A 72,089-nucleotide genomic window follows, 5' to 3' on the forward strand; every position below is an offset into this window, starting at 1 on the left:
AGGTTTACGATGTGTCCATCCAGTTTACGATGTGTCCATCCAGTTTACGATGTGTCCATCCAGTTTACGATGTGTCCTTCAGGTTTACGATGTGTCCATCAGGTTTACGATGTGTCCATCCAGTTTACGATGTGTCCATCCAGTTTACGATGTGTCCATCAGGTTTACGATGTGTCCATCAGGTTTACGATGTGTCCATCCAGTTTACGATGTGTCCATCAGGTTTACGATGTGTCCTTCAGGTTTACGATGTGTCCATCAGGTTTACGATGTGTCCTGCAGGTTTACGATGTGTCCATCAGGTTTACGATGTGTCCATCAGGTTTACGATGTGTCCATCCAGTTTACGATGTGTCCTGCAGGTTTACGATGTGTCCATCAGGCTTACGATGTGTCCTTCAGGTTTATGATGTGTCCTGCAGGTTTACGATGTGTCCTTCAGGTTTACGATGTGTCCATCAGGTTTACGATGTGTCCATCCAATTTACAATGTGTCCATCAGGTTTACGATGTGTCCTGCAGGTTTACGATGTGTCCATCCAGTTTACGATGTGTCCTTCAGGTTTACGATGTGTCCTTCAGGTTTACGATGTGTCCTGCAGGTTTACGATGTGTCCATCCAGTTTACGATGTGTCCTTCAGGTTTACGATGTGTCCATCAGGTTTACGATGTGTCCATCCAGTTTACGATGTGTCCATCAGGTTTACGATGTGTCCATCAGGTTTACGATGTGTCCATCAGGTTTACGATGTGTCCATCCAGTTTACGATGTGTCCATCAGGTTTACGATGTGTTCATCAGGTTTACGATGTGTCCATCCAGTTTACGATGTGTCCATCCAGTTTACGATGTGTCCTTCAGGTTTGCGATGTGTCCTTCAGGTTTACGATGTGTCCATCAGGTTTACGATGTGTCCATCCAGTTTACGATGTGTCCTTCAGGTTTACGATGTGTCCTTCAGGTTTACGATGTGTCCATCAGGTTTACGATGTGTCCATCAGGTTTACGATGTGTTCATCAGGTTTACGATGTGTCCATCCAGTTTACGATGTGTCCATCCAGTTTACGATGTGTCCTTCAGGTTTGCGATGTGTCCTTCAGGTTTGCGATGTGTCCATCAGGTTTACGATGTGTCCATCCAGTTTACGATGTGTCCATCAGGTTTACGATGTGTCCTGCAGGTTTACAATGTGTCCATCCAGTTTACGATGTGTCCTTCAGGTTTGCGATGTGTCCTTCAGGTTTGCGATGTGTCCATCAGGTTTACGATGTGTCCATCAGGTTTACGATGTGTCCATCCAGTTTACGATGTGTCCTGCAGGTTTACGATGTGTCCTTCAGGTTTACGATGTGTCCTGCAGGTTTACAATGTGTCCATCCAGTTTACGATGTGTCCTTCAGGTTTATGATGTGTCCTTCAGGTTTACGATGTGTCCGTCCAGTTTACGATGTGTCCTTCAGGTTTACAATGTGTCCATCCAGTTTACGATGTGTCCATCAGGTTTACGATGTGTCCTGCAGGTTTACGATGTGTCCTTCAGGTTTACGATGTGTCCTTCAGGTTTACGATGTGTCCATCAGGTTTACGATGTGTCCTTCAGGTTTACGATGTGTCCTGCAGGTTTACGATGTGTCCATCCAGTTTACGATGTGTCCATCAGGTTTACGATGTGTCCTTCAGGTTTACGATGTGTCCTGCAGGTTTACGATGTGTCCATCCAGTTTATGATGTGTCCTGCAGGTTTACGATGTGTCCTTCAGGTTTACAATGTGTCCATCCAGTTTACGATGTGTCCATCAGGTTTACGATGTGTCCTGCAGGTTTACGATGTGTCCTTCAGGTTTACGATGTGTCCATCAGGTTTACGATGTGTCCATCAGGTTTACGATGTGTCCTTCAGGTTTATGATGTGTCCTTCAGGTTTATGATGTGTCCTTCAGGTTTACGATGTGTCCATCAGGTTTACGATGTGTCCATCAGGTTTACGATGTGTCCTGCAGGTTTACGATGTGTCCTGCAGGTTTACGATGTGTCCATCCAGTTTACGATGTGTCCATCAGGTTTACGATGTGTCCTTCAGGTTTACGATGTGTCCTGCAGGTTTACGATGTGTCCATCCAGTTTATGATGTGTCCTGCAGGTTTACGATGTGTCCATCCAGTTTACGATGTGTTCATCAGGTTTACGATGTGTCCTTCAGGTTTACGATGTGTCCATTAGGTTTACGATGTGTCCTTCAGGTTTACGATGTGTCCATCAGGTTTACGATGTGTCCTTCAGGTTTACGATGTGTCCTGCAGGTTTACGATGTGTCCTGCAGGTTTACGATGTGTCCATCCAGTTTACGATGTGTCCTGCAGGTTTACGATGTGTCCATCCAGTTTACGATGTGTCCTTCAGGTTTACGATGTGTCCTTCAGATGGACTCTTCTTGTGGTTTCAGAGGAACCTGATGGACTGGACAATCTGAGAGGAGCGATCTGAACCTGAACTGGATCTTAGCCCAGATCAGAACACAAAAGGTTGAAAGGATCTCTTCAAATCCAGGTACCAGCATACCATCAGGACGAGCTGCACTGGTTGAAACTGGAATGGATGTTAGGCCATCGAGGACCTGCTGGACTCGACCCACTCCATGTTGTAATTTTCATTTTCCCAGAACCAGACCGCAGGGCCGTGCACATGTGTATGTGTTTGTATGCGAGACCTTAGGGATGCGCACGTGTGTGTGTGTGTTTGTGTGTGAGCACTTGTCTTTGTACCTATGTTGTCCAACACTCATCATCTCAGCCAGCTCGGGCCCACTGGGCCACTTGGGGCGAGCAGGGTTCTGTGTGTCCCTGAAACGGAACTGGGCAGACCCGTGGGGCCCCTCAGGTGGAGCAGGCCCCCGTGTCAGGGTGCCTACTATCCAGTCTGTGGGTCCAGGCCTCCAGCTGTGACGGTGGGATACGGGAAGCTGTTTTACATGTTTGTGGTTTTGTAACATTTTTCAGAACTAACTTAAGAAAATCATAAAGCTCATGTACCAGTTTCTGAGTCTGTTTTTATTTCTGATGGGGATCTGGATCTGTCCCTCTCAGAACCAGGTACTGATCTGCACGAAGAAGCAGTCTCTCTTTCTGTAGAAAAGAACAAATACAAATTATTTATTCATACGGCTGAATTCCTGTGATGAGGAAACGGAGACCAGCAGGGACAGAGCTGAAGGAGTTTCCATGGTGGAACATGTCCCTCTGGAATCTGATTGGACAGCCCATGTGCCAGCTCAGGTGATTGATGGGTCACATGAAGAGGTCAGAAACATCTCTCGTGACCTGCATGGATCACCATTATCACTAGAAGCACCAGTATCACTACATCAGTATCACTTGTGTCATGAGGATCACCAGTATTACTAGTGTCACCAATATTACCAGAACCACTACACCAGTTTGAAGTTAACTTTAAAGTAGGTTCCTAATTATTAATCCTTTGACCCCCGAACCTCCATCTCCAGATCCTGATGTGGCTCCTATCTGGAGACCACATCAGAATGGGGTCTACCACTAGGCAGTAGACCACATCAGGATGTGGTTTTTGTAAACTTCTATAAAACAAAATGAAAGGCGGGAAATTGTCTTTAACACTAAAAACAACTTTTTAAAACATTAAAATCTGAAGTTATTTTAATATCTTTTTTTTTTTTTTTAATATAAATATTTATATAAATAATAAAATCACTATTTCCAGATCAATATATATTGTTTTCCACTGATTATATCATTTTCCTGGTAAAGGAAAGGGGTCCTTTAGGAAGTCCAGCACAGGGACAGCGTTAGTCGATTGATTCCAATGTTGGTATTAAAATCTATTGTAATAACATAGATACTTATCACAGTAGATCTTATTGATACACAGTATCTGAGACAAACTGCATGACTTAGTGGTAAAACTTTGATCCCGTGGAACAGTCTGATACTTGTCCGTTTCCCTGAGAGACGCCGGAAAGCAGAATTTGCTGGATATGTCTGATGGCAATGATCCATTTACCTCAGACATTTTTATATCTTGTTAAATGGACGAATAAAGATGAAAAAAGAACATTTCATACCCCTTGATGCATTTACTCAGCAGGTTGGTATCTTTGCATTAACACATTCAGTATGAGAGCCCTGTTAAAAAGTATTCACAATACTTACTGGTATTTGACACCAGAGCCCGCAGCCTCACACTGCCATTGCAGAATCCTTCAAAGCTTTTTCTTTTTTTAATTTTGTACCAAAAACTACCGAGTGGTCTGCAGAGGTAAAAGCTCAACCATGCAAAGAAGCCAGATGTAAGAAGATCCAGAATGTTATCTGGACCAAAGGTCATTTTCAGTGGTTAGAGGCAAAGTGGAAACCTGGATGAAGGAGTGAAATTCTGTCTGGAAACAGACGACGTGTCCTGTGGTCTGTTGTCTTCTACTGGAAATAAAATGTATGAATCAGTTTGGTGTGTTCCCATGTTAAACATCGTCTCAGCTCGTTTTTAGAAGGTTGGAACTGTATTTATCTAGCAGGACATGGTGTTCATGTCTCTGTTACATCTGTGATGATCCAGCTCAGACTTTACTTCCAGACCAGAAATACCTGCACTAGATTTAGACCCTTCCGAACCGACTCGGATTTGTGCTCGTGCAGTTTCCCGCGCAGATCAAACGGTTTTCTCCACTCCAGCTGTGCTTTTAAAGCTCTACGACGTATAAAGGTGTTGCGCATGCGTTGACAGGCGGGGTCTATGATAATAATGGCGCATTCAAGTACTCCAAAAAAAGCTAGTAAATTTAACAGATACATGAAAGAAGCGTTTACTTTGTTCCATTAAACTGAAAGTCCAATGTTTGAGTTAGAAACAGTAGAAACATGACTACCTCATTCCGAGTGCTCAATGACGTGATTACTAACACGATTTAATCATGTCTGAAAGATGATAATCCATTCCAACCAGTTATAATTCCATAATAAATTTTATGAACTGATTTATATGAACACAGTTATAATGGGACTGATGTGGAACTCAAGCATATACTTTAATAGGATTATGACTGGACTATGATGGACTGAAGAGTCAGTAAAAGTATCTTGATATGACGTTATTGTAAATTGGTGCTGTATAAATAGTGTGTTTGGTTTTTTTTGTTGTTTTAATTAACGATGACTCTGCGGTGGTGGGGTGTATCGGGGATGGACAGGAGATGGAGTACAGGACACTGATTGCAGACTTTGTGAAGTGGTCCCAGGCTAACCATCTGCTCCTGAATGTGGACAAGACAAAGGAGCTGGTCATCGACTTCAGGAGAAAGAGGACACCAGTGGAGCCCATCACCATCCAGGGCTCAGAGGTGGAGATAGTGGACTGCTACAAATATCTCGGAGTCCATGTGAACAGCAGACTAGACTGGAGGGACAACTGTAATGCTGTTTACAAGAAGGGCATGAGCAGACTGTACTTCCTGAGGAAGCTCAGGTCTTTCAATGTGTGCAGTAAACTGCTGGAGATCTTTTACCAGTCTGTGGTCTCCAGCGCCCTGTACTTCGCTGTGGCCTGCTGGGGCAGCAGGACATCCAAAAGGGACATCTCTCGGATTGACAAACTGATCCGCAAAGCTGGACAGGTGGTTGGCTGTCAACTGGAGACATTTGTGACAGTGAGGGACAGGGGGACTCTGGACAAACTGCTCTCTATTATGGACAATCCTGCTCATCCACTCCACCGGACTGTAGAGGGGCAATTAAGGAGCTCCTTCTCCAATAGACTTTTACAGCTGCGCTGTCACAGTGAGCGCTACAAGAACACATTCTTACCATTCTCTATACAGATGTACAATAACTCCCCACTTTGTGACAGATAACTAACATTCATTTCAAAGCCTCTGTGTAAACTGGCACTGCATTTAGTCACATGTTGTATATATTGTAAATTTCTAAATTTCCATATTCTATATTGCCGATTTTACTTGATAGTTTTTTTTATCTTTTATCTTTGTAAAAGTGTACATATTCCAGATTGCTTTATGGATAGTACCTATTCTATTTTATTATTATTATTTACTTTTTTTTTTCTCTTACCTACTATTGCTGTTCTATTTCTTCCTCTATTGCTGTTCTGAGCTACTGTGACAACAGAATTTCCCTTGTGGATGAATAAAGTCTGTCTAAGTCTAAGTCTAATTGGAAAAACACCAAGATGTAAATAAACATTCATGCTAACTGCACAGATTTATATCCTGTATTTTTCATGTATTTGTTTTGATTATTGTTAAATATTTTTTAATTAAATGGAAAAATATAAGTTGAACAAATTCACCATTAACTCAGCTTTTATAGGTCCACAAACAAACGTCACAAAAATGGGGGGAAAAAAAGAAAAAAAAAAGTTTTTCTGCTGTCCTACGTTGACCGCCTGCACCTGAAGGCAGCACGGCTTCTCCACACCGCGCCCGCCGCTCCGGAGAAATGCTCGCGCTCCCCGGCGCCTCCATCCTTCTCAGACCAGCGGTGCTGCGGGGGAAACCAGGCCCGACATGACAGCGTCGGGGCGGAAGAAGAAAGGCCCGCAGCCGGGGGTACGCCTGCCGCTGCGGGCGGTGCAGGCTGCGGGTCGCTTCGCCGTGCTTGCCGCCCTGTGCGCGCTCTGCTACTGCAACTCTCTCCGCGGGGAGTTGGTGCACGACGACGTGTGGGCGATCATCAACAACCCGGACGTCCGACCGGGATCCAGCCTCAGAAACATCTTTAGTAACGACTTCTGGGGCAAGAGGATGGCGGACAACACGAGCCACAAGTCCTACAGACCCCTCTGCATCCTCACCTTCAAGTAAGTTCTGCAGCAGCACGAGCTTCACATGACGTCATGGAGACTCGAGCTCCGTGCTCGGAACATTCCTGCACATGTTCTGTGAATGCACCACGGTAGTCCAGCTCACGTAGTTTGTGTGGGAAGCAGATTTCACGGCAAGGTGTGGAGCAGCTGATGGCAGGAGGTCAGAGATGCGGGAACACACCGGAGACAGTCGGCTGTAATCTGGGACGGGATGGAGGCATTACCCACGCGGAGGGGGAGGTTTCTGGCTGATCCTGCTTGGAGGGATGATGAAGTGGACAGGTCATGAAACATCTGTGGGAGCAGAGACTTGCCTCAGAGCGGTTGCTTCGTGGCACATTAATGAAAAAGCTCTTGTTAAAATGATTTGTGGAGCAGGTGTCCATAAGATGTGTCAGTACCAACAGGTGTGATGTTTAATGAGCAGGAGATGATGTCATGACAGAGGGAGGTGACATGATGTGCTCCCTGCCAGCTGCTGACGGGTCTAAAATGAAGTTGAACAAAGCTTCAGCTTGTTTGGTTTTTATCAACTTTAAAACAGAGTCACATGGGACCCGACTAACTGCTGGGAAGGGAGCCACCTGAAGTTTGGCTCCAGACTGAATAAGAGAAAATCTGTTACATCAGAGCAGAAAAAACTGATTTCTATTTTCTTGGCACGCCGTGAACAGAAACTGGAACACACTGGTGGTACTGGGAGCTGTTTGGAAAGAGAGTCGGGGAGGGATAATGTACAACTTTATGTGTTCAGGACTTTTCTTACCTCTTGTCTGAGACTGCAGGAATGATGCATTCAGGGACCAGGCTGCAGGAAGCCGGCCATGATGCGTTCAGGGACCAGGCTGCAGGAAGACGGCCATGACGCGTTCAGGGACCAGGCTGCAGGAAGACGGCCATGACGCGTTCAGGGACCAGGCTGCAGGAAGACGGCCATGACGCGTTCAGGGACCAGGCTGCAGGAAGGCGGCCATGACGCGTTCAGGGACCAGGCTGCAGGAAGGCGGCCATGACGCGTTCAGGGACCAGGCTGCAGGAAGGCGGCCATGACGCGTTCAGGGACCAGGCTGCAGGAAGGCGGCCATGACGCGTTCAGGGACCAGGCTGCAGGAAGGCGGCCATGACGCGTTCAGGGACCAGGCTGCAGGAAGACGGCCATGATGCGTTCAGGGACCAGGCTGCAGGAAGACGGCCATGACGCGTTCAGGGACCAGGCTGCAGGAAGGCGGCCATGACGCGTTCAGGGACCAGGCTGCAGGAAGACGGCCATGACGCGTTCAGGGACCAGGCTGCAGGAAGACGGCCATGACGCGTTCAGGGACCAGGCTGCAGGAAGACGGCCATGACGCGTTCAGGGACCAGGCTGCAGGAAGGCGGCCATGACGCGTTCAGGGACCAGGCTGCAGGAAGACGGCCATGACGCGTTCAGGGACCAGGCTGCAGGAAGACGGCCATGACGCGTTCAGGGACCAGGCTGCAGGAAGACGGCCATGACGCGTTCAGGGACCAGGCTGCAGGAAGACGGCCATGACGCGTTCAGGGACCAGGCTGCAGGAAGACGGCCATGACGCGTTCAGGGACCAGGCTGCAGGAAGACGGCCATGACGCGGTCAGGGACCAGGCTGCAGGAAGACGGCCATGACGCGTTCAGGGACCAGGCTGCAGGAAGACGGCCATGACGCGTTCAGGGACCAGGCTGCAGGAAGACGGCCATGACGCGTTCAGGGACCAGGCTGCAGGAAGACGGCCATGACGCGTTCAGGGACCAGGCTGCAGGAAGACGGCCATGACGCGTTCAGGGACCAGGCTGCAGGAAGACGGCCATGACGCGTTCAGGGACCAGGCTGCAGGAAGACGGCCATGACGCGTTCAGGGACCAGGCTGCAGGAAGGCGGCCATGACGCGTTCAGGGACCAGGCTGCAGGAAGGCGGCCATGACGCGTTCAGGGACCAGGCTGCAGGAAGGCGGCCATGACGCGTTCAGGGACCAGGCTGCAGGAAGGCGGCCATGACGCGTTCAGGGACCAGGCTGCAGGAAGGCGGCCATGATGCGTTCAGGGACCAGGCTGCAGGAAGACGGCCATGATGCGTTCAGGGACCAGGCTGCAGGAAGGCGGCCATGATGCGTTCAGGGACCAGGCTGCAGGAAGACGGCCATGATGCGTTCAGGGACCAGGCTGCAGGAAGACGGCCATGATGCGTTCAGGGACCAGGCTGCAGGAAGACGGCCATGATGCGTTCAGGGACCAGGCTGCAGGAAGGCGGCCATGACGCGTTCAGGGACCAGGCTGCAGGAAGGCGGCCATGATGCGTTCAGGGACCAGGCTGCAGGAAGACGGCCATGATGCGTTCAGGGACCAGGCTGCAGGAAGACGGCCATGATGCGTTCAGGGACCAGGCTGCAGGATGACGGCCATGATGCGTTCAGGGACCAGGCTGCAGGATGACGGCCATGATGCGTTCAGGGACCAGGCTGCAGGAAGACGGCCATGACGCGTTCAGGGACCAGGCTGCAGGAAGACGGTCATGACGCGTTCAGGGACCAGGCTGCAGGAAGACGGCCATGATGCGTTCAGGGCCATGATGCGTTCAGGGACCAGGCTGCAGGAAGACGGCCATGACGCGTTCAGGGACCAGGCTGCAGGAAGGCGGCCATGATGCGTTCAGGGACCAGGCTGCAGGAAGACGGTCATGATGCGTTCAGGGACCAGGCTGCAGGATGACGGCCATGATGCGTTCAGGGACCAGGCTGCAGGAAGACGGCCATGATGCGTTCAGGGACCAGGCTGCAGGAAGACGGCCATGATGCGTTCAGGGACCAGGCTGCAGGATGACGGCCATGATGCGTTCAGGGACCAGGCTGCAGGAAGACGGTCATGATGCGTTCAGGGACCAGACTAATTTCGTTGAGGAGGAATAATGATCCATTTGTGTTTTGTGTTGTTCAGGTTAAACATCCTGCTGGGCGGCATGACGCCTCTGTATTTCCACCTGGTCAACGTGTGTCTGCACAGCACTGTGACCTGCCTTTTCTTGTACACGTGTGACTGCTGCGTCTTCGAGGACTGCCGCCTGGCGTTTGTCACAGCGCTCCTTTTCGCTGTTCACCCTATCCACACCGAGGCGGTGAGTAGCTTTCATTTCTACTTTAAATTCCCCTGTTTGCGTTCCAACCTGAAAGCAGGTCTGGGTAGAGTTTCAGGTCTTTAGTTTCAGTTTCAAAGCATATTTAACAAAAGATCTGTTGTGCTTTGACAGATCTTACAAAGACTCCCTGGAACGGGCGAAGAAGTCAGAGATAACGACACTATTAAAATCTAGACGCCACAGAGACAAGCGCAAAATGACAGAAAAATCAAAACACAAAAAAGATTGTGGGATGCAAGTAACAGCCATCTAAACATATTTGTCAGGTGATAAAACAAACACAGCTGATAATAACATTATTAAAATCATCTGTGAGACAATGCCCATCACAAAAATAAAGAAATAAATGAATTGATTAGTAAATAAAATTAAAGATGGCAGCAGCTGACAGAGTTTCTATCGTAGACGGATTTTATTGCTGACTAGCCACCATTTTAAACAAAACATAATTATTCTTTTTAGGATGTTCACTTCACTCTAGTGAAGCTGCAATAGTAAAAGTTGACTGTTTTACGACACTTTTCTGCAGTGGACGAACACAATCCCCCTCTTGAGACCCCCGTACATTCTGTGCAATGGTTACAAACCGAGGAGGAGCTAAAGCATGTGTGACATTTTAAAGACTTATATTTGCATATTTAATCGGGTTTTCTCTATCTATGAAACTGTATTTCCTTAAAATTATGCAATGGTGAATTTGTTTTGTGTTGTTGTCTAAGATTTTGAGTATATTTATCATAGACTGTATATAAAAAGATGGGCGGAGCCTCTGTGACGTCACCCGTAGGTTTCTGAAGAGCTGAACTGAAGCTCGGTGGGCGGTTCCTACCATCACCATCTTGGCAGGGGCATGCGCGTCGTCTCACCCAGAAAATACAAATATGGGCAAAGAGGTGGAGCTGAGAGGGGGGCTGTGAGTGTCACGGTGGATGATTGACATCTAGCGAACTCCGAGCTTTCTGTAGCTAAGAGCTAACCGAGCTAACCCGGAGATAACAGGAGCTAACCAGCTAATGGAGGTAAGCGGGCTAAAGCTAAGTCACGTTGTTAACCGGCTAAAAACCGCGGTTGTTCTACGTTCTTCTGACTTGAAGCGGGAGGTCGGGTACCTGTCAATCAAAAGGACACGCCCCTAAATATGTCGAAGTTTGAGATTAAATTACTTTTAAACGGGCAAGTTAGATAAAAATTCACTCCCTCCACAGTTGTCATGAAGGTAAACCTGACCTATTAAACCTAAAATTGATTTTGTACCAGGCTGTAAACATGTTTATTCCTGCTGTAAACATGTTTATTCCTGCTGTAAACATGTTTATTTCTGCTGTAAACATGTTTATTTCTGCTGTAAACATGTTTATTTCTGCTGTAAACATGTTTCTTTCTGCTGTAAACATGTTTCTTTCTGCTGTAAACATGTTTATTCCTGCTGTAAACATGTTTATTTCTGCTGTAAACATATTTATTTCTGCTGTAAACATGTTTATTTCTGCTGTAAACATGTTTATTCCTGCTGTAAACATGTTTATTTCTGCTGTAAACATGTTTCTTTCTGCTGTAAACATGTTTATTCCTGCTGTAAACATGTTTATTCCTGCTGTAAACATGTTTATTTCTGCTGTAAACATGTTTCTTTCTGCTGTAAACATGTTTCTTTCTGCTGTAAACATGTTTATTCCTGCTGTAAACATGTTTATTTCTGCTGTAAACATGTTTATTTCTGCTGTAAACATGTTTATTTCTGCTGTAAACATGTTTATTCCTGCTGTAAACATGTTTATTCCTGCTGTAAACATGTTTATTTCTGCTGTAAACATATTTATTTCTGCTGTAAACGTGTTTATTTCTGCTGTAAACATGTTTCTTTCTGCTGTAAACATGTTTCTTTCTGCTGTAAACATGTTTATTACTGCTGTAAACATGTTTATTCCTGCTGTAAACATGTTTATTTCTGCTGTAAACATGTTTATTCCTGCTGTTAACATGTTTATTTCTGCTGTAAACATGTTTATTTATGCTGTAAACATGTTTATTTATGCTGTAAACATGTTTATTTATGCTGTAAACATGTTTATTCCTGCTGTTAACATGTTTATTTCTGCTGTAAACATGTTTCTTTCTGCTGTAAACATGTTTATTCCTGCTGTAAACATGTTTATTCCTGCTGTAAACATGTTTATTTCTGCTGTAAACATATTTATTTCTGCTGTAAACATGTTTATTTCTGCTGTAAACATGTTTATTCCTGCTGTAAACATGTTTATTTCTGCTGTAAACATGTTTATTCCTGCTGTAAACGTGTTTATTTCTGCTGTAAACATGTTTCTTTCTGCTGTAAACATGTTTATTCCTGCTGTAAACATGTTTATTCCTGCTGTAAACATGTTTATTCCTGCTGTAAACATGTTTATTTCTGCTGTAAACATATTTATTTCTGCTGTAAACATGTTTATTTCTGCTGTAAACATGTTTATTTCTGCTGTAAACATGTTTATTCCTGCTGTTAACATGTTTATTTATGCTGTAAACATGTTTATTTATGCTGTAAACATGTTTATTTATGCTGTAAACATGTTTATTTCAGCTGTAAACATGTTTATTCCTGCTGTTAACATGTTTATTTCTGCTGTAAACATGTTTATTTCTGCTGTAAACATGTTTATTTATGCTGTAAACATGTTTATTTATGCTGTAAACATGTTTATTTCTGCTGTAAACATGTTTATTCCTGCTGTTAACATGTTTATTTCTGCTGTAAACATGTTTATTTCTGCTGTTAACATGTTTATTTATGCTGTAAACATGTTTATTTATGCTGTGAAGTTGGTCTTTTTAACATGGGAGTCTATGGGGATTTGCTCTGTTTTGCAGCCCCTAGTGGATGAAGGGGGAACTGCAGTTTTTTTGCACTTCAGCATAGGCTCCACTTTAAACCGCTGAAGGTTGACTGTTGGTGAGTGCAAACACTGCATCGGTTTGAGTGCATCAGCTAGTAGCTACAGCGTGTGAGACAGTATTTTATGTGTGATCAAATCAGTGAATGCATTTACACTTTAGCTGCTTCAGTTGACATTGAGTTACATGTGAATCTGAAATTTGATTCAGGTTTGATTCCAGTAGAACTTCTCAATATTTTGAATCTTTTGCAACCTTTAATTTCTCTCCAGAAACAAGTAATCTGGGTCCATTTGTTTTTGTGAAATAAATGTCTACTGTCTTTGAGATATTTAGTTTGTTATAACATAAACGATACACATTGTAAGCTTCATAAAAAACTGTGTCATCAGCATACAGTTGAATACGCGCATCAGGACACATAGATGGCAAATTGCTGATATACTGTATGCATTTATAGATAACTAATTTTCAGCTATGAGATGCTTAATTTGGATGTGATTTGACTTCAGTAAAATGTGTATTTATGACAAATTTATGTTTCCATGCAGATGTAATGTTTATGTCATACAATTATGCAAAATGAATCCGTCAATAGATATAGCAGCATAAAAACCAATCAGAAGAATGAAAACTTAATTTATTACTAACAGCACTTTGAAGAAATGATCAACAGTGACCTTTTTTCAGTAAACTGGCCTTCTCTGAATAAACACTACAGTTTGTGGATGGATTGTAACCCTCCTGGATCGGATATAAATGTCTGGAAAGCTCCTGTAGATCACCTAAAGGGTAAGATATCTTTCACAGTTCAGCCTAATGTTTCTTTATGGTTCAAACCAAGCAGAAACTTCTGCTGGACAAAAGTCAAACGTATGGAGAAGTGCCAAAAATTACAGTTCATGTCTCGCTCACGAGATGGCCGACAGATGGACACGTGGTTCTATTCTATTCTATTCTATTCTACAGTCATGTAGCAGATGCTGTTATCCAAAGCGACTTACATATGAGAGTGAGAACAACACAAGCAGGAAACCAAACAGTAGAGGACATGGTAGGAAGGACTGGTGGACTGTCCAGTTGAAGCTTCAGGCTTTTTTTTTTTTTTTTTTTTATATGCAAAAAGAAACGAAAACAACTGCAAGCAGAAAATTCTGCTTTTTTATTCTCACAACAGGAGCACTTGAACATTATGGCTTCACTTATGTCAGTCATTTAAATCAGCGGATCTTTTTATAATATTGTACTAGAGTAAGGCCAAATGTAAAAAATAAATACATACGTAGATATAGGACAGGCGCCATACTGGAAAAAGCCCTCCTGCTGTGAAAAGCACCCCCTTCTCAAGGAGCACAGCCCATGCTGGCTGAATCTCTCTATTTTTTCCTTTTTATTAGCAGGACAGTACAGACTTTTGATAAGTTCTTTAGGGTGATAATACACCATCTACAAGCGAGATGATGTTACTGTGCTCCTTTAGAGGAGATGCTTTTCACAGCAAGGTGCTCTTTTTGGTACAACACCTGTCCTCCTGGCCGCAGTTTTCACCTGAGAGAACCATTCAGTGAGAACAATTTGAAGTTTAAACATGCCGCGTGGAGAGAAACTATGTCAAACTTCGTATTCTTTCTTTCTTTTTTTATTATTTACATTTGGCTTCAATCTTGTAAAATATTATAAAAAATCAGCTGATTTAAAATTATTGACGACAGTGTAGTAGAAACTTCTGTTGTGATATTAAAAATGTGTTTTCTTGCAGCTGTTTTCTTTGTGTAATGTTTTCTTCTTGAAGTTGTTTTCCTATGTTGTATATGAAGCGTGTTTGCACCTGTTGACTACTGTAGTAGGGGCTCCAAAACAAAGCATATTCCTGTTGACTCCCACGTTAAAAAGACAACCTTTTAAATTATTTTTTTGTAACTCCTCAGTTAAGAAGTAATTTATCGTAACATTTGACATAATTAGGGGGCATGTTCATTGACAGGCATCATCTATCTAGATGCAAGAAGGCAGAATATTGCAAAACTGCAGTTTTTAAGCTGGTTAACAGTGTGACTTAGCTTGAGTTCTCCTTCCTCCATTAGCTGGTTAGCTCCGGCTAGCTCATTTAGCTCTTAGCAACAGGCAGGTCAGAGTTTGATAGACATCAATCATCCACCACCACACTCACAGCCTTCCTCTCAGCTCTACCTCTTTGCCCATTTTGTTATTTCCAGCAGACATGCATAATGCTGCCAAAGTGGCGTGTTGGGAACCGCACGGGGAGCTTTACTTTAGCTTTTCAGAATTCTACTGGTGACATCACGGAGGCTCCATCCATCTTTTAGATGAGGGCATGAATGGGACAAATACAGCTCGGTCAAACAATTATGGTCAAGACTCTTCTAAACAAACCTAACTCCAGCTTTACCATCATGTCAAAGTCTAATCTGATTCTAACTTGGACATAATTCTAATTCTCATAATTCTAATTCAAGCTGCACTTTTATTGAGATGGACCACAGCAGAACTGGTCTACACACTGGCTTTTAGGAGTGAAAAGGTCAGGTTGATGAAATATAAATGATGGTGAGAACTTTGACAGAAACATATCCATGAAGACGTTGGAACTAAAAAAAAAAGCTACATGTTTATATTTTTTAGCTCTCCAGTCCAGAAAATAATGTGTTGCTTTATTTTTAATGATGACAAGATGTCATCATTAAGAGAGAAGTGAGTTTAGCAACATTGAACTTTGATGATAATAATATGACTGAAATGTCTGTAAAAAATACAGTCAGAATTCTGTTTAGTTTAATTCAGTTCAGCTTTATTTTTCCAAAACCAATTCACAACAAAGTCATCTAAACACACTTTTACAGAAACAGTCCAATTCAAGCCAGTTCATTATAGTCCATTTAAACAGTCACATCCAGTTATCCACATCAGTCCAGTTTATAACTGTGTTCAAACAAACCAGTTCATTAAATCATGACCAAGTTAGGGAAACCAACTCACAAACCAATTCACTCATGATTCACTGAGTTGCACATTGAGACACCGGCTGACTTGCGAATAGAAAACAACAGTGGGCCCAGGATGGAGGCTTGAGAAACACCAGAGGCCATTCTTTCCAAATGGGTCTTGAGAAATGTTGTTGTGAGGAATAAAAACTGCTCTGCGGCACGTTTACTGGTGTAGCAGTGAAAACTTTTCCTTCAAAACACCTTCCTGCTGAAAAGTTTAGTGGTTCAGTAGTAAAAAAACCCCCAATATTTTCAACATCAACTGGTGTACCGTCCAGCACTATCCAACTTTTGATTTGACAGAGTTTAATTTAATAAACTTACTGTTTGTTCTAGCTTTTGTCAAAAGGGGGTTAGCTACACATGGACAGGTCAGCCATCCATCTCAAAGAGAAATAAGATAACCAGTTGGTTTTTGCGTGAATGTAGGAAAAGAAAATCACACACAGAGGTCAACATCTAACATCAGGTTTGTAGTCTGTAGTCTGTAGTTTGTAGTCACTTTTTCTTTCTAAACACTTCCTCTGCTTTCATGCTCACAAAACCAAACCATCATGGGTTCATTTCTGCTCTGCTTCGGTGTTAGCATGAGGTTCAGGTGGTCTCCTGCAGACATCCAGCTACATGACTGATCTGTGTGTGTTACAGGTGTCTGGTATTGTGGGCAGGGCTGATGTCTTGGCCTGTCTGCTCTTCCTGCTGACGTTCCTCTGCTACATTAGGTAAGAAAACTTTATGCTACACAAGCTTATGCAGCGACTCTCATCCAGACACAGCTTTGATTTCCACTGATAGTTGATCATGTAGAGCAGAGGTCACCAACGTCAATCCTCAAAAGTTACCATCCTGCAGGTTGAAGAACATTTTCATTAGAATCAAATGTGTTGTAGCAGGGAAACACTAAAACCTGCAGAATGGAAGCTCTTGAGGACCAGAGTTTGTGACCCTTTGTGTAGAGCATGGATCAGGAAGTCTAGTCCTCAGTGTCTGCTGCCTTGCTGGTTTTAGATATTTCCTGCTTCAACACATCTGATTCAGATAAATGGATAGTTAACAGATTTGTGCAATGACTTGATAACACGCTGTTGGAGATTCATTTGTATCAGGTGTGCTTTAGCAGGGTACCATCTGAAACGTGCAGGGCTGTGTCATCTGAGGACCAGATCTGAATAGTCCTGACCATCAGACCAGTCTAGTCAACAGGACATAACAAAACTGAAAAGTGAATTGAACCTGTTTTGGCTTCATTGATGTTTTTAAGCTTCTCAGCTCACCAGAAGAAGCTGATATTTGCAGATATACTCCAGGTCTCATCTGTTGCACATCTGACATGTTTAAGTAGTTACCAGGCCAATGTTCCGTACATCCTAATGTCTGCAGCTTTGTTTCTTTTTTTCCTTGTCCATCAGGAGTGTGGGTCAGTGTGTCTCAGAGGATTCAGCGCCTCCCACAGTGTCCCTGTGGTCTCTGCTGGTCAGCCTGATACTGGGTACCTGCGCCATGCTGGTCAAAGAGACGGGCATCACAGTGTTTGGAGTGTGTTTGCTGTATGATGCTCTAGTTCTCTGTCGCAGACCTCTCACACAGTAAGCGCTTCTACCTTCATCAGTTTTCCTCTTATGGTGCGACAAGCTGCTTAGTGTGAACACTGTTTAACTTCCTCTCCCACTGGCCAGAGACCTCTTCACCTCCTCTTGGTTCAAGTGCACTGTGGGAGTGTTTATATACAAAAATCCAATTTAAAAATGCTGCTTTTTTCCACTTTATTTAAAAAATCAAAAAGTTAAACATCCCAACAATCTTCATGAGTCTATCCACAGTTCTTCTGTTGCTGCATAACACACCTTACTTAAACTTCAGGCGACACCAGAGGGCAACTTCTTGTTCAAAGTGACGCTGTAGACATTTGGAGCAAGTCTGTGCAAGAAGATGTTCTCTAAGTCCTAGAATCACCTGCTGGAGTGAAGGAAGGTAAATCACCAGACAGTTATGATTTGGAAGGGGTTCAGAATGCTATTATGCTACATGGAGTATAGCATCTTAGCCCTTTGGGGTGTTAGCTTATTGAAGCATTAACATTTAGTGGTGTTAGCATGTTAGGAAGTCAGTATGTTGAAGGATTGGCATGTTGAAATGTTTGCATGTTCAAGAGTTAGCAAGGTGTTGTGTTAAGATGTTAGAGAGTTAGCAAGTTGGAATGTTAGCTTTTGGAGCACTGCCATGTTAGAGTTAACATGTTTTGTTGCAAATTGCAGTCGTTGCAGGTGTAGCATTTAAATAATAGGGGGTTAGTTTGTTGGAATGCTAGCATGTTGAGGCATGGGGATGTTAGAATGTTAGCATGTTGAGGCATTAACATAGAATTTGGCTTGTTGGAACCTTAGCAAATTGGCAGGTTAACAGGTTGAAACTGAAATGTTAAAGACTCATAAAGTTGGAATGATAGGCAATGATAACTCCAAACTCCATAGGCATGTTTGGAGTTAGCATGTTGGAGTGTTAGCAGCTTGTGGTGCTAGCACGGTGGAGCATTTAAATCAAGAGAGTCCAAAGCCAGTCCTCTAAGCCCAATGTCCTGCAGGTTTTTCGTATATCCCTGCTCCATCACACCTGACTTACATTAAATGGATCCAACAGCCAATTAAGTTCTGCACAATGACTCATAATTTGAGATAGTTGTGTTGGAACAATGTTGCATAGAAAGCCTCCAAGATTGTGGCCCTCGAGGACTAGAGCTCGACACCCCTGATTTAGATGTGTTAGTATATTGGAACGCTAGCATTTTGGGGCAGTGACATGTTGAAGAGTTAGCATACTGGAGTGTCGGCATGTCATAATGCTGGCATGTTTTAGTATTAGCATGTAGTTGTTTTGGCAGGTATCAGCATTGAAATGTTAGTGCGTTTGATGATCGCATGTTTGAACATAAGCAAGTGATGTCATCAGGATAAGACGGGAGTTGCTAATTTAGCACAGATCTTTGACCAACAAACGGTATGATTTAATATAATTAATGTGAATGCCCATGGGGGCATTCACATTATTGAGATCTTGTTCGGCCATTTTTATTATGATTCTGCCAAACTTTGCCGCGCTACTCCTCCTGCGCCGTTCAGGTCCCTTCAATCATTCAGATCTTAAACTGTTCAGCTCCTACGATTTTAAATCTTTGTAGTTTTTGAGATATTTAGCATTTTGTAAAAATAAATTCAGCCTTGTGATTGGATGAAAGTCCTTCCAACCAAATGCGGATTGGACCTTGCAAAAATTCAACACAGCGATTTGTCAACAGGGTTTCAGAGCTCTGCACAGGTTTGCAGAGTCCAGTTCATCAATTTCCCGTCCCCAGTGTCTTTTCTTGCAAAATATTTGAAACGCTACTCCTACACTGTTTGTCTCTCTTCAACCATTTAAACTATCAAACTCTTCAGCCCATTCAGGAGGTATTTTCTCCGACTTTTGGTCTTTGTAACATTTAAACTTTTTAAGTTATCCAAGTTTTTGTCAATGTATTGAAATCTGTTCCTTTGATTGGACGAAATGGAATTCAGCTCAGCGATTGGTCCATTTTGTGCACAGGTACACATACAAGGCATGGGTTCAAATGCAGCATTTAACATATAGCTCCATTGTTGTTTGTCGGCTGCTGCTTGTGTGATGGCGTGCAGTTCTGCAGGCTGCTCAGTGTGAACTGTTGGTCTCAGCTGCACACTTGAAGGAGCAAAAGAAGTTATTTGCAAATGCCACAGGTAAATATGAAGGATTTGTTCAAACAATGCTCCCTGCAACATTTCAAGACTTTGATAAATCTTAAACACATTAAAAAAAGTTTTTCACATCGAACAATAAAGTCTGTCACATCTTTACTGGAGTTTAGTTCAACCACGCACATGTTTTTACAATCCCACTAATTACACCCTGCTGGAAGTGCAAAAAAGACATTCCCATGCCAATTGGAAAAGATTTGAAGGCTTTTATTTTCAAAGGAGCAATTATGAGTACAGGTGGCATAGTGAGTAAGTCAGTGTGCTTTAATACTGGTGGTCATGGGTTCAAATCCCCATGTGGGGCAGTTAGAAAAAATGTCTCGTGCTTTTTTTTTTTCTTTTTCCAATTTCTTATACTTATGCAGTTTCATTTCAATCATTCAGCATAGTTTAATAAATGGGCATTCACATTTGCTATTATTTCAATAATAGCTGGTTCTAGTAGAAATTTGTTTCTGTTGTAGAAAATCGAAGGTCATCATTCTCATAACCTAGCACTGTTCCATATGACGGATTATTAACTCGAAAGGAAGCTAACTTCCACCCGACGACACTGCCAAGGAAGTACCGGGAGGAGTGAATCTGCTAACAATATTTAGGGATTCTACCAAAGACACTGTAAGCAAACAAACGGATGCTCTATTTCACGATTGTGATTTCATCCACAAATCAGTAAGATACTGGTGGATTCTGTGACTGAATCTATTAAGAGGACCATTATAAACTCCATTACAAAGTCCGTAAGGGATTCCTTGAAGTATGATTTACAAAATACAGCTGTAAAACTTGATGAACTATAACAAAAATGTGATGACCTGTAGGATGGCTGATCAAGAGCAGTTGTCAAGATTAAACTATTTTGTCATTTTACCAAAAAACGACAGTGAAAATAGTGATGACGTTATTATGGGCATAACTAAAGATAATCTCAACATCGAAATACAGCCTCGAGAAACTGATAGGAGCCATTGCCTCAGACCTAAATCAAACAAAAAGGACAAACCTATTGTTAGGTTTGCCCAGTATAATACCAGAGATAAAATCTACAAAACAAAAAAAGATTTAGGGGATCAAACGTTTGAACATTGTGGAGAACCTAACGGCAAAGAGGGTGAAACTGCTGGAGGACCTACATAAAATACACAAGGACAACCAGTTGCTAGTTGAACTCAGACAGACGTCTCCATCTACTCACACACTCAGATCAGCTGTAAGTGATAAACTGTCTGATGCCAAAAAGCTGCTTCTGCACTAAAACATGAATGCTGTTGCCATGTAGACTTAGCGCCTCAGGATGGAAATTGGAGGAAATTAAAACATCCCAATGCATCAGCAGAACAGTGCAGTGAGAGTTATTACTTGTCTTATGTGACAATGTTTTAACATTAATTTGTTGGTCAGGTCTTCGTAAGTTACAGATGCTTTAAGTTTTCTGTCGAAACAGAGTTTTTAATATTTGGGGTATTTTAGAGATGTTAGGATTTCTAGATGCAAGACTCAGTAATATAATGCTATATGACTCACTCATCTGGTATCAGACTCATTTTCATGATGTGCATTAACTGAATTTTATAACCAGTGAGCACTTTAACAGCATTGCTCTGAAAAGTTAAATTGTAAACATTAGACACCAAATGAACTAAAATATATTGTATATACAGCAATGATCATTCATGCTCTTTGTTACATGAAAACATTAGAAGCCTGATCAAGCATCATGGTAATTTAAATAACCCTTTGGCCATCATTGACCATAGTTTTGATGTAATTGGGTGTAGTGAAACCTGGATCAATGAAAGATTGTATTTGACCATACTAAACCTGGATAGATATGAATTATACAATAGAAATAGAACTAGGAGATCAGGTAGTGGCGTGTGCTTGTATATTAATGCAATGTTTCCTGTGACTGTGATGATTTTCTTATTGATGATGGACATTCAGAATTCCAATTTGTTCAGATGAATGTCAACAGGGGAAAAAAAATTATTTGTAGGAGTGATTTTTCGACTTTCAGATTATGACTTCAATAAATTTAAAGTTATATTAAGATTAACTATGCTATCACATAAATAAAACAAATAAAAATAGTTTTATTCTTGGTGATTTCAACATTGATCAAAATGATTTTGTATTCATCACAATTTTTTTCCCTAAAATTAATGTATACACAAGTGAAACAGTCTGTAGGGTCGGTCCTTTATAATATCATGAACAATATTCACAGTGTTTGTTTTGACTCAGGTCACTTTACAAATCACTTTCTTATAGTATTGTTCATGGGTATTGATAAAAAGATCAATGAGGTAACGATGGGAACCAAAGTGAAGTACTGAATGGAAAGAACTTGATGAAACTCACTGAAAACCTTAGAGATAAAACATGGAATTCTTCAGGCTTCTCAAGGTAATCAGAAGAAATGCTGGAAGCTGCTAAATGCAGTCCTTACCTGGAAACAATACACAAGATGGCAAAAGTCTTTTAAATGACACTTAACTTGCTTATCGTTCTAATGACTATTTTACTTCAATAGGAGAAAACCTTCAAATACTATCAGCCCACCAGTGAGTGCTTCATATCGTCAATATCTTAAAGGATATTATATAAACTCTTTTTTTTTGCTTTCACCAACGAATAAAACTGAAATTACTGAACTCATTATGAACTTGAAAACCTCCCATACAGAAGGTGTGGATGGCATAAGTAGTGAAATTTGTTAAAGCCATTGGAAACAAAATTGTTGAACCACTAGTCTACTATATAAATCTTTCTGTTTTATGGGGTGGTACCCAAAACGTCCCTCTGGGAGGAGACCCCGGGGAAGACCTAGGACACGCTGGAGGGATTATATCTCTCGGCTGGCCTGGGAACGCCTCGGGATCCCCCCGCAGAGTTGGCAGATGTGGCTGGGGAGAGGGAAGTCTGGGCTTCCCTGCTTAGGCTGCTGCCCCCGCGACCCCGGATAAGCGGCAGAAGATGGATGGATGGATCGCAATAAACAATATTATGTACAGCTGTCTTGAACAATTGTCATCAAATACTTTCAAAAGTAACAAAAACAATGGAAAAGCAATAGACGTAGGAGATCCAAAAGAATCTGTGCAGTTCAGCTCAATGGTTGCAACACATTAAATTGTATAGAAACTGGGTGTGGGTGATTTCTGACTTGTGTTGTGCATTAGAAGGATAAGGACTAATACATATTCTTCATTAAAAAACTTGTGTGAGTGAAAACTAAAATGTGAATTTTGGGATAAAAACAAGCTCATCTAAATTTACCTTGAATTCATAATAATGAAGCTAATTTATTCCAACGATATCCTAAAGCAAAACTCGTCCCAGGTCAGTGTTGTGCATTAGCGGGTTAATCGAGAAGATGGGATCAGTGCTGAAGTACTTTTTCTGATTTCATACAACTTATTCAGAAACTATTTTTAGAATGAACCTGTCACATGCATTTCTCAAAGTTTCTACTTGCAATTTTACCATCATTTACGGTGGATGGCCAGGACAAGTACATGATGCCAGAGTGTTGAAGAACTCAGACTTATGTCATGGCCTAGAGGGGGACCTATTTCCACCAGTAAGTATTTATTCAGTTGCATGCTGCAACCAGTGTTGAGTAGTCCCACACAAACACAGAATACCTCCTAGTTGTAAATGCACACAAGAAACCAAAACATTCCGATGAGTTTTACAGAAAGAGTACAAAATACCTTCCAAACGTGCAGAAGTAAATGATCGCTGCTATGTTCCTGTTTCCTTTCCATTAGGGATACAGAGGAAATCAGAGGCATCAAGATTCCACTGATGCTAGTAGGAGACTTAGCCTGTCCACTCGAAACATGGCTCATGAAAGGCGAGATGCAGACCAGCATGCTGTACACCGTCAGCAACTTGGCTTGGCCAGAACGATGGTGAAACGGCTGAGGCCGACACCCAGCAACACTGAAGGGGATGCTGGAGGTAGCATGAAAAAATGCACTGGACACTGCAGAACCATGACAGGTCTGACAGACTACCTTCAAGTCGCATGGAGTCACAGTCAGGCTGGTTTCGAGTCACAGTCAGGCTGGTTTCGAGTCACAGTCAGGCTGGTTTCGAGTCACAGTCAGGCTGGTTTAGAGTCACAGTCAGGCTGGTTTAGAGTCACAGTCAGGCTGGTTTCGAGTCACAGTCAGGCTGGTTTAGAGTCACAGTCAGGCTGGTTTCGAGTCACAGTCTGGCTGGTTTAGAGTCACAGTCAGGCTGGTTTAGAGTCACAGTCAGGCTGGTTTCGAGTCACAGGCTGGTTTCGAGTCACAGTCTGGCTGGTTTAGAGTCACAGTCTGGCTGGTTTCGAGTCACAGTCAGGCTGGTTTAGAGTCACAGTCAGGCTGGTTTCGAGTCACAGGCTGGTTTCGAGTCACAGTCTGGCTGGTTTCGAGTCACAGTCAGGCTGGTTTCGAGTCACAGTCAGGCTGGTTTCGAGTCACAGTCTGGCTGGTTTCGAGTCACAGTCAGGCTGGTTTCGAGTCACAGTCAGGCTGGTTTCGAGTCACAGTCAGGCTGGTTTCGAGTCACAGTCAGGCTGGTTTAGAGTCACAGTCAGGCTGGTTTCGAGTCACAGTCTGGCTGGTTTCGAGTCACAGTCTGGCTGGTTTAGAGTCACAGTCAGGCTGGTTTCGAGTCACAGTCTGGCTGGTTTAGAGTCACAGTCAGGCTGGTTTCGAGTCACAGTCTGGCTGGTTTAGAGTCACAGTCAGGCTGGTTTCGAGTCACAGTCAGGCTGGTTTCGAGTCACAGTCTGGCTGGTTTAGAGTCACAGTCAGGCTGGTTTCGAGTCACAGTCTGGCTGGTTTCGAGTCACAGTCAGGCTGGTTTCGAGTCACAGTCAGGCTGGTTTCGAGTCACAGTCAGGCTGGTTTCGAGTCACAGTCAGGCTGGTTTCGAGTCACAGTCAGGCTGGTTTCGAGTCACAGTCAGGCTGGTTTAGAGTCACAGTCTGGCTGGTTTAGAGTCACAGTCAGGCTGGTTTCGAGTCACAGTCTGGCTGGTTTAGAGTCACAGTCAGGCTGGTTTAGAGTCACAGTCAGGCTGGTTTCGAGTCACAGTCTGGCTGGTTTCGAGTCACAGTCAGGCTGGTTTAGAGTCACAGTCAGGCTGGTTTCGAGTCACAGTCAGGCTGGTTTCGAGTCACAGTCAGGCTGGTTTCGAGTCACAGTCTGGCTGGTTTCGAGTCACAGTCAGGCTGGTTTCGAGTCACAGTCAGGCTGGTTTCGAGTCACAGTCAGGCTGGTTTCGAGTCACAGTCAGGCTGGTTTCGAGTCACAGTCAGGCTGGTTTCGAGTCACAGTCTGGCTGGTTTAGAGTCACAGTCTGGCTGGTTTAGAGTCACAGTCAGGCTGGTTTCGAGTCACAGTCAGGCTGGTTTCGAGTCAGTCTGGCTGGTTTAGAGTCACAGTCTGGCTGGTTTCGAGTCACAGTCTGGCTGGTTTCGAGTCACAGTCTGGCTGGTTTCGAGTCACAGTCAGGCTGGTTTCGAGTCACAGTCAGGCTGGTTTCGAGTCACAGTCAGGCTGGTTTCGAGTCACAGTCTGGCTGGTTTAGAGTCACAGTCTGGCTGGTTTCGAGTCACAGTCAGGCTGGTTTCGAGTCACAGTCTGGCTGGTTTAGAGTCACAGTCAGGCTGGTTTCGAGTCATAGTCTGGCTGGTTTAGAGTCACAGTCTGGCTGGTTTCGAGTCACAGTCAGGCTGGTTTCGAGTCACAGTCTGGCTGGTTTCAAGTCACAGTCAGGCTGGTTTCGAGTCACAGTCAGGCTGGTTTCGAGTCACAGTCAGGCTGGTTTCGAGTCACAGTCTGGCTGGTTTAGAGTCACAGTCAGGCTGGTTTAGAGTCACAGTCAGGCTGGTTTCGAGTCACAGTCTGGCTGGTTTCGAGTCACAGTCAGGCTGGTTTCGAGTCACAGTCAGGCTGGTTTCGAGTCACAGTCAGGCTGGTTTCGAGTCACAGTCAGGCTGGTTTCGAGTCACAGTCTGGCTGGTTTAGAGTCACAGTCTGGCTGGTTTCGAGTCACAGTCTGGCTGGTTTCGAGTCACAGTCAGGCTGGTTTCGAGTCACAGTCTGGCTGGTTTAGAGTCACAGTCAGGCTGGTTTCGAGGCACAGTCTGGCTGGTTTCGAGTCACAGTCAGGCTGGTTTAGAGTCACAGTCAGGCTGGTTTAGAGTCACAGTCTGGCTGGTTTAGAGTCACAGTCAGGTTTGTGACTTCCAGCCTGGAAGTTAGCAATATTACTTTCTTCGGAAGTTTTCTTTCCTGTTGTTTTGTTAAAGTCCTGCAACCATTTGGAAGTCAGCCACCCCGCTGAAAGACCACCCCACACATGTCCTCACCCAGCCCAGATCATTCCAGAATATTCCAGACTGCTCGACACAGCTGGGAGGCTCCACAACATCTGGAACTGTTTTCAGCAAAACAACAATTATGAAGACATTCGCACCCACAGGTTTAGGCTGTATGGACCGCAGGGAATCCTGAGGTCCACTACAAGCCACTCCCCCATTCCTAAAAGCAGCCTGTACGTATTCTGACTCTAAACCACCCTGACTGACTCTAAACAAACGGTTTGTGTCAGTGAGTCACAGGTTGGACAGGTTGTTGGAGGATAAATCAATGCAGGTAATGTTAACTATCCTGCAGACATGCACTTCTTCACCACGGGGGTGATCCATCAATGTTACTATCACTAGTGTTTATTAAGTTCCACAAGGGATGTGCTTAATCAACCAACGAAGCATCCAAGGTAAAGACAGCCTCTGCAGCTTAGTTATTAAAACTCAGCCTGCACATCAACATGATCATAAAAACAGCAACAACAAAAAGCATAATTTTACCACATATTAAAGAAACAAAAAAACACACCTCATATACAAAAAAGCACATATTCAGGCAATAACAACGTTCACAGCCAATAAGGCTCGTCATCCGCGAGTGGAGGGAGGGGCAAAGTCCGAAGAAGGCGGTGCAAGATAGGAGAACGTCTGTAACAGTGAGCATGAGTGTGTGAGTCTGTTAACTGTCCCCGGTTCACCCCAGTCTGCCACCTGTTGATGTAAACGTGGCCGGGGAGTGGGGGAGGGTGGGACAGAGCATCAGACAGAATCACATTCCAGGAGACGTGATAACCAGCCTGCCAAGGCCAGTGCAGGGAGCCAGATTCAGATGACCGCTTTTGTTTTGGGTCACGCTGAGTTTGACTCAGCTTTAAGTTCTTAGTGGTCTCAGTTGGACTCCGAAACAGCCGAGTTGGGGGTCAGTTTCCATCAAGTCGAGCATACGCTTCTCAAGATGTTTTCCACCCCATAGATGAGCTCTGGAACCACAGACAGCTGCCAGTTGGGGTCAGACTGGCATCCAGTTTACGGTCCAGCTCTATCACCGCATGAATTCAAGTGCTGCTAGTTTCTTGGCAAGTCACAGATCTTCTAGAATCTGTGACACACCAGGAAACCGCACACACCAAACAGCAAAAATCCAGTCATGTAGAAGTCCTCCACAGAAAGAAGCGACAGGCACATGACCTTCATCATGTATCCAACAGCATGCATTCTGTCGGGACCTGCACGCTCTCCGCAAAAAAAAAAAAGGTTTGATCAATTGCATTGATGGACCAGCTGATCAGATCCATGATCTAAATTCAGAAGGAAATAGAGCAAGAGGCTCAGATAGATAGATTAACAATACAAAGAAGCAGCATTTCAGAGTGGGAACAAGAGGGAGAGAAAAAGCGTCCGTCCTCTCCGAGAGCAGGAAGTGGTGTTTGGCAGTTCATTTCATGTCACGTCTAGGTGGAAACATGTCTGTGATGGAAGCGTCATGTCTGACTGGGATGAAAAGACCCAGCTTCACCTTGATGTTTCCAGCTGATTTTCCATGTGCTTGTAGCTACATCCAGATATGCTGAGGGAAAAGCATGTGTGCTGCAGTGAGGAAGGTTTCACATCAGCAGATTGACGCTCAGCTGTCTGAATGACTTTGCACTATCAGTCTAAACTGTGTCTGTCGTCTTGTTTTACGTTTTTCAGCGAGGCGTATTAACAGAACTGTCACACTCAATTTTTTTCTGTCCAGTGTCCTCCATTCATCCTCAGCTGTTGCCATGGTTACGGTTGCCATGGTGAGTTAGCGTCCTGTCACGGGGAAACAGAGGATTGTATTTCCCAGATCATGTTGCTGCCGGACTCTGTAGGAACATCTGTCTCTGTCCTCTTTGTGCTTTACTTTCCATCATGCGGCTGTCTTAGTTTAATGGGGGTGGGGCGGGGGTTCACCCGACTGACATCTTCCTGTTTATGGACATCTTTCTATCCATTGGGGTTTTATAAAACCAGCATTTAATACTGTTTGTCATGGTGCCAGCCGGAAGGAACAGGGAGAACTCCCAGTACATGAAACATCATAGCAAAGCCAAGCCTGAACATTTGTCCACATCATGTCCACAAAATCTTTTCTCCTGTATATTGTTTATCATTAAAGGGTCTTTAAACCTGCAGCAGCTTTGTTTGATTGGAGCTAGAGCACTTTCTGGGAAGAAAACTGTACACATGTAGAAAGTTACCTGGAGTGCATCATGGCTGCACGTGAAGCCACTGGATCCACTCATACATGAAAGCATCTTTGTCTGGAAGCAGTTTGGCCAGACGGCCACCATGCATTCACTGCTTGCTATACACATCTTCATCACTAATTACTTCAGTAATTCTACGCACTGATCCTTTAAGGTCTGTTGTTGGTTTTAGATGAAGATTCAGACCAAGAGGAATTCAGAAAAACCTTCAGTGATTATAAAAACCTTAATAACTTCAACTTTCCTCACCCAAACCCAGACCACCAGATGCCCCATAGGGCCTTGATGTCGCCTTACCCGTGAGCTCACCATCGGCGGGAGAGATCAGAGACCCAGTGGAATAAAAGCTGTGTGGTGGCTAAAGGCAGGGACCCTCACGGCCCGATCCCCGGCTACAGACACTAGCTCAGCTAGCTCTAGAAACGTGCTCCATAGCCTCTATAAGAGGAGATGAGCCTGAGCTGGTACCCATTTTCAAGACATTCTGGACTCACCTAGACGCACCATTTAGGCTCTGGAACTAGAGGAGAAGGTCTGGACTTTTCTAGCCTGGAGTTTCCTCCAGCAAGAACCAAGAATACCCCTCATTCCCCGAGCGGAGTCTGATGGGAGTCTGATCACAGTCACATGTTTCCTGTCCATTGGTTCATCCATTCAGTTAAAGTTGGAATCAAATAAAAAAAGTTGATAAAATGAGATGAGAAATAATAATTTATTTTAAACGAAATAATTAAAGAAGCACATTTAAGAGAAATGAATTTACATTATTTAGTGAAAAGTTAAATTAACACTTTGATTAAAATATGAAGAGAAATTCATCGATAAGTGGTAAAGCTCAGGATATTTATTCTGCTGCAACGTGATGTGAACTGCCGGGAAAACCTTGTCGACTGACCCCCTTTCTTCTGGGGACTTGTTTCTGGCTCCTCAGTTTATTTATTTTCTTGTCTTGTATTTATTGATCATCTGATGGTTGTTTCTGAGCTCTATGGTACAGAATCAGCAGCCTCATCGAACACACACTCTTTCTCTCTTTCTCTCTCTCTCTCTCACACACACGCACACACTCAGCATTATTACTGTCTCCGTGCACTCTGAAGGCAAGACGCTGATGTTGTCATAACAAGCTTATGCAAATTCCAGACACAAAGATGGATGATGAAGATGGATGATGATGGATGGATGATGAGGATGGATGATGATGATGGATGAGGATGGATGATGAAGATGGATGATGATGGATGATGAAGATTCATAATGAGGATGGATTTAAGCCTGGATAAAGATGGATGATGAGGATGGATGATGAAGATGGATGAGGATGGATGATGAAGATGGATGAGGATGGATGATGAGGATGGATGAAGATGGATGATGAGGATGGATGAAGATGGATGATGAGGATGGATGAGGATGGATGATGAGGATGGATGGATGAGGATGGATGATGAAGATGGATGATGAGGATGGATGATGAAGATGGATGAGGATGAATGATGATGGATGATGAGGATGGATGATGATGGATGAAGATGGATGATGAGGATGGATGAGGATGGATGATGAAGATTCATAATGAGGATGGATTTAAGCCTGGATAAAGATGGATGATGAAGATGGATGAGGATGGATGAGGATGGATGAAGATGGATGATGATGATGGATGATGAAGATGGATGATGATGGATGATGAAGATTCATAATGAGGATGGATTTAAGCCTGGATAAAGATGGATGATGAGGATGGATGATGAAGATGGATGAGGATGGATGAGGATGGATGATGAGGATGGATGAGGATGGATGATGAAGATGGATGATGAAGATTCATAATGAGGATGGATTTAAGCCTGGATAAAGATGGATGATGAAGATGGATGAGGATGGATGATGAAGATGGATGAAGATGGATGATGAGGATGGATGAGGATGAATGATGAAGATGGATGATGAGGATGGATGATGAGGATGGATGATGAAGATGGATGAGGATGGATGAGGATGGATGATGATGGATGAAGATGGATGATGAGGATGGATGATGATGGATGATGAAGATTCATAATGAGGATGGATTTAAGCCTGGATAAAGATGGATGATGAAGATGGATGAGGATGGATGAGGATGGATGAAGATGGATGAGGATGGATGATGAAGATGGATGATGATGGATGATGAAGATTCATAATGAGGATGGATTTAAGCCTGGATAAAGATGGATGATGAAGATGGATGAGGATGGATGATGAAGATGGATGATGAGGATGGATGAGGATGGATGAAGATGGATGATGAGGATGGATGAGGATGGATGATGAAGATGGATGATGATGGATGATGAAGATTCATAATGAGGATGGATTTAAGCCTGGATAAAGATGGATGATGAGGATGGATGATGAAGATGATGAAGATGGATGATGAGGATGGATGATGAAGATGGATGAGGATGGATGATGAAGATGGATGAGGATGAATGATGAGGATGGATGATGAGGATGGATGATGATGGATGATGAGGATGGATGAGGATGGATGATGAAGATGGATGATGAGGATGGATGAATGATGAAGATGGATGATGAGGATGGATGAGGATGAATGATGAAGATGGATGATGAGGATGGATGAGGATGGATGATGAGGATGGATGAGGATGAATGATGAAGATGGATGATGAGGATGGATGATGAAGATGGATGATGAAGATGGATGATGAGGATGGATGATGATGATGGATGAAAATAGATGATGATGGATGAGGATGGATGATGAGGATGGATGAGGATGGATGATGAAGATGGATGATGAGGATGAATGATGAAGATGGATGATGAGGATGAATGATGAAGATGGATGATGAGGATGAATGATGAAGATGGATGATGAGGATGAATGATGAAGATGGATGATGAGGATGGATGATGAAGATGGATGATGAGGATGGATGAAAATAGATGAAGATGGTTGATGATGGATGATGATGATGGATGAAAATAGATGAAGATGGTTGATGATGGATGAGGATGGATGATGATGATGGATGAGGATGGATGATGAAGATGGATGATGAGGATGAATGATGAAGATGGATGATGAGGATGGATGATGAAGATGGATGATGATGATGGATGAAAATAGATGAAGATGGTTGATGATGGATGATGATGATGGATGAAAATAGATGAAGATGGTTGATGATGGATGAGGATGGATGATGATGATGGATGAGGATGGATGATGATGATGGATGAGGATGGATGATGAAGATGGATGATGATGGATGATGAAGATTCATAATGAGGATGGATTTAAGCCTGGATAAAGATGGATGATGAGGATGGATGATGAAGATGGATGATGAGGATGGATGATGAAGATGGATGAGGATGGATGATGATGGATGATGAGGATGGATGAGGATGGATGATGATGGATGATGATGATGGATGAGGATGGATGAAGATGGATGATGATGATGGATGAGGATGGATGATGATGATGGATGATGAAGATGGATGAGGATGGATGGATGATGATGATGGATGAGGATGGATGAGTATGGATGATGATGATGGATGAGGATGGATGATGAGGATGGATGAGGATGGATGAAGATGGATGATGAGGATGGATGATGATGATGGATGAGGATGGATGGATGAGGATGGATGATGAGGATGGATGAGGATGGATGAAGATGGATGATGAGGATGGATGATGATGATGGATGAGGATGGATGATGAGGATGGATGATGAAGATGGATGATGAAGATTCATAATGAGGATGGATTTAAGCCTGGATAAAGATGGATGAGGATGGATGATGAGGATGGATGAGGATGGATGAAGATGGATGATGAGGATGGATGATGATGATGGATGATGAGGATGGATGATGAAGATGGATGAGGATGGATGAAGATGGATGATGAGGATGGATGATGATGATGGATGATGAGGATGGATGATGAAGATTCATAATGAGGATGGATTTAAGCCTGGATAAAGATGGATGATGAAGATGGATGAGGATGGATGATGATGGATGATGATGATGGATGAGGATGGATGATGAGGATGGATGAGGATGGATAAAGATGGATGATGATGATGGATGAGGATGGATGATGAAGATGGATGATGATGGATGATGAAGATTCATAATGAGGATGGATTTAAGCCTGGATAAAGATGGATGATGAAGATGGATGAGGATGAATGATGAGGATGGATGAGGATGGATGAAGATGGATGATGATGGATGAGGATGGATGATGATGATGGATGAGGATGGATGATGAGGATGGATGATGATGGATGAAGATGGATGATGAGGATGGATGATGATGGATGAAGATGGATGATGAGGATGGATGAGGATGGATGATGATGATGGATGAGGATGGATGAGGATGATGGATGAGGATGGATGATGAAGATGGATGATGAGGATGGATGATGAAGATGGATGAGGATGGATGATGAAGATGGATGAGGATGGATGATGATGATGGATGAGGATGGATGATGATGATGGATGAGGATGGATGATGAAGATGGATGATGATGGATGAGGATGGATGATGAGGATGGATGAGGATGGATGATGAAGATGGATGATGAGGATGGATGATGAAGATGGATGAGGATGGATGATGATGATGGATGAGGATGGATGATGATGATGGATGATGAAGATGGATGATGAAGATGGATGATGATGATGGATGAGGATGGATGATGATGATGGATGAGGATGGATGATGAAGATGGATGAGGATGGATGATGATGATGGATGAAGATGGATGAGGATGGATGATGAAGATGGATGAGGATGGATGAGGATGGATGATGATGATGGATGAGGATGGATGATGATGATGGATGAGGATGGATGATGAAGATGGATGATGAAGATGGATGATGATGATGGATGAGGATGGATGATGATGATGGATGAGGATGGATGATGAAGATGGATGATGATGGATGATGAAGATTCATAATGAGGATGGATTTAAGCCTGGATAAAGATGGATGATGAGGATGGATGATGAAGATGGATGAGGATGAATGATGAAGATGGATGAAAATAGATGAAGATGGATGATGAGGATGGATGATGATGATGGATGAGGATGGATGATGAGGATGGATGAGGATGGATGATGAAGATGGATGATGAGGATGGATGAGGATGAATGATGAGGATGGATGAGGATGGATGATGAGGATGGATGATGAGGATGGATGAGGATGGATGATGAGGATGGATGATGAGGATGGATGAGGATGGATGATGAGGATGGATGATGAGGATGGATGAGGATGGATGATGAGGATGGATGAGGATGGATGATGAGGATGGATGATGATGATGGATGAGGATGGATGATGAGGATGGATGAGGATGGATGATGAGGATGGATGATGAGGATGGATGAGGATGGATGATGAGGATGGATGATGAGGATGGATGAGGATGGATGATGAGGATGGATGAGGATGGATGATGAGGATGGATGATGATGATGGATGAGGATGGATGATGATGGATGATATGGATGGATGAGGATGGATGAGGATGGATGATGAGGATGGATGAGGATGGATGATGAGGATGGATGATGATGATGGATGATGATGGATGATATGGATGGATGAAAATAGATGAAAATGGTTGATGATGGATTGTTAGCATAGCTTAGTTTTAGAAGCAGATTGATGCCTGATGAAGGAGGAGGAAGATGATGCTGTGGTGCAGTCTGTAGGTAGAGGAAGGTGCCTGATGGGCCGTTTGTCTGTCTGTCCTTAGTCATGTCCCTGGATCCAGACTGGGGGACGTCCTGCGGACCTGCATCCCTCTGGTGAAGCGAGTCGGCCTCGTCTCCGGCTATGTGAGTGTTGTGAAGCTTTATGCTGGCGATGCTGTGTGATGGATTGATGGCCTCAGATGGAGATCTGATTGAAGGATGCGGCAGAGTGTGTGTGTTATATGTTGTATGTCTGTGTGAATCTGCGTAAAGGTGTATGAATGAGTGTATGACTGTGTGTGTGTATCCTGTGATGTAAACATCCTCCTCTCCATCAGGTGGCGATCATCATGTCGGTCCGGTTGTGGCTGATGGGAGGATCCATGCCTCTGTTTTCCGAACAGGACAATCCTGCTTCATTCTCACCTCACCTGCTCACCAGGTTAGTGTTCTGCTCTCAATACAAACCAGAACCAGGTGGGTCTGCAGCTTATCTGGCATGGGTGAAATAGCTGCAGGTCAAAGGATAGATCCTGGTTCAGGATTGCTTCATCAGATCAGTGTGACTAGATCAGTTCCTCAGAGCACTGGCCTGTGAGGCTCAGGTGGTTCTGGTCAGCATCTGTAATGGTGGACAAGCCGTGATCAGGTGAAAGGGTGCTGGGCAGAGCTGGAATGAAAAGAACACATCTGTGAAAGACTCCAGGTCTGACCGAGTCCATTGGGGTCTGGTAGGGTCCACATCATCAGAAGGTGGCGGTGGTCATCATGCCGGTCAGCTGATCATGAAGTCTTACAAAGTAAATAAATATGAGGAGCTACCGTAGAACCAGTTAAAACCTGACGTAGCAGGATGGTGACACACAGCAGCATTTTACATGAAGGACGGGGAACTTCCACATCTTCCAACAGCACCATGATTTCAAACAGGTCTAAACTGGCCACAATGTCCAGTGACGTCCCTTACGTTGGTCTTTTTTGACTCTTCTGAGTGTCCGAACGCTTCACTGTGGACAGATTAAAACATCAGAGAGCCGAGGGAGGACGCAGAAGGAAACACAGTTTTATGTAACTGGACTCTCTGTCTGGTTAGATGTTAAACGTTCTCGTCATGTGATCAGGTATAAATGTGGATGTTAATGCTCTGTTCCGTTTCTCAGGGTCCTAACCTACTCGTACCTGTTGTCCTTCAACGCCTGGCTGCTGCTGGCTCCTGTTGTGCTGTGTTACGACTGGCAGGTGGGCAGCATCCCACTGGTGGAGTCTCTGGGGGACGTACGCAACATGGCCACCATGCTGCTGGCGGTGGTGATGGTGACTCTGTGTCTGCACTGCATCTTCTCACTGCAGGTTAGATCCATTTGTGCCTGAGACCACATTTCCCAGAAACCCGCTGCTGCATCTGCTGTTTCATCTGTTCCATCTGCTTCATTTGCAACCTTATGTGGGTTTTTTAACGAATACTAATGTCGTCCCGAGAGTTGGATACTTGGATTGCTGTTGTTCAGGTGTTCTGTGGCTCAGGCGCTTTGTCTGAACTGTTGTTGATGTTCAGTGCAGACAGTCCAGAGACAACAGCTCAAGCTCACATTGCTGCTCTCCTATAGCTAATAAGCCCAGAGAAAGTGCAGTAAACCCTCAGATCAACGTCATGGTGGAGCTTTATGACCACATGCTCCATCTCACTTATTGTTCCTCTGGTAAATGAACCTGACAGTAATTTGATGACTTCTTCCTCCTCACTACTGTGCACATGATTGATGATAACAGCTGCTGAACATACATGCTTTACTTTGTGTGTGTCTGTGTGTCTGTGTGTCCTGTTTGAATGCTTTTCATTTGCTTTATTATTAACCGTCATCATGTGTGTTTCTCTCCATCTCTGCAGAGGCAGGACAGCAGGGAGGTGTTGGTGGGAATGTTGTTCCTGGTCTTTCCCTTCATCCCGGCCACCAACCTGTTCTTCAGGGTGGGTTTTGTGGTGGCTGAGAGGGTTCTCTACATGCCTAGGTGAGGGTACGACCAATTAGTACGTAGTCAGTGTGTCAGCTGATGATTCCTGGTCCTGCCCATCTGGAAGGTGTAAACTGACATGTTCTGTATCTGTCCTGGTCCAGTTAGGAATCATTAGGTATTTGAAGACTGGAACGTAATGTGTCCAGTGTGGACCAATGTTTCCTGTTGGAAGCAAGAGTCCGACATTCTGCTGATGAACAGAATCCTGGATTTTGACAGTGAAACTTGAATTAGTCATAAAACATGGAATTTGTTTATACGTGGATGTGATCTGTTTTCATTATCTCACCGTGTTCACACTATCATGCTGTAATGCTGAAAACATGACTCAGCAGAACTTTACCAGGAATATTTAAGGTCTGAATTTGGGGAGAAAGGGAGAAACCTTGAACAGGCAGCTGGTTTCCATGCTGTCTCTTTGTTGATCTGTTCTCCAGAGCCTGAAATCTTCATCTTCCTCCTCTCAGCATTTCTGCTTTGTGTTTTCTGTCCTGGGTGGAACGACATCCTTGCTGTGCTGCAGTTGGATCAGCTTCAGTAGGCTGACGGGTGGCTTCAGACAGAAACATAGCGAGGGGAAGCAGATCCAGCTCAATGAAATCCTGACTGCAGCCTGGAGCAGAAGCTTCTGTTGCTCTGAGCCGAGTCCACAGCTCCATTTCATTATCTAGATGGAGGGAAAAGTCAGGAACATTTACAGCTGATACAGTTTCACGTTGTCTCTGATGGTCCAGAAGCAGGCAGTTTGCCATGAGGAGGATGTAGAGGTCTGCTGGGGCCTGAAGCGGCATTTTCCTTGCAGAACAACAGTTCTGACGGACTGGTTACCTTCACGCTGGGTTTATGTAGCCACGCCTCCTACCTGAAACCACGCCTCCTACCTGGAACCACGCCTCCTATCTGTAGCTCCGCCTCCTACCTGGAGCCACCCCTCCTACCTGGAACAACAGCAGGGACAGCTGTGCATCATTGCACATTGTTTATCTAACCATCACTTCATTGCAGGTGGGGGAAACACCCTGATCAGCCTACTGATGGGTGATTCTGCACACAACCATGTTATTTTAATTTTAATTCATTTAGAACTTTATTTGCATGGCAGATATTGATCAGCTTTTCAATCAGCTTTTTGATCAGCTGTGTGCACTGGATTCATAACATTTAGAAATACTTTGTTCCACAATGACAGAACATGTTTTAGTTGTTGACGTTCCTATTGATAACATTTCTGATGTAAATCCTTTTTTCGTGGTGAAGTCATCTTCATCTTCATCTTCTGCCGCTTATCCGGGGTCGGGTCGCGGGGGCAGCAGCCTAAGCAGGGAAGCCCAGACTTCCCTCTCCCCAGCCACATTTGCCAACTCTGCGGGGGGGATCCCGAGGCGTTCCCAGGCCAGCCGAGAGATATAATCCCTCCAGCGTGTCCTGGGTCTTCCCCGGGGTCTCCTCCCAGAGGGACGTGCCTGGAACACCTCACCAGGGAGGTCCAGGAGGCATCCTGACCAGATGCCCGAGCCACCTCAACTGGTTCCTCTCGATGTCTCTACTCTGAGCCCCTCCCGGATGACTGAGCTCCTCACCCTATCTCTAAGGGAGAGCCCGGCCACCCTGTGGAGGAAACCCATTTCAGCCGCCTGTATACGAGATCTCCTTCTTTCAGTCACGACCCACAGCTCATGACCATAGGTGAGGGTAGGAACGTAGATCGACTGGTAAATCGAGAGCTTCGCCTTCTGGCTCAGCTCCTTCTTCACCACGACAGACCGGCGCAGAGTCCGCATTACTGCAGACACCGCACCGATCCGTCTGTCGATCTCGCGCTCCATCCTTCCCTCACTCGTGAACAAGACCCCGAGATATTTAAACTCCTCCACTTGGGACAGGACCTGACTCCCGACCCGGAGAGGGCAATCCACCCTATTCCGGCTGAAGACCATGGTCTCAGATTTGGAGGTGCTGATTCTCATCCCAGCCGCTTCACACTCGGCCGCAAATCGCTCAAGCGAGAGCTGGAGATCACGACCAGATGAAGCCAACAGGACCACGTCATCCGCAAAAAGCAGGGACCCAATCCTGAGGCCACCAAGTCGGATCCCCTCAACACCTCGGCTGCGCCTAGAAATTCTGTCCATATAAGTTATGAACAGAATCGGTGATAAAGGGCAGCCTTGGCGGAGTCCAACCCTCACCGGAAACGGTGGAGCACTGCTTCCCCCTCCTGAGCCGCCGGATGGTGGACCAGAATCTCCTCGAAGCCATCCGGAAGTCTTTCTCCATGGCCTCGCCGAACTCCTCCCATGCCCGAGTTTTTGCCTTGGCGACAGCCGAAGCCGCATGCCGCTTAGCCTGTCGGTACCCATCAGCTGCCTCCAGAGTCCCACAGGCCAAGAAGGCCCGATAGGACTCCTTCTTCAGCTTGACGGCATCCCTCACTGCTGGTGTCCACCAACGAGTCCTGGGATTACCGCCACGACAGGCACCAATGACCTTACAGCCACAGCTCCGGCCGGCCGCCTCAGCAATAGAGGCACGGAACACAGCCCATTCAGACTCAATGTCCCCCGCCTCACTCGGGACATGTTTGAAGCTCTGCTGAAGGTGGGAGTTGAAGCTCGCTCTGACGGGGGACTCAGCCAGACGTTCCCAGCAGACCCTCACAACACGTTTGGGCCTGCCAGATCTGACCGGCTTCCTCCCCCACCATCTGAGCCAACTCACCACCAGGTGGTGATCAGTTGAAGCTCCGCCCCCCTCTTCACCCGAGTGTCCAAGGCATGTGGCCGCAGGTCCGACGATACGACTACAAAATCCATCATGGAACTGCGGCCCAGGGAGTCCTGATGCCAGGTGTACATATGGACACTCTTATGTTGGAACATGGTGTTCGTTATGGACAATCCATGACGAGCACAGAAGTCCAATAACAAAACACCATTTGGGTTCAGAGGGGGGGGACCATGCCTCCCAATCACTCCCCTCCAGGTCTCACTGTCATTGCCCACGTGAGCATTGAAGTCCCCCAGCAGAACAATGGAGTCCCCAGAAGGAGCACCCTCCAGCACTCCCTCCAAGGACTCCAGAAAGGGTGGGTACTCTGAACTGCTGTTCGGTGCATAAGCACAGACAACAGTCAGGACCCGTCCCCCCACCCGGAGGCGGAGGGAAACTACCCTTTCATCCACCGGGGTAAACCCCAACGTGCAGGCACCAAGCTGGGGGCTGATGAGAATGCCCACACCTGCTCGGCGCCTCCCACCATGAGCAACTCCAGAGTGGAAGAAGGTCCAGCCCCTCTCGAGGGTTCTGGTTCCAGAGCCCAAGCCATGCGTCGAGGTGAGTCCAACTATATCTAGTCGGAACCGCTCAACCTCGCGCACAAGCTCAGGCTCCTTCCCCACCAGAGAGGTGACGTTCCACGTCCCTAGAGCCAGCTTCTGCAGCCGGGGATCGGACCGCCAGGGTCCCCGCCCCTTGCTGCCGCCCAGCTCACATTGCACCCGACCCCTACGGCTCCTCCCGCAGATGGTGAGCCCATGGGAGGCGGGGCCCATGTAACCCTTTCGGGCTGAGCCCGACCGGGCCCCATGGGCGAAGGCCCGGCCCCCAGACGCTCGCTCACGTACCCCACCTCCAGGCCTGGCTCCAGAGGGGGGTCCCGGTAACCCGCGTCCGGGCAAGGGAAAATTTCTGCCCGAGTTTATGGTCATCATAGGGGTCTATGAGCCGTGCTTGGTCTGGTCCCTCCCCTAGACACCTGTTTGCCATGGGTGACCCTACCAGGGGCATAAAGCCCCCGACAACATAGCTGCTAGGATCTTTGGGACACACAAACCCCTCCACCACGATAAGGTGACGGCTCAGGGAGGGGTCGTGGTGAAGTATCAGTACTAAACATGCATTTTCTTTCTTTTTTTTTTTTTTTTTTTATAAATCCCAAAAATATAGAATTGTCGTACGCTAGGTTTTGTACTGGTCATTGGGACTTGCCACCTCAATAATGGCAGTACTAAAAGATCCCAGAATGCACAAAATGGCCGCTGAATTTGTAAAAAAAAAAAAACACTCATGTTTCCTACATGTCCACTGACTCCTTCTCCATCCTGCAGTATGGGTTACTGTATCCTGGTGGCTCATGGACTGGGTCGGCTATGTTCGGTGGCGAGTCGATGGGGGGCAGCACTACTCAGTATCTCCATGCTACTGCTCCTTCTGCTCTTCTCTTGGAAAACTGTCCAACAGAACAACGTCTGGCTCTCAAGGGAGGCTCTGTTCCGGTAAATGTACTTTCTGAACTATAAACATTTTCTTTTTCAAAAAAAGCATTTTACAGACACAGTCCAATAGATCATTTTCATCATCTATGGATACGTCACTCATTCATACTCATAATGACGCAAGAAGACTGGAGACCTTATATGCGTTTGTAAGCGTCCACAGAGAGCCGAAGAGGAGACATGCGATGTCAACCTCCAGAACCAGGAAGGAAAACCTCCATCAGGACCAGAACCAGGAAGGAAAACCTCCATCAGGACCAGAACCAGGAAGGAAAACCCCCATCAGGACCAGAACCAGGAAGGAAAACCTCCATCAGGACCAGAACCAGGAAGGAAAACCTCCATCAGGACTAGAACCAGGAAGGAAAACCTCCATCAGGACCAGAACCAGGAAGGAAAGCCTCCATCAGGACCAGAACCAGGAAGGAAAACCTCCATCAGGACCAGAACCAGGAAGGAAAACCTGCATCAGGACCAGAACCAGGAAGGAAAACCCCCATCAGGACCAGAACCAGGAAGGAAAACCCCCATCAGGACCAGAACCAGGAAGGAAAGCCTCCATCAGGACCAGAACCAGGAAGGAAAACCTGCATCAGGACCAGAACCAGGAAGGAAAACCTCCATCAGGACCAGAACCAGGAAGGAAAACCCCCATCAGGACCAGAACCAGGAAGGAAAACCCCCATCAGGACCAGAACCAGGAAGGAAAACCTCCATCAGGACCAGAACCAGGAAGGAAAACCTCCATCAGGACCAGAACCAGGAAGGAAAACCTCCATCAGGACCAGAACCGGGAAGGAAAACCTCCATCAGGACCAGAACCAGGAAGGAAAACCTCCATCAGGACCAGAACCAGGAAGGAAAACCTCCATCAGGACCAGAACCAGGAAGGAAAACCTCCATCAGGACCAGAACCAGGAAGGAAAAACCCCCTCAGGGCCAGAACCAAAAAGGAGAACCTCCATCAGGACCAGAGTCAGGAACAAACCAGGAAGGAAGACTTTAGTCAGGACCAGAACCTTGAAGGAAAAGCCTCCATCTGGACCAGAACGAATGTCCAGCTGCCTGAACTGGTTGAGGATTGGATTTTGGTGAATTGGGGTAAATAAGGTCTCCTTTGGGATCTGTTTAGACATGAATCCTTTTTCTTTTTTCACTAATTCTGTTCAGATGTCCCATGTAGTCGTTTTACCACCTGTCCTCATGTCTCTTCTGCTCCTGTTCCAGTTCTGGTATCCAGACTCTGCCTCATAATGCCAAAGTCCACTACAACTATGCCAACTTCCTGAAAGACAGCGGTCGACACCAGGAGGCCATTTACCACTACAACACCGCCCTCAGGTGGGATCCAGTCAATTAAAAGAGGTTTTTAAAGAACATACGGTTTTGCTTCTGCAGATAAAAGTCTGGATTCCTCCCACTAGAGCGTGAAACTTATTCACTGTGGCGTGCGTCTTTAAAGGTTTTTGCACTAAAAAGATGGAGTCCTGACTCCAGCAGGACATTTAACACGTGTTCCTCCCCTCTGTTGCTAGGTTGTATCCACGTCATGCTAGTGCCATGAACAACCTGGGAACTCTGACCAGCAGCCCAGAGGAGGCTGAGCGATACTACAGGAAAGCTCTGGACATCAACCCTCAGCATAACCGAGCCCTGTTTAACCTGGGAAACCTCTACAAGTAAGAAACACGCTTCTCCTGGAGTACCACACTGCTTCAGCTACTTCCTGTCTGTGTTAGGGCTGAGGAGACCAGTTACTGCTACGGGACACATATCCTGCATGTATTTCAGATATTTGATCATGATGGTGATGATGATGATGGTGATGATGAAGTATGTATGTTCAAGGTCCCAGAGGAAGCAGAAAGAAGCGGAGCTTCTCCTAAAGGACTCCATCCACTATGGTCCCCATTTCTCTGATGCTTACTCCAGTTTGGCTTCCCTCTATGCCGAGCAGGTGAACGTGTGACACACACACAGTTTTCTTCTTCATGCGTGACACATCAGGCATGACCTGTGTGTTAGACCGGTCCCCCAGAAGCATCTCTGTCATGTCGGCTCCGTTTCTCAGGGACGTTTTGGCGAAGCACATGAAGTTTATGTGAAAGGTATCGAGAACTGCCCAGACAGCTCCGACCTGCACAACAACTACGGCGTCTTCCTGGTGGACACAGGTCAGTCCACTTCCTGTTGTTGTATGTTGGTTGTATGTTGTATGTTATCTGTTATATTTATGAATTAATCTTATTATAGGGAGAAGGCAGAAATGTCATGTTCTCTGACCTTTGACCCATCATCTGTAAGCGGTAACATACACATAGACCAGGTTTATCCCTCCCATTGGGCCTCATGACCCTGCCGATGTGTTTTCACTCTGCCTCGCTAGCAGAGCTGTTTGTTCATCATCTCATTCCTGCATCAGCTCGGTCCTTTTTCCCTGAAACCTCCCTTCTTTCATCCTGTCTCCTCCAGGAGACGGGGAGCTGGCTGCTGCCCACTACCAACAAGCAGTGCGGCTTAAACCTGCGCATTACGTTGCCATGGTGAACTTGGGCCGCTTGTTACGGTCGTCCAACGAGAACAAAGAGGCAGAGTCCTGGTTTAAAAGGCGAGTCTCCGATTTAAACACAGACTCCATATGAAAGTTAGACGTGATGTGAACATCCTGATGGCCTCTGACCTCCAGGGCGCTGCAGGTGACCAGGAAGGTGGACATCCTGACTCCTCTTGGAGCGCTGTACTACAACACCGGCCGCTATCAGGAGGCCCTGCAGGTGTACCGAGAGGCTGCCGCCCTGCAGCCAGACAGCACCGACATCTGGCTGGCTTTGGTGAGCAGGAACACACTTCCTGCTGAGCAGGAATATGATTTGCAGTCAGACAACAGTGTTTGTGCTCCAGGCTCAGGTTCTGGCCATGGCCAGCCGCTCCGCGGAGGCAGAGAAGATGACCAGGGACATCATATCCCGAGAAAAGAGCTGCATCGAGTGTTACCGCCTGCTCTCTGCCATCTACAGCAAGCGTGGAAACTTCTCAGAGGTGTGTCTGCTGTGTTTTTCCAGTCATGAATGATGAACTGCCAGTAAGCACGGCAACAAATCACATACCATCAGATGAGACAGTTTGCAGACCGGTCAGAGTTTGATGCAGGTCTGTAACGGGTGGAAACAGTGACCTAGTTCCTCCTCCATTCTGCTCCCATTCCTTCAGAAGTTTCTGGTTCTGATGTTGCTGCAAATCCAGATTTGAACTGAGCTGCAAACCGAAGGAAAAGTTGTTCGTCAGAAGTAAATGAAGAGGAGAAAGCCCAGGTTTTCTTCATGTCTGTGTGTTCCAGGCTCTGGAGGCTCTGGACCAGGCCCTGCAGCAGAATCCCAGTGATGTGACGGTGAGAGCTGAGCTGCACTTTTCTAAAGGGAACCACCTGAGAGAGATGAACCAGCTGGACCGGGCCTTTGAGGTACAGGTTTTACAGATCATGGTACTTTATATCACTCGCTCCCCTGTCGCATCGGGTCACAGGGGAGCTGGGGTCTGACCCAGCAGTCTGAGTGAGAGACAGGTACACCCCAGACAGCTCGCCAGTCCATCACAGGGCTAACACAAAGACACAAACAACCATTCACACTAACACACACTCCTTGGGACGATTCATAATAACCAATTAGCCTAACATTCACACACAGTCTTTGGACGGCAGGAGGAAGCTGGAGAACCCGGAGAGAACCAACGCATTCACAGGGAGAACACGCAAACAGAAAAGCCACCGTTTGAGCCTCCCCCCAACCAAGGATCAAACCAGCGACCTTGCTGAGAGGCCACCATGCTAACCACCGTGCAGCCTCAGGAATGTATTATTGGACTTTGAAGTGAGAAGATCATCACCCATCCAGTGTGAGGAGATGTCGTATTTGTTTCTGAACCTGCTGAAGCCACTCAGACTCACAGGATGACCTCATTTCAGCTTGTTTTTGGCTTAATGTGCCCTTCAGCCGTCATGTTCCTCTGTTTCTGAAGATGTTCTGTGACTTCCAGCTGCAGCTGCAGATGTATGAGGAGGTTTCCAGGCGCTGCTTCAGATGTGGGCTCAGAACCCAGATAAAAGACAGGCTTGGACCGAATCCAGGCTATTTCTGGCTCAGTTATGACAAGTGTTGTACAGGCCAGATGTGGTCCAGATGTCAGTTTTTGGCCTGGACATGGATTGTGGCTAGTATTATGTGGATCAGAGGTGGTCTTGATATGGGTTCTGGTGGTCCACATGTGGTGGTCATGAGACGGTTCTGACAGCTATACTCACATTTAGTCCAAATGTGAGTGTAGCTGTCTGCAGCTCTATGTCTGCATCGCAGAGCTGAAGCACAGACTGTGCTGTTGGCTCTTTACTGCCATGATTCTGCTGCTCTGTCAAGATTCCATGCAATCTGTCGGCTTAACTAGGATATTTATTCTGAATCCGCTCGAACTGTAAAGTGTCCTGACATGACATTGTTGTGAAGTGGTGCTATACAAATGAATTTGAGTTGAATAATTGATGCCTTCAGGATAGCCTCAGTTGTCTGAGTAAGTCTCTTTTCTAGGCAGTTTGGATCAGACTTTCACTCCCTATAATATGGACTTACTGTGAACAGCATCATCATATTCCCATTTTTCTCTGTTCCTGAAGTCCAGCTCAGCTCTCAGTCTATTGTGCGTTTAGGTCAGCCCAGGTTGTAAATGGAAATTAATCACCCATATAGACATTTATCACAGATATGTTTCTGTCCCAACAGAGCTACAAGCTGGCCGTTGAACTAAAACCTGACCAGTCCCAGGCCTGGATGAACATGGGTGGGATTCAGCACATCAAGGTAAGAAATAACTGAGAAGAAGCTTCATAGTGAACATTAATACTGGCTTCAAGCAATGTTGCACACATTCCACAAATAACATAATATGCTCAATGACTCATGGAAACATGACATAGTCTGATTAATGTCTAATGGACATGTGATATAGTCTGATTAATGTCTAATGGACATGTGATATAGTCTGATTAATGTCTAATGGACATGTGATATAGTCTGATTAATGTCTAATGGACATGTGATATAGTCTGATTAATGTCTAATGGACATGTGATATAGTCTGATTAATGTCTAATGGACATGTGATATAGTCTGATTAATGTCTAATGGACATGTGATATAGTCTGAGTAATGTCTAATGGACATGTGATATAGTCTGATTAATGTCTAATGGACATGTGATATAGTCTGAGTAATGTCTAATGGACATGTGATATAGTCTGAGTAATGTCTAATGGACATGTGATATAGTCTGAGTAATGTCTAATGGACATGTGATATAGTCTGATTAATGTCTAATGGACATGTGATATAGTCTGATTAATGTCTAATGGACATGTGATATAGTCTGATTAATGTCTAATGGACATGTGATATAGTCTGAGTAATGTCTAATGGACATGTGATATAGTCTGAGTAATGTCTAATGGACATGTGATATAGTCTGATTAATGTCTAATGGACATGTGATATAGTCTGATTAATGTCTAATGGACATGTGATATAGTCTGATTAATGTCTAATGGACATGTGATATAGTCTGAGTAATGTCTAATGGACATGTGATATAGTCTGATTAATGTCTAATGGACATGTGATATAGTCTGAGTAATGTCTAATGGACATGTGATATAGTCTGATTAATGTCTAATGGACATGTGATATAGTCTGATTAATGTCTAATGGACATGTGATATAGTCTGAGTAATGTCTAATGGACATGTGATATAGTCTGATTAATGTCTAATGGACATGTGATATAGTCTGATTAATGTCTAATGGACATGTGATATAGTCTGAGTAATGTCTAATGGACATGTGATATAGTCTGATTAATGTCTAATGGACATGTGATATAGTCTGAGTAATGTCTAATGGACATGTGATATAGTCTGATTAATGTCTAATGGACATGTGATATAGTCTGAGTAATGTCTAATGGACATGTGATATAGTCTGATTAATGTCTAATGGACATGTGATATAGTCTGATTAATGTCTAATGGACATGTGATATAGTCTGAGTAATGTCTAATGGACATGTGATATAGTCTGATTAATGTCTAATGGACATGTGATATAGTCTGAGTAATGTCTAATGGACATGTGATATAGTCTGATTAATGTCTAATGGACATGTGATATAGTCTGAGTAATGTCTAATGGACATGTGATATAGTCTGAGTAATGTCTAATGGACATGTGATATAGTCTGAGTAATGTCTAATGGACATGTGATATAGTCTGATTAATGTCTAATGGACATGTGATATAGTCTGAGTAATGTCTAATGGACATGTGATATAGTCTGAGTAATGTCTAATGGACATGTGATATAGTCTGAGTAATGTCTAATGGACATGTGATATAGTCTGAGTAATGTCTAATGGACATGTGATATAGTCTGATTAATGTCTAATGGACATGTGATATAGTCTGAGTAATGTCTAATGGACATGTGATATAGTCTGATTAATGTCTAATGGACATGTGATATAGTCTGATTAATGTCTAATGGACATGTGATATAGTCTGATTAATGTCTAATGGACATGTGATATAGTCTGATTAATGTCTAATGGACATGTGATATAGTCTGATTAATGTCTAATGGACATGTGATATAGTCTTATTAATGTCTAATGGACATGTGATATAGTCTGATTAATGTCTAATGGACATGTGATATAGTCTGAGTAATGTCTAATGGACATGTGATATAGTCTGATTAATGTCTAATGGACATGTGATATAGTCTGATTAATGTCTAATGGACATGTGATATAGTCTGATTAATGTCTAATGGACATGTGATATAGTCTGATTAATGTCTAATGGACATGTGATATAGTCTGATTAATGTCTAATGGACACGTGATATAGTCTGATTAATGTCTAATGGACACGTGATATAGTCTGATTAATGTCTAATGGACACGTGATATAGTCTGATTAATGTCTAATGGACACGTGATATAGTCTGATTAATGTCTAATGGACACGTGATATAGTCTGAGTAATGTCTAATGGACACGTGATATAGTCTGATTAATGTCTAATGGACACGTGATATAGTCTGATTAATGTCTAATGGACACGTGATATAGTCTGAGTAATGTCTAATGGACACGTGATATAGTCTGATTAATGTCTAATGGACACGTGATATAGTCTGATTAATGTCTAATGGACACGTGATATAGTCTGAGTAATGTCTAATGGACATGTGATATAGTCTGATTAATGTCTAATGGACATGTGATATAGTCTGATTAATGTCTAATGGACATGTGATATAGTCTGAGTAATGTCTAATGGACATGTGATATAGTCTGAGTAATGTCTAATGGACATGTGATATAGTCTGAGTAATGTCTAATGGACATGTGATATAGTCTGAGTAATGTCTAATGGACATGTGATATAGTCTGAGTAATGTCTAATGGACATGTGATATAGTCTGATTAATGTCTAATGGACATGTGATATAGTCTGATTAATGTCTAATGGACACGTGATATAGTCTGATTAATGTCTAATGGACACGTGATATAGTCTGAGTAATGTCTAATGGACATGTGATATAGTCTGATTAATGTCTAATGGACATGTGATATAGTCTGATTAATGTCTAATGGACATGTGATATAGTCTGATTAATGTCTAATGGACATGTGATATAGTCTGATTAATGTCTAATGGACATGTGATATAGTCTGATTAATGTCTAATGGACATGTGATATAGTCTGATTAATGTCTAATGGACATGTGATATAGTCTGATTAATGTCTAATGGACATGTGATATAGTCTGATTAATGTCTAATGGACATGTGATATAGTCTGAGTAATGTCTAATGGACATGTGATATAGTCTGATTAATGTCTAATGGACATGTGATATAGTCTGAGTAATGTCTAATGGACATGTGATATAGTCTGATTAATGTCTAATGGACATGTGATATAGTCTGAGTAATGTCTAATGGACATGTGATATAGTCTGAGTAATGTCTAATGGACATGTGATATAGTCTGATTAATGTCTAATGGACATGTGATATAGTCTGAGTAATGTCTAATGGACATGTGATATAGTCTGATTAATGTCTAATGGACATGTGATATAGTCTGATTAATGTCTAATGGACATGTGATATAGTCTGATTTAGGGCTGGGCGATCCGACCAAACTCATATCCCAATACAGCTCATCATATATCCCCATAACGATGTACATAACCCTATAAAACTGTGTAATGTTGTGTCAGTCATCAGTTATGTATCAGATGTTGCTAGGCAACAGCTTCCATCTGGGGGAACTATGGCCGTATGACGTTCCACAGGTAAATACCTGCTGCAGCGTCTGGTCTGGAGTTTATTCTGAGTTTTCTCCTCCACCGGTCTTTTTATATTTAAACCGCATCCAGACAGAATTTTCCCTCTTTTATGAACAAGCTCATCAGTTTGGGTTGGCTGCTCATCTTTTATAGACACATGAGATAGTCTGATTATTGTCTCATGGAAATATGACATACTGTTACACCTAAAACCTGACGGATATGGAACACTAATTGTCTCCTCAAGGTTTTCTGACATGGATCATGTTTGTAATGTATCTGTTGCGGTGTGCGGTGTGTGTGTGTGTGTGTGTGTGTGTGTTCATGCAGGGAGACTATGCAGCTGCCAGGGTGTACTACCAGCGAGCCCTGCTTCTGAGTCCTGGTTCCCAGCTCCTGAAGGAAAACCTGGCCAAGCTTGACCGGCTGGAAAAGAGACTGAGTGGAGGGGCATAGGAGGCTCAGGTCTTACCGATGCTGCATTCCCAGATCAGAGCTCTGTCTTCCCTCTATGAGACAAACACCAGCAGCTGCATCAAGTCCCAGATACAGATACAGCATATAGAGGGAGCAGAGAGGAGGTGGAGCTTGTGGGGACTGCAGTCAAAGCCGGGTCTACAAGATGTGGGCAGGAGCAGGGTGAATGGAGACCACCAGAAGCTCCCTATCTTCACCAGCTTTACTCCATCGTACTCATGTGCTCCCATTTGTGTTTCTGTCCTTTCATGTATTGCCATTGATGACAGATTGTAACTCAGCTTCCTTCTCTGCCTTCTTCTTCATGTATTTCCATTAGTGCAGTGAAAGTGTGTGAAACGGTTACTGGCACGAAAGGAGCGTTTCTATGGCTACAGGTGTGAAAATAAAGAAACTATGGGGGAAACTTCCCTTACAGGCTTGCTGGAACTGGACATGAAGGTTCTGACTAAACACAGCAGGACTCAGAGTTTGGGTTTATGAAGAAAAGCTGCCAATAAACATCTGGACAAGTAAGAAATAATCAGGGTTCTGCTCTGATCAACACAAGGACGCTAGAGCGACATCTACTGTTAAGAGGATGCAGAACATTGGCAGCTCTTCGAGGTTTGAGCTTCTCTTGTTTCTGCAGAGAGGAAACTCTGCAGCTCTTTTCAGACAACTCTGTCAGGATCATGTGACCTCTAACAGCTGCTGCAGCCTGAGCTCTTCATAAACTGGAGGCCATGTTGTGGCTTCATCACCAGCTCAGATTGTTCCTGTTCAGATGCTCCATGTGCTTTTCTTGACAGTGATGTTTGCTTTGTTTTGTGAAGTGAACAGGATGAAAATGAAGTGACCAATGCAATGACTGACTTGCACCAAAAATAAAGTATATGTTTCATAACCTGTTGTTTGGAGTCTTTGTAACTGAATGTACAAAAATAGTCTCTGTTATTCCAGCTTCCGCACAGTCCAGAAGCATGATGTTAGGACTGGAAAACCTAGATGGATGGCTTGCTGATTCCATTCTAGATTGTGCCGTCTGTTGGCAGCAGATTGTAGTAGCTCTGACTTGCTATCTTGATTTTTCATCCATCCATCCATCCATCCATCTTCTGCCGCTTATGCGGGGTCGGGTCGCAGGGGCAGCAGTCTAAGCAGGGAAGCCCAGACTTCCCTCTCCCCAGCCACATTTGCCAACTCTGCGGGGGGGATCCCGAGGCGTTCCCAGGCCAGCCGAGAGATGTAATCCCTCCAGCGTGTCCTGGGTCTTCCCCGGGGTCTCCTCCCAGAGGGACGTGCCTGGAACACCTCACCAGGGAGGTCCAGGAGGCATCCTGACCAGATGCCCGAGCCACCTCAACTGGTTCCTCTCGATGCGAAGGAGCAGCGGCTCTACTCTGAGCCCCTCCCGGATGACTGAGCTCCTCACCCTATCTCTAAGGGAGAGCCCGGCCACACAACTCATTTCAGCCGCCTGTATACGAGATCTCGTTCTTTCGGTCACGACCCACAGCTCATGACCATAGGTGAGGGTAGGAACGTAGATCGACTGATAAATCGAGAGCTTCGCCTTCTGGCTCAGCTCCTTCTTCACCACAACAGACCGGCGCAGAGTCCGCATTACTGCAGACGCCGCACCGATCCGTCTGTCGATCTCACGCTCCATCCTTCCCTCACTCGTGAACAAGACCCCGAGATATTTAAACTCCTCCACTTGAGGCAGGACCTGACTCCCGACCCGGAGAGGGCAATCCACCCTATTCCGGCTGAAGACCATGGTCTCAGATTTTGAGGTGCTGATTCTCATCCCAGCCGCTTCACACTCGGCCGCAAATCGCTCAAGCGAGAGCTGGAGATCACGACCAGATGAAGCCAACAGGACCACGTCATCCGCAAAAAGCAGGGACCCAATCCTGAGGCCACCAAGTCGGATCCCCTCAACACCTCGGCTGCGCCTAGAAATTCTGTCCATATAAGTTATGAACAGAATCGGTGATAAAGGGCAGCCTTGGCGGAGTCCAACCCTCACCGGAAACGAATCCGACTTACTACCGGCAATGCGGACCAAGCACTGACACCTGTCGTACAGGGACCGGACAGCTCGTACAAGGGGGTCCGGTACCCCATACTCCCGGAGTACCCCCCACAGGAGCCCCCGGGGGACACGGTCGAACACCTTCTCCAGGTACACAAAGCACATGTAGACTGGTTGGGCAAACTCCCATGCCCCCCCCAGGACCCCAGAGAGGGTATAGAGCTGGTCCACTGTTCCGCGACCAGGACGAAAACCACACTGCTCCTCCTCAATCCGGGATTCGACTATCCGGCGGACCCTCCTCTCCAGGACCCCTGAATAGACCTTACCAGGGAGGCTGAGGAGTGTGATTCCCCTGTAATTGGAACACACCCTCCGGTCCCCCTTCTTAAAAAGGGGGACGACCTCCCCAGTCTGCCAATCCAGCGGTACTGCCCCCGATGTCCACGCGATGCTGCAGAGGCGTGTCAGCCAGGACAGCCCCATAGCATCCAGAGCCTTAAGGAACTCCGGGCGGATCTCATCCACCCCCGGGACCTTGCCGCCAAGGAGCTTTTTGACCACCTCAGCGACTTCAGCCCCAGAGATAGGAGAGTCCACCCCTGAGTCCACCAGCTCTGCTTCCTCATCGGAAGACGTGTTGGTAGGATTGAGGAGGTCTTCGAAGTATTCCCTCCACCGACCCACAACGTCCCGAGTTGAGGTCAGCAGCTCCCCACCTCCACTGTACACAGTATTGATGGAGCACTGCTTCCCCCTCCTGAGCCGCCGGATGGTGGACCAGAATCTCCTCGAAGCCGTCCGGAAGTCTTTCTCCATGGCCTCGCCGAACTCCTCCCATGCCCGAGTTTTTGCCTCGGCAACGGCCGAAGCCACATGCCGCTTAGCCCGCCGGTACCCATCAGCTGCCTCCAGAGTCCCACAGGCCAAGAAGGCCCGATAGGACTCCTTCTTCAGCTTGACGGCATCCCTCACTGCTGGTGTCCACCAACGAGTCCTGGGATTACCGCCACGACAGGCACCAACGACCTTGCAGCCACAGCTCCGGCTGGCCGCCTCAGCAATAGAGGCACGGAACACAGCCCATTCGGACTCAATGTCCCCCGCCTCACCCGGGACATGTTCGAAGCTCTGCTGAAGGTGGGAGTTGAAGCTCGCTCTGACAGGGGACTCAGCCAGACGTTCCCAGCAGACCCTCACAACACGTTTGGGCCTGCCAGCTCTGACCGGCTTCCTCCCCCACCATCTGAGCCAACTCACCACCAGGTGGTGATCAGTTGACAGCTCCCTGAGCCGTCACCTTATCTTGGTGGAGGGGTTTGTGCGTCCCGAAGATCCTAGCAGCTATGTTGTCGGGGGCTTTATGCCCCTGGTAGGGTCACCCATGGCAAACAGGTGTCTAGGGGAGGGACCAGACCAAGCACGGCTCATAGACCCCTATGATGACGACCAACCTGGGCATGAATGTTCCCTTGCCCGGACGCGGGTTACCGGAACCCCCCTCTGGAGCCAGGCCTGGAGGCGGGGTACGAGAGCGAGCGTCTGGTGGCCGGGCTTTCGCCCATGGGGCCCGGTCGGGCTCAGCCCGAAAGGGTTACATGGGCCCCGCCTCCCGTGGGCTCACCATCTGCGGGAGGAGCCGTAGGGGTCGGGTGCAATGTGAGCTGGGCGGCAGCAAGGGGCGGGGACCCTGGCGGTCCGATCCCGGCTGCAGAAGCTGGCTCTAGGGACGTGGAACGTCACCTCTCTGGTGGGGAAGGAGCCTGAGCTGGTGCGCGAGGTTGAGCGGTTCCGACTAGATATAGTTGGACTCACCTCGACGCATGGCTTGGGCTCTGGAACCAGTACCCTCGAGAGGGGCTGGACCTTCTTCCACTCTGGAGTTGCTCATGGTGAGAGGCACCGAGCAGGTGTGGGCATTCTCATCAGCCCCCAGCTTGGTGCCTGCACGTTGGGGTTTACCCCGGTGGATGAAAGGGTAGTTTCCCTCCGCCTCCGGGTGGGGGGACGGGTCCTGACTGTTGTCTGTGCTTATGCACCGAACAGCAGTTCAGAGTACCCACCCTTTCTGGGGTCCTTGGAGGGAGTGCTGGAGGGTGCTCCTTCTGGGGACTCCATTGTTCTGCTGGGGGACTTCAATGCTCACGTGGGCAATGACAGTGAGACCTGGAGGGTAAAAAAACTGATTTTTTGAAAGTACAAACTCTTCTCACATAGATATTACCTCAAATTAGGTTTTTTTTTTTCTGAGGATTTCATGCCGGTTTGGAGGGTGTGCTGCAAGGGAGATTTTTCTGCATATTTTTGGCTCTTTCAAGACTTGATGAGTTTCCGTGGAAACAAAAGACCTGTTTACAATCGAGATCAACTGATTAAACTCTCCGAAATCAGGATTATCAGCGAAACAACACATCAAATCCCGATGGAGTTGAAAAGAAAGAGAAGAGGATGCAGAGCGGGAGTCAGACAGAGGAGAAAGCGATGGAGATTTAAACCATTTCTCCCAACTGTCTTAATGGGTAATGTGAGATCGCTAGCTAACAAAACGGACAAGCTTGAGATGCTAACAAGGTCTCAGAAAGAATACAGAGAGTGCAGTATTATGTGCTTCACCGAGACATGGCTGCATGAACACATCCCTGACTGTAATGTGTCTGTACCGGGCTTTAAAACGGTCCGTGCAGAACGCAGTAGACAACACAGCGGAAAGCTAAAGGGTGGTGGAATTGCAGTGCTGGTTAACCAGCGTTGGTGTCATCCTGGACATGTTACTGTCAAGGAGAAGAGATGCACAAGGGACATGGAACTGTTAGCTGTGAGCTTCCGTCCATATTATTTACCCAGAGAGTTTACCTGTGTTATTCTGGTAGCGGTTTATATAATACCTGGTACCGCACCAGACACAGCCTGTGACGTCATCAGCTCCGTCGTTGCTCGGCTACAAACACAGCATCCAAACTCATTCATGGCGATCTCCGGAGACTTCAACAACGTCTCCCTCTCTGCAACTCTACCAACATTCCAGCAGTTTGTCAGCTGCTCCACCAGAGAAAATAAGATGTTGGACTTATTTTATGCAAACATGAATAATGGATCCAGTTGTTCTGCCCTGCCTCCTTTAGGAAGATCTGACCATAATCTGGTTCTTCTCACCTCCACCTACAAGCCCATCGTTCAGCAGCAACCAGTCATCACAAAGACTATCAAAATCTGGTCTGCCGAAGCTGAAGATGCTCTTAGAGGAGGCAGTGAGGTGCTTCCCCAATAACAAACCCTGGATCACCAGTGACCTGAAAAAGCTGCTGAACATCAAAAAGAAAGCCTTCAGGGATGGAGACAGGGAGTTATTGAGGGCAACACAAAAACAACTTACAACACAAACTAAGAAGTGCAAGGAGGACTACAGGAAGAAGTTAGAAAGTCAGCTCCAGCAGAATAACCTGAGGGATGTGTGGTCTGGAATGAAGAAGATCACCGGCTTCAAGTTAAAGGGGGACCAGCCTGATGGAGGTCTGGACAGAGCTAATGAGCTGAACATGTTCTTCAACAGGTTCAGTTCACCCCCTACCTCCAGCCCAACAGACCACACACCCTCCATAAGCCCACTGCTTTCCTGTCACGCCTCCAATCTGTCACCCTGCAGCTCAGTCATGGACCAGAACACAGCTTCATCTCCCTCCACATCAGGACATCCTTAGACCTCCACCTTGTTTGTCTCCTGCAATCAGGTTAAGAAGCAACTTGAGAAACTGAACCAGAACAAGGCTGCAGGTCCAGATGGTGTCAGTCCCAGAGTTCTCAAGACCTGCTCAAAACAACTATGTCCGATTCTCCAGCACCTTTTCAACACCAGTCTGAGACAAAATAGAGTCCCAGTGCTGTGGAAAACCTCCTGCCTTGTTCCAGTGCCTAAAAAAACACAACCAGCTGAACCAAGTGACTGCAGACCAGTTGCCCTGACATCTCACATCATGAAAGTCCTGGAGAGACTCTTACTGGCTCACCTCAACAAGCAAGTAAACACCTTTCAGGACCCATTCCAGTAGTAGCTGCTACTTTGAGTTCTAATAAGTTGTCCAGGATTTCCAAAATATCTGAAAGGAGTCATAACCTGGTCTTTTCATGTCTCCACTGTCCTGTCAGTGTTTTTTGATAATTGTTTAAAAACTTATTAAACTGGTGCACTGGGACGCGGCCTAGCTGGTGGTCTGGGTGTCCTGGCTCTCCATTGGTGTGGGCTGCACCCTCAGCCTGCGGGGGTGGGGGGGGTTGCCTTCGGGCTCTCAGGGACCTTGGTCCTGTGCCTGTCTGCCCTGGGCAGCTGGTGCCCCACAGGGCCGGGCTTTATGGTCTGAACCCACTGGGGCCTGTTGCCCATGACCGTAGGGGGCTCTGGCTGGGGCCCCCCCTCTGCCACCTCCTGGGCGGGTACATGGCTGGCTCCAGGGCAGGGCGGTTTGGGTCTGTTCTTGGGGATGGCTGCCGGCTGCCCGGGTCTTGGGATCCTCCTGCCTCTTGCCTTTGTGTGGGCGGGGCCACATTGTGTGGGCGGGGCAACATTGGCTTGATCCCTCTTCTCTGAACACGTTCCACTCTGTATGTCCTGCATGTGACACAGTCACTGAGTCGTCCTGCAGGTTTATTCACTAACTTTTCTTTCTGTGTTTCTGATTTAGCTTGTAAGTCCTTGGTTCTCCTGATAGTCATGTTCCTTATGTAATTTCATTGGAATTTTTTGGAGCTTAGGAAAACTATATATTTTTGGAAACCTTATAGTCTAACAAATCAAAATATACATGATGCTATTTTTTTTACATGTCATTATGGCAGCCATCTTGGGTGTTTAAAGTTGGCTACGTTCAAACATTCATTCATTTATTAATTTTCCTAACGGCTTAATCCAATTCAGGGTCGCGGGGAAGCTGGAGCCTATCCTAGCAGTCTCTGGGCGAAAGGCAGGGTACACCATCGACAGCTCACCAGTCCATTGCAGGGCCAACTTTAACTTACTTTCAAACACAATTTTTTAAATATCTTGCCTCCTAGATGACTTAAAATCAAGATTGCAGTGGTCAAAGCTACATTTGTGGGGAAAAAGAATCCAATGGCGTGACATACATTGTCAACAATACATGTATGGGGGGCTGTTTTGCATTTTTAATCATATCTTGCATTGTTTTACAGGATCGTATAGCCTATGGGACTGTCATCAATGGGAGTATTCTTGTAATCTGGATATATTCCAAAACATAGAACACATTTCAAAACCACTTAAAAACAACTCAAGAGACAGGGGAAAACATGCCTACTCAGCCAGTTGAGGACTATTTAATCAAGAGCTCAAAATACAACGTTGGGTAATCTAATAAAAATGTATCAATCTTGAACTAAAATATTAAAAAATGCTACAAAAAGCAGTGTCTCCTCACTGTCCTCACATGTTGGGGCATAAGCACTGCTCTGGCCTTTTAAGTTTACACATCTCCATCACTGTCATCATCATCACCAATACTTAAAGGGCTATTCTGGTATTTCATTTTTTCTGAGCTTTCTACAGTGTTACAGTGTTGAATCCTCATCAGACATGTGAACGACACTGTTTTTTTATCACCTAAACACATGTTTGAGTTTGAGTTTGAGTTCCAGCACTCTCTCCGTTTGGTTTCCATAGCGACGAAAAACGCGTGGTTTTAGAGAGTTTTTTCTACGTGGAAATCCTTGTGACGTCCCGGGGGATAAGGTTCGGTGATTGGTTACCTTCTACTGGTTAACAAGGGCATGTACAAATACATCAGGCGGGTGGAAAACGTGGGATAAAGTTATTTCCAACGATGGCTGGTGAGTTTACCAAAGAGAGACATCCTGCTGCATTCGTTGCTGTGGGTTGTTATAGACTTTCCAGTTTTAAGAAGTTTTGACAGTTAATACTTCAAGACTAAAAATGGACCACTACCAGCTCTCGTCTGCTGAGCTGAACGAATTAAAAGCCTTCCTCAGTGGTGATTTAAAAAAAAAAAAAAAGTGATAAAAGTGTTCTAAAAAGACAAACACTAACAGGGTGGAGTCCCTGCAAAATGGTATAGCATAGGGAAAGAATTGTCCTCACACAGCTAGACAGCACAGACAATTTCCTCTACACAGGCATCAGCCTGCGGATTCCTCTTGATCTAGTCCAGAGGTGTCCAGCTCCGGTCCTCGAGGGCCAGAATCCTGCAGGTTTTCTATGCATCCCTGCTCAGACACACCTGATTCAAATTAATTAGTAGTAGAGCTTAATCAGTTGTGCACGTCATTGGCTGTTTGATCCATTTAGTGGAAGCTAGATGTGTTGGAACAGGAATACATGGGAAACCTGCAGGACAGCGGCCCTCGAGGACCGACTTTGGACACCCCTGATCTAGTCCCAAGTGTAAAACAGAGGCAAAGCAGCAGCCCCATTACAGCGGCCCACCTCACAAGCCACAGCACAGGAACTTGCTTGCTAGGCTATGATCAGCCAGGCCTTCAGTCCCTGTGGTGCATGGAGCAACATTTCAGCCACACAGAGTAATATTACAATCAATACTCTAACAATCACTTACCGATCAGACATTTTCCCCAGTCACCCAGAGAGCAGAGCAGAAACCTTGATGCTTTTTCCCCACTATGAATTGATCTAATGACACACCCACTTACTAATCACTCAGACCTGATTATCAATATGGAAATTCAGACCTACCAGCAATGATCTGATCAGCAGGAGGTAAGGAGACCCACCAAGGGATCACCAAGCTCAGCCAGCAGAAGTATGCACTCAGGTGTGTTCAGCATGACACTGCTGTGTGCAGCACTGCCATGAAACCACAGTAAATCAGCCGGGTGCAAATCACAGGCTGATCACCACAGTTCTATTATGTATAGGTTTCTCCCTCTCAGGCTATCGCTAGTGGGATAAGGGCGAAGCAGGATGTAGTCCATGCCTCACTGGGTCTGTGTGTGTTAGCATAAAACACACAGCTGCGTCATGTGCATTCATGCAGCTGTGTCAGTAGTGGAGGGAAATTCAGAAGACTCCTGTAGCAGAAGATGCTGTAATCATCTAAACCTGAGAGGGAAGGAATCTGCTCTCATCACCACAAAAGAAAGGGGAGCCTTGTTCTTCAGAAGGCTTGGACAAATAGGTTGCTGTGTGGGAAAGTGCAGGTATTCCTTGTGTTTCTGGAGGAATAGAATGTGAAAATAGGCGTCTCTCAGGTCAACTGCGAGGACACATTCAGATAAAAGGGGCTGAATGTCTTATGATTGTCAGCATGTGAAACATTGGATTTGTTGAACAGCGACAGCATAATTCTGCCCAACTTCTTAGGAACCAAGTAGCGAGAGTAGAAACCCCAGATTTTACTTTCTGTGTGGAACTCTGGAGATGACGTCAAAACATTAAAAACAACATTCCCCTTATCGCATTCATCATTGTTTCTTGGGCCTCTGCAGCGTTCTTCCAGATGGGTTCCAGGAACAGACAAGCTGCCTGCTGCTGCGGGTGAGACCCGGGAAGGGTGGACGCCGATGGCTGGGCTGGAGGAGGGCAGGGCTTTTGTCTGTGGTCCCAGTGGTCCCAGCAATGACTAGAGGTGCGACTGGGTTATGTGTCCAGTTGAGGACATGCCACATGTTTCCTGAACCTCCTGGAAGTGCTGGGAGATTTAAGGTGAGAAATGTGTAGTTTTTTGTACTTGCTGTTCCACACCTGACCAGTGGGTGGCGGTGGTCTGTAACGGTGGACAGTCAGCGCTGGAACGCTGGACTGTGAAGAAGAGGATAATGACGTCACACGCGGAAACGTCAACATGGAGGCTAGCAGAGAGTCTTCCACGACTTCCCTCCTGAAAGATGGTAAAAACATGGACTATGTCTGGAATTCCGCTGGTTTCCAGTCTAGAAACGCTGCTTTCCAGACTGGGAACCAGATCACTTTAATGCCGCTGGGGTCGATAAAACGGGTTTAATGTCGGTAAACGGGAACTTCATGTAAATAAGCAGCCTGCCCGGAACTGGTTCTGGAGTTGGTTCAGGCTACTGGTTCGGGCTGCTGGTTCTGGAGCTGGTTCGGGCTGCTGGGGGTGTGGGACAGACAGTTCAGGGTTTCGCTGTGTTTACAGAATGCTTCGCGGATTTCCTGGCCCAGGACTTCGACGTGAAGACGTACACCGCGCAGGCCATCCACCAGGCTGTGATCGCGCAGCACCTGGCCGGGCTCGCGCAGGGCATCAGCCAGCTGGACAAAGAGCTGCACAGCCAGGTACCGACCCAGTCAGAGACAGACCCGTCCACCTGCCATTTTCCAGTCCCCCCGGGTCTTCAGAAGGTTTCACCTTGTGATGAAGCTTGACCTGTCCGGTTCTAGTTGTGTTTATGTTTTCCTCCCAGGTTGTCGCGAGACATGAGGACTTACTGGCTCAGGCCACGGGGATCGAGTCTCTGGAAGGTAACAAAGCTCTATGTGGACAATGTCCATGTTGGTGAATATGTCCTCCACGTGTTAAGTCAGTGTTGTTTCAGACAGTCACTCATCATTTTATTGGAAGGGAAGTGTCTGATCTTCCTTTTGAACCCTTAACTATTCTTTAGATCCCATCAGGAACGCAAATGTGGAACTGGGATGGTCATGTGACCCTTGAGCTGGTCTACGGAGGTTTTCCAGTATTTCTATCTGTCCAGGAGGTTTACAATCCAGACACAACATGTAGTGTTTATTCAGAGACTCTAGATGCGATGGACTGGCGAGCTGTCCAGGGTGTACCCTGCCTCTCGCCCAAGAGCTGCTGGGATAGGCTCCAGCTTCCCCGCGACCCTTAATAGGACTAAGTGGTTCGGATAATGAATGAATGAATGAATGAATAGATGGTAAATCCTCCATTATTTATCACATCTTCATCACCATCAAGAGACCTTGATGGTGCTAAGAGATCTCTGTTTTCACCTGGACATGATGATGAAGACGTCATGGAGTGAGGATGCTGACCTGTACGCATCATGTCGGATGTGAGACGTCGTCATGGCGATGCTACTTGTTTTCACCAGAAGATGGTGCCACCATTCTTCTACTGCCTGAAATGAAAGCTTGGCTTTCTTGTTGTTTTCAGGTGTTCTTCAGATGATGCAGACACGGATCAGCGCACTGCAGGCAGCTGTTGACAGGTACGCATCATAATTGAGGATGAATAAGATCCTGAAGACCTGTTTAAGTTCAGACTGGAGGAGTTCAGATCCCACTAGAGATGTTCTCATCCTGAAACCTGCTTCCTCCCAAAACATGACTCTGTAAAATGTAAATAAGGAAAGAATCTCATCAGGACAAGTGTTCCTGTTTGACTGGGACCTGACTGGCTGTTCCACGAGACCCCCCCACCACCATGTGCTATTTTGTTTCTGAGCTTTTCTTTGTTGAATAAAAAAACTTCCTTTTTCTCCTCCATTCCATGTTTACCTCATGTTTTTTCCTTTCCATTCTGCCTGTGCGGTGTGCCCCTAATTGGCTGCAGCTGCAGTCTGCCCGGTCCTGTTTGCATTAATCAGGTCTGGTTGTACTGGAACGGAATTTTCCTTGGAGATTTTTAAAGTAATTAATTTCTAACCAGTAGAAGAGAGACAGTTTGTCTCAGACTGGTTAATCTCTGTCCATCTGTCTATCTAAGATATGTTACTGACCTGTTCCCAGTTAAACCAGTCACGTTACTGACCTGTTCCTAGTTAAACCAGTCACGTTACTGACCTGTTCCCAGTTAAACCAGTCACGTTACTGACCTGTTCCCAGTTAAACCAGTCACGTTACTGACCTGTTCCTAGTTAAACCAGTCATGCTACTGACCTGTTCCCAGTTAAAGCAGTCACGTTACTGACTTGTTCCCAGTTAAACCAGTCATGTTACTGACCTGTTCCCAGTTAAACCAGTCACGTTACTGACCTGTTCCCAATTAAACCAGTTACGTTACTGACCTGTTCCCAGTTAAACCAGTCACGTTACTGACCTGTTCTCAGTTAAACCAGTCACGTTACTGACCTGTTCCCAGTTTGTTCCCAGTTAAACCAGTCACGTTACTGACCTGTTCCCAGTTAAACCAGTCATGTTACTGACCTGTTCCCAGTTTGTTCCCAGTTAAACCAGTCACGTTACTGACCTGATCCCAGTTAAACCAGTCATGTTACTGACCTGTTCTCAGTTAAACCAGTCACGTTACTGACCTGATCCCAGTTAAACCAGTCATGTTACTGACCTGTTCCCAGTTAAACCAGTAACGTTACTGACCTGTTTCCAGTTAAACCAGTCACGTTACTGACCTGATCCCAGTTAAACCAGTCATGTTACTGACCTGATCCCAGTTAAACCAGTCACGTTACTGACCTGATCCCAGTTAAACCAGTCACGTTACTGACCTGTTCCCAGTTAAACCAGTCACGTTACTGACCTGTTCTCAGTTAAACCAGTCACGTTACTGACCTGTTCCCAGTTAAACCAGTCACGTTACTGACTTGTTCCCAGTTAAACCAGTCACGTTACTGACTTGTTCCCAGTTAAACCAGTCATGTTACTGACCTGTTCCCAGTTAAACCAGTCATGTTACTGACTTGTTCCCAGTTAAACCAGTCACGTTACTGACTTGTTCCCAGTTAAACCAGTCACGTTACTGACTTGTTCCCAGTTAAACCAGTCATGTTACTGACCTGTTCCCAGTTAAACCAGTCACGTTACTGACTTGTTCCCAGTTAAACCAGTCACGTTACTGACTTGTTCCCAGTTAAACCAGTCACGTTACTGACTTGTTCCCAGTTAAACCAGTCACGTTACTGACCTGTTCCCAGTTAAACCAGTCACGTTACTGACCTGTTCCCAGTTAAACCAGTCACGTTACTGACTTGTTCCCAGTTAAACCAGTCACGTTACTGACTTGTTCCCAGTTAAACCAGTCATGTTACTGACCTGTTCCCAGTTAAACCAGTCATGTTACTGACCTGTTCCCAGTTAAACCAGTCATGTTACTGACCTGTTCCCAGTTAAACCAGTAATGTTACTGACCTGTTTCCAGTTAAACCAGTCATGTTACTGACCTGTTCCCAGTTAAACCAGTCATGTTACTGACCTGATCCCAGTTAAACCAGTCATGTTACTGACCTGTTCCCAGTTAAACCAGTCATGCTACCGACCTGTTTCCAGTTAAACCAGTCATGTTACTGACCTGTTTCCAGTTAAACCAGTCATGTTACTGACTTGTTCCCAGTTAAACCAGTCATGTTACTGACCTGATCCCAGTTAAACCAGTCATGTTACTGACCTGTTCCCAGTTAAACCAGTCACGTTACTGACCTGTTCCCAGTTAAACCAGTCATGTTACTGACCTGTTCCCAGTTAAACCAGTCATGTTACTGACCTGTTCCCAGTTAAACCAGTCATGTTACTGACCTGTTCCCAGTTAAACCAGTCACGTTACTGACCTGTTCTCAGTTAAACCAGTCACGTTACTGACCTGTTCCCAGTTAAACCAGTCACGTTACTGACTTGTTCCCAGTTAAACCAGTCACGTTACTGACCTGTTCCCAGTTAAACCAGTCACGTTACTGACCTGTTCCCAGTTAAACCAGTCATGTTACTGACCTGTTCCCAGTTAAACCAGTCATGTTACTGACCTGTTCCCAGTTAAACCAGTCATGTTACTGACCTGTTTCCAGTTAAACCAGTCATGTTACTGACCTGTTCCCAGTTAAACCAGTCATGTTACTGACCTGATCCCAGTTAAACCAGTCATGTTACTGACCTGTTCCCAGTTAAACCAGTCATGCTACCGACCTGTTTCCAGTTAAACCAGTCATGTTACTGACCTGTTTCCAGTTAAACCAGTCATGTTACTGACCTGTTCCCAGTTAAACTAGTCATGTTACTGACCTGATCCCAGTTAAACCAGTCATGTTACTGACCTGTTCCCAGTTAAACCAGTCATGCTACCGACCTGTTTCCAGTTAAACCAGTCATGTTACTGACCTGTTCCCAGTTAAACCAGTCATGCTACCGACCTGTTCCCAGTTAAACCAGTCATGTTACTGACCTGTTCCCAGTTAAACCAGTCATGTTACTGACCTGATCCCAGTTCAACCAGTCATGTTACTGACTTGTTCCCAGTTAAACCAGTCATGTTACTGACCTGATCCCAGTTAAACCAGTCACGTTACTGACCTGATCCCAGTTAAACCAGTCATGTTACTGACCTGTTCCCAGTTAAACCAGTCATGTTACTGACCTGATCCCAGTTAAACCAGTCACGTTACTGACCTGTTCCCAGTTAAACCAGTCATGTTACTGACCTGTTCTCAGTTAAACCAGTCATGTTACTGACCTGTTCCCAGTTAAACCAGTAATGTTACTGACCTGTTTCCAGTTAAACCAGTCATGTTACTGACCTGTTTCCAGTTAAACCAGTCATGTTACTGACCTGATCCCAGTTAAACCAGTCATGTTACTGACCTGTTCCCAGTTACACCAGTCACGTTACTGACTTGTTCCCAGTTAAACCAGTCACGTTACTGACCTGTTCCCAGTTAAACCAGTCATGTTACTGACTTGTTCCCAGTTAAACCAGTCATGTTACTGACCTGATCCCAGTTAAACCAGTCATGTTACTGACCTGATCCCAGTTAAACCAGTCATGTTACTGACCTGATCCCAGTTAAACCAGTCACGTTGCTGACCTGTTCCCAGTTAAACCAGTCACGTTACTGACCTGATCCCAGTTAAACCAGTCATGTTACTGACCTTTTCCCAGTTAAACCAGTCATGTTACAGACCTGTTCCCAGTTAAACCAGTCACCTTACTGACCTGATCCCAGTTAAACCAGTCATGTCACTGACCTGATCCCAGTTAAACCAGTCATGTTACTGACCTGATCCCAGTTAAGCCAGGCACGTTACTGACCTGTTCCCAGTTAAACCAGTCATGTTACTGACCTGTTCCCAGTTAAACCAGTCACGTTACTGACCTGTTTCCAGTTTGTTCCCAGTTAAACCAGTCACGTAACTGACCTGTTCCCAGTTAAATCAGTCATGTTACTGACCTGATCCCAGTTAAACCAGTCACGTTACTGACCTGATCCCAGTTAAACCAGTCACGTTGCTGACCTGTTCCTAGTTAAACCAGTCACGTAACTGACCTGTTCCCAGTTAAATCAGTCATGTTACTGACCTGTTCCCAGTTAAACCAGTCATGCTACCGACCTGTTCCCAGTTAAACCAGTCACGTTACTGACCTGTTTCCAGTTTGTTCCCAGTTAAACCAGTCACGTAACTGACCTGTTCCCAGTTAAATCAGTCATGTTACTGACCTGATCCCAGTTAAACCAGTCACGTTACTGACCTGATCCCAGTTAAACCAGTCACGTTGCTGACCTGTTCCTAGTTAAACCAGTCACGTTGCTGACCTGTTCCCAGTTAAACCAGTCATGTTACTGACCTGATCCCAGTTAAACCAGTCATGTTACTGACCTGATCCCAGTTAAACCAGTCACGTTACTGACCTGTTCCCAGTTAAACCAGTCACGTTACTGACCTGTTCCGAGTTAAACCAGTCATGTTACTGACCTGATCCCAGTTAAACCAGTCACGTTACTGACCTGTTCCTAGTTAAACCAGTCATGTTACTGACCTGATCCCAGTTAAACCAGTCACGTTACTGACCTGTTCCTAGTTAAACCAGTCACGTTACTGACCTGATCCCAGTTAAACCAGTCATGTTACTGACCTGATCCCAGTTAAACCAGTCATGTTACTGACCTGATCCCAGTTAAACCAGTCACGTTACTGACCTGATCCCAGTTAAACCAGTCACGTTACTGACCTGATCCCAGTTAAACCAGTCATGTTACTGACCTGTTCCCAGTTAAACCAGTCACGTTACTGACCTGATCCCAGTTAAACCAGTCATGTTACTGACCTGTTCTCAGTTAAACCAGTCACGTTACTGACCTGTTCCCAGTTTGTTCCCAGTTAAACCAGTCACGTTACTGACCTGATCCCAGTTAAACCAGTCATGTTACTGACCTGATCCCAGTTAAACCAGTCATGTTACTGACCTGTTCTCAGTTAAACCAGTCACGTTACTGACCTGTTCCCAGTTTGTTCCCAGTTAAACCAGTCACGTTACTGACCTGATCCCAGTTAAACCAGTCATGTTACTGACCTGTTCTCAGTTAAACCAGTCACGTTACTGACCTGTTCCCAGTTAAACCAGTTATGTTACTGACTTGTTCCCAGTTAAACCAGTCACGTTACTGACCTTTTCTCAATTAAACCAGTCACGTTACTGACCTGTTCTCAGTTAAACCAGTCACGTTACTGACCTGTTCCCAGTTAAACCAGTCACGTTACTGACCTGTTCCCAGTTAAACCAGTCACGTTACTGACCTGTTCCCAGTTAAACCAGTCACGTTACTGACCTGTTCCCAGTTTGTTCCCAGTTAAACCCGTCACGTTACTGACCTGATCCCAGTTAAACCAGTCATGTTACTGACCTGTTCTCAGTTAAACCAGTCATGTTACTGACCTGTTCCCAGTTAAACCAGTAACGTTACTGACCTGTTCCCAGTTTGTTCCCAGTTAAACCAGTCACGTTACTGACCTGATCCCAGTTAAACCAGTCATGTTACTGACCTGTTCTCAGTTAAACCAGTCATGTTACTGACTATTTCCCAGTTAAACCAGTCACGTTACTGACCTGTTCCCAGTTAAACCAGTCATGTTACTGACCTGTTCCCAGTTAAACCAGTTATGTTACTGACTTGTTCCCAGTTAAACCAGTCACTTTACTGACCTTTTCTCAATTAAACCAGTCACGTTACTGACCTGTTCTCAGTTAAACCAGTCACGTTACTGACCTGTTCCCAGTTAAACCAGTTATGTTACTGACTTGTTCCCAGTTAAACCAGTTATGTTACTGACTTGTTCCCAGTTAAACCAGTCACGTTACTGACCTGTTCCCAGTTAAACCAGTAACGTTACTGACCTGTTCCCAGTTTGTTCCCAGTTAAACCCGTCACGTTACTGACCTGATCCCAGTTAAACCAGTCACGTTACTGACCTGTTCCCAGTTAAACCAGTCATGTTACTGACCTGTTCCCAGTTAAACCAGTCATGTTACTGACCTGATCCCAGTTAAACCAGTCATGTTACTGACCTGTTCCCAGTTAAACCAGTCATGTTACTGACCTGTTCCCAGTTAAACCAGTCACGTTACTGACCTGATCCCAGTTAAACCAGTCATGTTACTGACCTGTTCTCAGTAAAACCAGTCACGTTACTGACCTGTTCCCAGTTACACCAGTCATGTTACTGACCTGTTCCCAGTTAAACCAGTCATGTTACTGACCTGTTCCCAGTTAAACCAGTCATGTTACTGACCTGTTTCCAGTTAAACCAGTCATGTTACTGACCTGTTCCCCAGTCATGTTACTGACCTGTTCCCAGTTAAACCAGTCACGTTACTGACCTGATCCCAGTTAAACGAGTCACGTTACTGACCTGATCCCAGTTAAACCAGTCATGTTACTGATCTGATCCCAGTTAAACCAGTCACGTTGCTGACCTGTTCCCAGTTAAACCAGTCACGTTACTGACCTGATCCCAGTTAAACCAGTCACGTTACTGACCTGTTCCCAGTTAAACTAGTCATGTTACGGACCTGTTCCCAGTTAAACCAGTCACGTTACTGACCTGATCCCAGTTAAACCAGTCATGTTACTGACCTGATCCCAGTTAAACCAGGCACGTTACTGACCTGTTCTCAGTTAAACCAGTCACGTTACTGACCTGTTCCCAGTTAAACCAGTCATGTTACTGACCTGTTCCCAGTTAAACCAGTCATGTTACTGACCTGTTTCCAGTTTGTTCCCAGTTAAACCAGTCACGTTACTGACCTGTTCCCAGTTTGTTCCCAGTTAAACCAGTCATGTTACTGACCTGATCCCAGTTAAACCAGTCACGTTACTGACCTGTTCCGTTAAACCAGTCATGTTACTGACCTGATCCCAGTTAAACCAGTCACGTTACTGACCTGATCCCAGTTAAACCAGTCACGTTGCTGACCTGTTCCCAGTTAAACCAGTCACGTTACTGACCTGTTCTCAGTTAAACCAGTCATGTTACTGACCTGTTCCCAGTTTGTTACCAGTTAAACCAGTCATGTTACTGACCTGATTCCAGTTAAACCAGTCACGTTACTGACCTGTTCCCAATTAAACCAGTTACGTTACTGACCTGTTCCCAGTTAAACCAGTCACGTTACTGACCTGTTCTCAGTTAAACCAGTCACGTTACTGACCTTTTCCCAGTTTGTTCCCAGTTAAACCAGTCACGTTACTGACCTGTTCCCAGTTAAACCAGTAACGTTACTGACCTGTTCCCAGTTTGTTCCCAGTTAAACCAGTCACGTTACTGACCTGTTCCCAGTTAAACCAGTAACGTTACTGACCTGTTCCCAGTTTGTTCCCAGTTAAACCAGTCACGTTACTGACCTGATCCCAGTTAAACAAGTCATGTTACTGACCTGATCCCAGTTAAACCAGTCACGTTACTGACCTGATTCCAGTTAAACCAGTCACGTTACTGACCTGTTCCCAGTTAAACCAGTCACGTTACTGACCTGTTCTCAGTTAAACCAGTCACGTTACTGACCTGTTCCCAGTTAAACCAGTCACGTTACTGACTTGTTCCCAGTTAAACCAGTCACGTTACTGACTTGTTCCCAGTTAAACCAGTCACGTTACTGACCTGTTCCCAGTTAAACCAGTCATGTTACTGACTTGTTCCCAGTTAAACCAGTCACGTTACTGACTTGTTCCCAGTTAAACCAGTCACGTTACTGACTTGTTCCCAGTTAAACCAGTCATGTTACTGACCTGTTCCCAGTTAAACCAGTCATGTTACTGACTTGTTCCCAGTTAAACCAGTCACGTTACTGACTTGTTCCCAGTTAAACCAGTCACGTTACTGACCTGTTCCCAGTTAAACCAGTCACGTTACTGACCTGTTCCCAGTTAAACCAGTCACGTTACTGACTTGTTCCCAGTTAAACCAGTCACGTTACTGACTTGTTCCCAGTTAAACCAGTCATGTTACTGACCTGTTCCCAGTTAAACCAGTCATGTTACTGACCTGTTCCCAGTTAAACCAGTCATGTTACTGACCTGTTTCCAGTTAAACCAGTAATGTTACTGACCTGTTTCCAGTTAAACCAGTCATGTTACTGACCTGTTCCCAGTTAAACCAGTCATGTTACTGACCTGATCCCAGTTAAACCAGTCATGTTACTGACCTGTTCCCAGTTCAACCAGTCATGCTACCGACCTGTTTCCAGTTAAACCAGTCATGTTACTGACCCGTTTCCAGTTCAACCAGTCATGTTACTGACTTGTTCCCAGTTAAACCAGTCATGTTACTGACCTGATCCCAGTTAAACCAGTCACGTTCCTGACCTGATCCCAGTTAAACCAGTCACGTTACTGACCTGTTCCCAGTTAAACCAGTCACGTTACTGACCTGTTCCCAGTTAAACCAGTCATGTTACTGACCTGTTCCCAGTTAAACCAGTCACGTTACTGACCTGTTCTCAGTTAAACCAGTCACGTTACTGACCTGTTCCCAGTTAAACCAGTCACGTTACTGACTTGTTCCCAGTTAAACCAGTCACGTTACTGACCTGTTCCCAGTTAAACCAGTCATGTTACTGACCTGTTCCCAGTTAAACCAGTCATGTTACTGACCTGTTCCCAGTTAAACCAGTCATGTTACTGACTTGTTTCCAGTTAAACCAGTCATGTTACTGACCTGTTCCCAGTTAAACCAGTCATGTTACTGACCTGATCCCAGTTAAACCAGTCATGTTACTGACTTGTTCCCAGTTAAACCAGTCACGTTACTGACTTGTTCCCAGTTAAACCAGTCATGTTACTGACCTGTTCCCAGTTAAACCAGTCATGTTACTGACTTGTTCCCAGTTAAACCAGTCACGTTACTGACTTGTTCCCAGTTAAACCAGTCACGTTACTGACTTGTTCCCAGTTAAACCAGTCATGTTACTGACCTGTTCCCAGTTAAACCAGTCATGTTACTGACTTGTTCCCAGTTAAACCAGTCACGTTACTGACTTGTTCCCAGTTAAACCAGTCACGTTACTGACCTGTTCCCAGTTAAACCAGTCACGTTACTGACCTGTTCCCAGTTAAACCAGTCACGTTACTGACTTGTTCCCAGTTTAACCAGTCACGTTACTGACTTGTTCCCAGTTAAACCAGTCATGTTACTGACCTGTTCCCAGTTAAACCAGTCATGTTACTGACCTGTTCCCAGTTAAACCAGTCATGTTACTGACCTGTTCCCAGTTAAACCAGTAATGTTACTGACCTGTTTCCAGTTAAACCAGTAATGTTACTGACCTGTTTCCAGTTAAACCAGTCATGTTACTGACCTGATCCCAGTTAAACCAGTCATGTTACTGACCTGTTCCCAGTTCAACCAGTCATGCTACCGACCTGTTTCCAGTTAAACCAGTCATGTTACTGACCCGTTTCCAGTTCAACCAGTCATGTTACTGACTTGTTCCCAGTTAAACCAGTCATGTTACTGACCTGATCCCAGTTAAACCAGTCACGTTCCTGACCTGATCCCAGTTAAACCAGTCACGTTACTGACCTGTTCCCAGTTAAACCAGTCATGTTACTGACTTGTTCCCAGTTAAACCAGTCATGTTACTGACCTGATCCCAGTTAAACCAGTCATGTTACTGACCTGATCCCAGTTAAACCAGTCATGTTACTGACCTGATCCCAGTTAAACCAGTCACGTTGCTGACCTGTTCCCAGTTAAACCAGTCACGTTACTGACCTGATCCCAGTTAAACCAGTCATGTTACTGACCTTTTCCCAGTTAAACCAGTCATGTTACAGACCTGTTCCCAGTTAAACCAGTCACCTTACTGACCTGATCCCAGTTAAACCAGTCATGTCACTGACCTGATCCCAGTTAAACCAGTCATGTTACTGACCTGATCCCAGTTAAGCCAGGCACGTTACTGACCTGTTCCCAGTTAAACCAGTCATGTTACTGACCTGTTCCCAGTTAAACCAGTCACGTTACTGACCTGTTTCCAGTTTGTTCCCAGTTAAACCAGTCACGTAACTGACCTGTTCCCAGTTAAATCAGTCATGTTACTGACCTGATCCCAGTTAAACCAGTCACGTTACTGACCTGATCCCAGTTAAACCAGTCACGTTGCTGACCTGTTCCTAGTTAAACCAGTCACGTAACTGACCTGTTCCCAGTTAAATCAGTCATGTTACTGACCTGTTCCCAGTTAAACCAGTCATGCTACCGACCTGTTCCCAGTTAAACCAGTCACGTTACTGACCTGTTTCCAGTTTGTTCCCAGTTAAACCAGTCACGTAACTGACCTGTTCCCAGTTAAATCAGTCATGTTACTGACCTGATCCCAGTTAAACCAGTCACGTTACTGACCTGATCCCAGTTAAACCAGTCACGTTGCTGACCTGTTCCTAGTTAAACCAGTCACGTTGCTGACCTGTTCCCAGTTAAACCAGTCATGTTACTGACCTGATCCCAGTTAAACCAGTCATGTTACTGACCTGATCCCAGTTAAACCAGTCACGTTACTGACCTGTTCCCAGTTAAACCAGTCACGTTACTGACCTGTTCCGAGTTAAACCAGTCATGTTACTGACCTGATCCCAGTTAAACCAGTCACGTTACTGACCTGTTCCTAGTTAAACCAGTCATGTTACTGACCTGATCCCAGTTAAACCAGTCACGTTACTGACCTGTTCCTAGTTAAACCAGTCACGTTACTGACCTGATCCCAGTTAAACCAGTCATGTTACTGACCTGATCCCAGTTAAACCAGTCATGTTACTGACCTGATCCCAGTTAAACCAGTCACGTTACTGACCTGATCCCAGTTAAACCAGTCACGTTACTGACCTGATCCCAGTTAAACCAGTCATGTTACTGACCTGTTCCCAGTTAAACCAGTCACGTTACTGACCTGATCCCAGTTAAACCAGTCATGTTACTGACCTGTTCTCAGTTAAACCAGTCACGTTACTGACCTGTTCCCAGTTTGTTCCCAGTTAAACCAGTCACGTTACTGACCTGATCCCAGTTAAACCAGTCATGTTACTGACCTGATCCCAGTTAAACCAGTCATGTTACTGACCTGTTCTCAGTTAAACCAGTCACGTTACTGACCTGTTCCCAGTTTGTTCCCAGTTAAACCAGTCACGTTACTGACCTGATCCCAGTTAAACCAGTCATGTTACTGACCTGTTCTCAGTTAAACCAGTCACGTTACTGACCTGTTCCCAGTTAAACCAGTTATGTTACTGACTTGTTCCCAGTTAAACCAGTCACGTTACTGACCTTTTCTCAATTAAACCAGTCACGTTACTGACCTGTTCTCAGTTAAACCAGTCACGTTACTGACCTGTTCCCAGTTAAACCAGTCACGTTACTGACCTGTTCCCAGTTAAACCAGTCACGTTACTGACCTGTTCCCAGTTAAACCAGTCACGTTACTGACCTGTTCCCAGTTTGTTCCCAGTTAAACCCGTCACGTTACTGACCTGATCCCAGTTAAACCAGTCATGTTACTGACCTGTTCTCAGTTAAACCAGTCATGTTACTGACCTGTTCCCAGTTAAACCAGTAACGTTACTGACCTGTTCCCAGTTTGTTCCCAGTTAAACCAGTCACGTTACTGACCTGATCCCAGTTAAACCAGTCATGTTACTGACCTGTTCTCAGTTAAACCAGTCATGTTACTGACTATTTCCCAGTTAAACCA

General features: G+C 45.4%; 2 protein-coding genes across 3 annotated transcripts in view; both read left to right on the forward strand.

Moving 5' to 3' along the window:
- Nucleotides 1–6,489: 6,489 nt before the first annotated feature.
- tmtc1 (transmembrane O-mannosyltransferase targeting cadherins 1) lies at nucleotides 6,490–50,075 on the forward strand. 2 transcript variants are annotated; one of them, XM_079263199.1, is made up of 19 exons: nucleotides 6,490–6,842; nucleotides 9,797–9,974; nucleotides 16,541–16,614; nucleotides 17,302–17,478; nucleotides 34,088–34,169; nucleotides 34,364–34,467; nucleotides 35,186–35,375; nucleotides 35,914–36,035; nucleotides 40,148–40,315; nucleotides 41,543–41,656; nucleotides 41,851–41,994; nucleotides 42,164–42,272; nucleotides 42,387–42,489; nucleotides 42,788–42,923; nucleotides 43,002–43,146; nucleotides 43,217–43,354; nucleotides 43,653–43,775; nucleotides 45,088–45,165; nucleotides 49,053–50,075. In XM_079263199.1, the coding sequence occupies exons 1-19, from the start codon at nucleotides 6,550–6,552 to the stop codon at nucleotides 49,176–49,178; spliced, it is 2,604 nt and encodes an 867-aa protein (XP_079119325.1). In that variant the 5' UTR covers nucleotides 6,490–6,549; the 3' UTR covers nucleotides 49,179–50,075. The 2 variants fall into 2 exon arrangements, with proteins under 2 accessions (XP_079119325.1, XP_079119326.1); XM_079263200.1 differs by lacking the exons at nucleotides 45,088–45,165; nucleotides 49,053–50,075 and having other exon boundaries at nucleotides 43,526–43,736.
- Nucleotides 50,076–59,030: 8,955 nt separating this feature from the next.
- The window catches only part of cog5 (component of oligomeric golgi complex 5), a 302,838-nt gene continuing 289,779 nt past the window's right edge, over nucleotides 59,031–72,089 (forward strand). The window contains exons 1-4 of the mRNA XM_079262900.1: nucleotides 59,031–59,091; nucleotides 59,358–59,497; nucleotides 59,626–59,683; nucleotides 60,342–60,396. Of these exons, the coding sequence (XP_079119026.1) occupies nucleotides 59,046–59,091; nucleotides 59,358–59,497; nucleotides 59,626–59,683; nucleotides 60,342–60,396 (299 nt within the window). The 5' untranslated portion in view covers nucleotides 59,031–59,045. The remainder of the gene's footprint in view (nucleotides 59,092–59,357; nucleotides 59,498–59,625; nucleotides 59,684–60,341; nucleotides 60,397–72,089) is intronic.

Source organism: Telmatherina bonti, assembly GCF_933228915.1.
Source record: "Telmatherina bonti genome assembly, chromosome: 23".
Lineage (NCBI taxonomy): Eukaryota > Metazoa > Chordata > Actinopteri > Atheriniformes > Telmatherinidae > Telmatherina > Telmatherina bonti.

Bases quoted from the DNA above. Each gene is read 5' to 3' on its own strand.
- tmtc1 (XM_079263199.1), top strand. From the start codon at position 6,550: ATGACAGCGTCGGGGCGGAAGAAGAAAGGCCCGCAGCCGGGGGTACGC. The intron at 34,170-34,363 runs GTGAGTGTTGTG...CCTCTCCATCAG, and splicing joins TCGGCCTCGTCTCCGGCTAT to GTGGCGATCATCATGTCGGT. The intron at 42,924-43,001 runs GCGAGTCTCCGA...TCTGACCTCCAG, and splicing joins GCAGAGTCCTGGTTTAAAAG to GGCGCTGCAGGTGACCAGGA.